Genomic DNA, 72,089 nt, shown 5'->3' with positions numbered 1-72,089 from the left:
AACAAATTAGGTAAATATAAGGAAGGTGAATGTGTGCGTGTGTGTCTGTGTGTGTCTGTGTGTGTGAGTGTGCGACCAGCCTACAATTAATACCCTATTCAATGGTGAAAATCATAAACTTTTCCTTTAAGATAAGGAACACAACAGAGTGTCTAGCCTTATCACTTCTCTCAATCGTGCTATTGAAGTCCTAGCCAGAGCAATTAGGCAAGAAAAACTCATAAAAGGCATTTTAAATGGAAAGGAAAAAGCATAATTGTCTGTTTGTAGATGACTTGACCTTACATATAGAAAACCCTAAAGACTCCACCAAAATACTATTAAAACTAATAAACAAATTCAGTAAAATTGCCGGATACAAAATCAACACATAAAATAGAGTTGCATTTCTATACATTAATGGTGATCTGAAAAAGAATAAAATATTTAGGAATAAATTTAATCAAGGAGGCAAAAAATCATCCAGTAAAAGCTATATACAATTTATTAAAGGGGCACCTGGGTGGTTAAGTCAGTTAAGCGACTAACTTTTGATATCTGCCTCTCTCTTTTTCTCTCTCAAAATTAATAAGTAAACATTTTTTTTTTAATTATTAAAGAAACTGAAGAAGAAACAAATAGAAGATATCCCATAGATGGGAAAAATTGATATTGTTAAAATATCCAGAGTACCCAAAGTGATCTGTATATTCTATACAATCCTTATTTAAATTCCAATGGCATTTTTCACAGAAATGGAAAAAAAAAAAGAAAACCTGAAAGCATAATGCCATAAAAGTCCAGGAAGAAAACACAAGACAAAATTCCTTGACTGGCATTGGCAATGAGTTTTTGGATTTGGCACTGAAACACAAACTGAAGCAAAAATAAACAAATGGAACTACATCAAACTAAAAACTTTTTGCACAGCAAAAGAAACAATCAACAAAATGAAAAGACAACATACGGAATGGAAGAAAACATTTGCAAATCATATGTCTGTTAAGGAGTTAGTATCCAGAATACTTAAGGAACTTATGTAACTCATTTGCAAAATCAAATAACCCAATTAAAAATGGGGAAAGTACAAGAACAGATATTTTTCCAAAGAAGACATACAAATCGCTAATAGGTATTTGAAGAGATGATCAGCATCACTAATTATCAGTGGAATGCAAATCAAAACCACACGACACATCCCCTCATATCTGTTAGAATGGCTATTATCAAAAAGTAATAAAATAGTAAGTGTCAGCAAGGATGTAGAGAAGAGGGAATCCTTGTTCAGTGCTGGTGGAAATGTAGATTGGTACAGCCATTATGGAAAAGAGTATGGAAGTTCCTCAAAAATTTAAAAATAGAACTACTGTATGATTCAGCAATTCCATTTCTGGATAAATACACAAAGTAAATATAATCGTTGTCTGGAAGAGATATCTGCACTTCTGAGTTCACTGCAGCATTATTCACAGTAGCCACGATATGGAAATAACCTAAGTGTCTATTAACAGATGAATGAATACAGAAAATGTAGTAAATACATACATATATATATATATATGTGTGTATTATATATATACACACATTCTATTCCATGTATATACTCTATACATATATATATACACACACACACACACATATATATATAGTAAATGTAGAAAATGTAGAAAATGTAGTAAATACATACATATATATATATATGTATGATATATATACACACATTCTATTCCGTGTATATACTCTATACATATATATATACACACACACACATATATATATAGTAAATGTAGAAAATGTAGAAAATGTAGTAAATACATATATATGTGTATATATATATGTGTGTGTATATATATGTGTATATATATATGTATATATATGTGTGTGTGTGTGTATATATACATATATACATATATACATATACACACACACACATACATTCTATTCCATGTATATACTCTATTATATTAGAAGAGAGAATATTATTCATCCTTCAAAAAGAAGGCAACCCTGCCATGAGCAACAAGATGAATCTGGAGGCCATTATGCTAAGTGAATAAGCCAGACACAGAAAGGCAAACACTGCATGAACTCATAGCAACAGAGTTTGGTAACTGTGGTAACATAATTACTAAGGCTAAGTGTAGGGGTAAAAGGAAGATGTGAATCATCGGTACAAACTTCAGACTATCGTCAGTCAATAATGTGCTGTATACTTGAAATTTGCTAAGAGAGTGGATCTCAAATATCCTCACCATCAAAACAACAACAACAACAACAACAACAAAACAATCAGTAACAATGTGAAGTGATAGATATGTTAACTAACTTATTTCTAGTAATAATTTCAAATGTAACCATATATCAAAATGTCATATTGAACCAACTATATGCTATTTTTACTTATAAAAAATCAATAAAATGAGTAGGTGAGAACTTAGAGAAATAGAGAATAATAAATACCAATGAATAAAATTAAAAACTTATTATATGTCCTATTTGTGGTTTCCCTAATATAATAAACACAGAATTTTATATTAAAATTTTTATAGATGGAAATATATAATATATAGTTTTCTGTGTGATATGAATACTTGAACTCTTTTGACACTTTTAGATATATTATGATCTGTTAAAGAATATGTGATCAAAGAGATATATTAAGAAAATGGTTCACATGATTATAGAGTCTGGCAAGTCCAAAATCAAGTCCAGCCTGGTGGCAGGCTGGAGACTCAGCAGAGCTGATGTTCCAGTTTGAGTCTAAAGGCAGTCCAGGAAAGGCTGGTGTTGCAGATGAAATCCAAAAGCAGACTGCTGGAGAATACTCCCTTCTTTGGGGAGGCCAGTACGTTTTCTATTCAGGCCATAAACCAATTGCATAAGGATCATCAACATTATAAGGGCAATCTGCTTTACTCAAAGTCCACAAAATTAAGTGTGTAAGTGTTTATTTCACCCAAAACACTCCTAAAGAAACACCAAGAATAATTTTTGACCAAATTATCTAGGCACCCTGTGGCCCCTTGGCCCAGCCAAGTTTACTCATAAAATTAACTATCACAAATACTGTCTTACTTGGCAAAGAAAGCACATCCCTCTATCGTTTGAATATTAGGAGATCAGAAATAAGGCTTCTCTAGTGTGCTCACCATGTGGAAGGTCAGAGCTGAGAAGAAAACCAAATTTATAGGCAAGTGCCAATATCAGGTCACAGGAGTGCAGTCTGTGGTGTGGAAAATACAGAATACTTTTATATGTTGCTTGAAAAATGGAATACTTGTAGAAAAGTTTGTCAAAATCCTAAACTGTCTCCAAATGCAAGGTGGGTTTTTGTGGAGGATGATAGGTGGTTAGAGGCACACATCACGGATGTCACAGCAGGGCTACTCTGAAGAGAAGAAATTCAAAAAGAATTCAGTCACTAGGGAACAAGAGAGGAGGACAGCTCTGAGAAAGACAAAGGCAAATCCAATAGCAAGTTGTTATCACTGATGTCATAAATTACTAAGCCAAATCTCCTTATCCTACTTTTCTAGGAGAGAATTAGTTAAAGGGGTAAGACGGGAATCCACTAACATGTGATGATTATGTGACTAATTTTGAAAAGTCAAAGGATGCTGAACTGAGAGCCTCTCAGGTCATAAGTGAGTATTCTCATCATACATTAATGCACAACAGTTTCTGTATTACAGCTTTGAAGTACGAAGAAAATAACTGGGTCATAAATCAATGAGATGGTGATCCATTTCATCCTTCGTCTTTGAGCTATGATTAAATTCAGTGATGAAACTTTGTATTTGGGTCTGAGATAGTTTGCTTCCTTTTACCCCTCTTCCTATGATGGAGTTTTTCTTTTAGAAGTTTTGATTCCCCATAGTAACTCAGTTAGAGATCGCCACAAGTGCCATTTTCTTCTTTCTGTTTTTCTCATTCTCATAGACAACACTGACACTGTGCTATTTTCCCAAAGATGTTATTTTAATGGACATTACACTGGTGAATTTGGCAACAACAAGGCAAACAGCAGAGTTGGGAGACATGTGGCTGTGTGATGTGATTGCATCTTTTGGCTGAGATACAGACCTTAGATTTACTATTCCCAAATGTCTCATCTGACTCATTTTTATTATTTTTACAACACAGGAAGATGCTTTTGGTATCCATAGGCCAAACTTCAACTTGCCATAACCCCTATCCCAAACACCTCTGTGCTTGAGTTTATCCTGATCCTTGAAGCTACTGAAAACGCTTTAATAAAATCATAATAAAAAAGTCCTTAAATACAAGTGGTACATTGCAAATGCTTCCTTTTCCTTGCTTCTGCTCCAATCTGTGCTTTAGGGATGCTTTCAGTGCCAAATCCGGTGCCTTTGGAGTGGGTCCCCAAAGATTTCTGAGCTTTCTATTCTAGCTCTTTGAATAAATGAGACAGTTAGAATTGGCAGGACTTAGTCTTCATCTTCGAAGCCTCAGGGAATGAGAGTACCAGTCTCTTCCTGGTGTTAGCTTTTGAAGTCGTTTCTTTGTTTTGTTTTGTTTAAATATTGAAGCCTTAGAATCAGAAGAAGTGAGTTTGATTCCTTATACTACAATTTACTTTCTGCAATTTTGAAAAAATAACTTGGACTCTTTAAATATGTTTCCTCATCTATAAGGAGAAAATATTTCTTGCCTGCTTGTTGTGACGGATAAATACCATAATGTAGGTTGGAACATACAACAAAGAACACATTGTTAAGTACTAGCAACACCAATTCCATTATGATTTATGTAATTTTTATGTAACAAAAATAAACTTAGTGTTCCTGAACAAAGAGTAGTCATCAAATAATTCACTTTTGATTAATTGATTCAACAATCACCTAGTTTCCTTTTACAAGTTCGATGTCATATTCAACACCAAATCCAAAGGATGTAGTCATTAAAAAACTGGTTGATACAGGTTATTTCAAAAGATTTCATTGGCAACATTGTATATATTCAAAAAGAATGATTCATGGTCAATCAAGAGTTATTGTACCCTCTGACACAGAAAGCTTTTTCAATAAACCAGATTTGTGTCTATAGCATGTCCCTAGAAAGGAAGGAGAAAACAAAGATATGTGTGATTTATTTGTATGTTATGTTTGTGCATATTGAGAAAATATCACAAATCAAAGGACACTTGATGAGCAATCTCTCATTTAGAGGATAAACCAGAGGTATGTGATAAGATTTTTTTGTTATTTAATACTGACTTATTAATATATTTAACATCTATTTCATGCTAAGTCCAAAATGGAATTGAAGTGACTTGTCAGCCTTCAAAATCCTCTAATATTGTTGGAATATATGCATTACATTTTTATATATTATTTCATTTATTGTAACTTAGTCACTGTCCACTGACTCACTCCCTCAGACAGTACACAGTGGCTAAGGAAGAAGTTGGAAAGTAAAGTCTCTTGAATCCAAAGTATACCTTCCTTCTATCACATACATCCAGACATGGACACTTTAGAGAAAATGATCACAATGTTGTCCTTTCAGTATTAACTTGTTGGTTTAGTCAGCACTAATTTGGGGATGAAAACTAAGAAGTTCAACCTCTGATAAGGATTTTAAAGGAAAATCTTTGTTACCTAGCACCTAAGTAATTAGTGAAAATACAAGTATTTAACACTCTGCAGGTAAAAAATTAAAAGCACGAGTCACAGAAAATCATTCCAAAAATACCAAAAGCTAAGGCTACTATAATTCTCTAACGCAATATGGTGGACTTCAGGAAATAGTACATCTTACTCAATTTCATCCCTCTGAGATACTAACATAGTTCCTCACACATAGCAGAAGGCAGATTAATGTATTTATGACATTAAATTAAATTCAAGCAAAACCAAATCTCAGGTACCCAGCCCTATACCAAACTTGAAGTTACTTGTCTGAAACATTCAGAAAAAGAAAAAAATGCTTCAAAAAATATCCTAAGTTGTTGTATTTCCATACACCAATAATGAATTACCAGAGAGACAAATTAAGAAAACAATCCCACTTAAAATTGCACTGAAAAAAATAAAACACCTAGGATAAATGTAACCAAGGAGGTGAATGATCTGTACTCTGACAACTATGACACAGATAAAAGAAATTAAAAATGATACAAATAAGTAGAAATATGTGCTGTGCTCTGCATTGAAAGAATTAAAATTGTTAAAATGTCCGTACTGCCCAAAGCAATCTAAAGATTCAGTGCAATCCCTATCAAAATACCAATGGCATTTTTCACAGAACTAGAACAAATAACCCTAAACTCTGTATGGAATCACAAAAGACCCTGAACAGCCGAAGCCATCTTGAGAAAGAAGAATAATGCTGGATGTACCACTCACTGATTTCAAAATATAGTACCAAGCTCTAGTAATCCAAACAGTAGAGCACCAGCACAAAAACTGACATGTATATCAATGAAACAGAGTAGAGAATCTGAAAATAAACCTATGCTTATATAGTCAATTAACAGAAAAAGACAGGGTTTTCGAGAAACGCTGTTGGAAAAACTGGACAGCTGCACGCAAAATAGTGAAACTGGACCACTTTCTGACAGCACACGCAAAAATAAACTCAGAGTGTACTAAGGACTTAAAGTAAGACTGGAAAACATAGAACTTCCAGAAAAAAGCATAGGCGGTAAGCTTTTGGACATAAATCTGAACAATTTTTTTTTATCTGTCTCTTTAGGTAAGGGTAACAAAAGCAAAAATAAAGAAATGAAACTATATCAAACTGAAAAGCTTTTACACAGCAAAGGAAATCATCAACAAAACAAAAAGGCAACCTACTGAATGAGAGAAGGGATTTATAAATGATACAACTGATAAGGGGTAAATATTCAAAACACAAACAGAACTGACAAAACACCATATAAAAAACCTGAACCATTCAATTAAAACAATAGGCAGAGGATGTGAACAGACGGTTCTTCAAAGAAGACTTACAGATGGCTAACAGATAGATGCAAAGACGCTCAACATCGCTTATCAGGGAAATTCAAATCAAAACCACAATGAGATACCTCACACCAGTCAGAATGGCTAAAGTCAACAGCACAAGAAATAACAAGTGTTGGTAAGAATGTGGAGAAAAGGGAACCCACATGATCTGTTGGTAGGAATGCAAAGTGGTGCAGCCACTGTGGAAAACCGTAGGGAGTTTCCTAAAAAAAATTAAAAAAAATAGAAATAACATATGATCCAGCAATTCCAATTTACCAGGTAAATTCTGGGTATTTACCTGAAGAAAACGAAAACACTAATTCAAAAATATATGCTCAGCTCTGGGGCGTCCTGGATGGCTCAGTCAGTTAAGTACCAGACTCTTGATCTCATGGTTCATGGTTTCGAGCCCCACATCAGGCTCTATGCTGATAGTGTGGAGCCTGCTTGGGATCCTCTTACTCCTCGTCTCTCTCTCTCTTCCTCCCTCACTTGTGCTCTGTCTCTCTCAAAATAATAAGTAAACTTAAACAAACTTAAAAATAAAATAAAATAAAATATATACTCACTCCTATATTCAATGCAGCATTATTTGCAATAACCAAGACATGGAAATAGGCCAAGTGTCCACAGATTGATGAATGGATAAAGAAGAGGTGAATGGAATATTATACAGCCATAAGAAGAATGAAATCTTGCCATGTGTAATGACATGGATAGAGCTAGAGTATTATGCTAAGTGACATAGTTTGTCAGAGAAAGACAATACCATATGATTTTACGTACACATGGAAATTAAGAAACAAAACAAATGAGCAAAGGGGAGAAAAAAAGAGAGGGGGGTAAACCAAGACACAGACTCTTAACTATAGAGAACAAATGATGGTGGGGTGCCTGGGTGGCTCAGTCGGTTAAGCATCCGACTTCGGCTCAGGTCATGATCTCACAGTTTGCGAGTTTGAGCCCCGCGTCCGGCTCTGTGCTGACAGCTCGGAGCCTGGAGCCTGCTTCGGATTCTGTGTCTCCCTCTCTCTCTGCCGCTCCCTGAGTCACGATCTGTCTCTTTCTCTCTCTCTCAAAAATAAATAAACATTAAAAATAAATTTAAAAAACTGATTGTTATCAGAGGAGAGGTGGGGGGGGAATGGGTAAAATAGTTGAGGGGGATTAAGGAGTGCTCTTGTGATGAGCACCAGGTGATGTATAGAAGTGTTGAATCACTATCTTGTACATCTGAAATTAATACTACACTGTACATTAACTGAAATTTAAATAAAAAGTAAAAGGTACAAACTTCCAGTTATAAAATAAATTAGGCATGGGGATGTAATGTACAGTATAGAAAATATAGTTAATAACATTGTAGCAATTTTGTATGTTGATAGATGGTATCTATCATGATGGTCATTTTGTGATGTCTATAAATATTGAATCACCACATTATATACGTGAAACTAATATAATACCATATGTCAAATACACTTCAATAAAATTATATATATAGATATATTTATACACACTATATATGCAAATATCTGTCATGGCATATATAACTTTAAACTTAACAATTTATCAGAAAGTTAGATCAAAATAACAAAAATTACTTTTTTATTCTGAAAAACAAAAAAGGGGATTGAATTTCAAGAAAGATAATCATAGGGTCAGAAAAATGCAAATGTTTATTTATTTATTTATTTATTTATTTATTTATTTATTTATTTATAAAACTAAGTTCTGTGAATCACAGTCATCTGAATTCATAGTTCTTAAAAATATTAAAACTTTTAGTGCTACTATAATGTGTCTTAGAAAGTGCTAATCATGCAATGTATTTTAGTGACATCTTTTTGGCTGCTTTCCCTTCACTATAGGCACTGTGCTTGGTGTCGAGGAAAACATACTTTCAGAATTTGTATGAGCTTGAATAAGAAGACATTACAAAAATGTATAGGATGCATCAGGTTACACATAAAATCATAATTAATTTCAAAGTGTTACACACAAAGAAGAGTTGATTATCTCTGTTAGATGTGGAATTAGGGAAGCCATCAAGAGGTGACATTTGAGTTGGATTCTGCAGGATGAATGTGATAGTGCCTAGTAGTAATGGAGGAGGATTGAGCTCCAAAAAGAGGGAACATTATATGATAAGGTAAACAGATGGAAAATGCAGATACATTTAAGCAGCAATGTACTCCTGGTCATAAAGTGGGCAACTTCAAAACAAAGAAATCTTTGCATGGCATGTGAAGGAGCTTGGATTTTATTCTCAATGTAATAAGGGATTCATAGGAAGGATGTCATCAGGGAAAATGATATTATTAGAGTTGCATTTCAAGAAGAAAACTGGCAGAGACAGGCTGCTTGTTTGCCAAATATGGTGAAACTTTTAGTTTCTGGTCCCTATGAATGAATAGAGTTTTTTGCACTGTGTACACGAGGCTAATTGTGAGCAAGAATTAAACTTTTATTGTATTAAGCCACTGAAATTTGGGAATTTATTTGTTATAATAGCTAGCACTATTTCCCTAAGTAATAAACATCGGTGCCTTGAAGTTGGGTGATCCTGCAACAAAAATCTGAACATACAACATTGCTTTATTGGTCAGTAGTTACTAGAAGAAAAAGAACAGTTTATGTGAGAATTGTTTAGTTTAGAAAGAAAATAGCAAAACAATGATGGAATACAGATTTTTGCAGCTTTGTAGGGTTAGGAAAAAAAGAGTACTTCTAGATCCCAAACAGTAAAAGAGAAAGCTTAGTCCATTTTGACTATTATAACATAATACCATTGACTGGGTGGCTTAGAAACAACAGAAACTTATCTTTCACAGTTCTGCAGACTGGGAAGTCCAAGACCAAGGTGGCAGCAAATCCAGTGTGTGATTTGAGTCCACTCCCTGGGTCATAGATGATTGCCTTCTCACTGTATCTTCACAAGATGGAAGGGATAAGGGATCTTTCTGGGGCCTCTTTTATAAAGACTAATCCTATTCATGAGGGCCCCAACCTAATGACTTAATCACATCCTAAAACCATAACACTGGGATTAGGATTTCATCGTATGAATAAGGGAAGGGAGGGGAACACAAATATTCAGTCCATAGCATTCTACCGCTAGCTCCCCAAAGAAATCCCTGTTATTCTCACATGCAAAATATGTTTGTTACATCTTAACAGTCCCATACTTAAAAGTCTGAGTTCATTCCAGCATCAACTCTAAACTCTAAAATCAAAGTCTCATCTAAATATATTTTCAATCAGATATGGATAAGACTCAAAGTACAATTCATCCTGAAGCCAGTTGCTCTCCAGCTATAAACTTGGGAAACCAAACAAGTTATGTGCTTTGAAACTACAGCAGTTAGGCACAGAATAGACATTCTTATTCCAAAAGAAGAAAGGGGTAACAGGTCCCAAGCAAGTCCAAACTACAAGGCAGACTCCATCAGATATGAGGGTTTGCGAATAATTCCCTTTGGCTTGATACTCTCTGCCCAGAACCACTGGAATGGAGGTCCAATCATACACATGATGAAGTGAGTGGTCTCCCCTTCTGGACCCACTGGGATAGGTGTCATGCCTTGTACTTTGGCCCTACCCCTACTGCTCTGGGCAGAGGTTATCTCTGGCCCTTTTTGAAACTGAAGATGTACCCCTGATGATCTCTGAGCCACTTTTTGGGTCATTCTTCCCCAGTTGAGGAATGAAACCTGGCACTCTGCTGACATGTTAATTAGGCCCATGATTCACATCTATACTTACCTCCTTATCAAATGATAAACCCTTAGTTTTCTCTTCTGAACATGCTTTCTCCTTTTTTTTTCAGTGTGGATTTGTTTATTTATTATTATGTCACTTTTAAGTCATTCTTTAACTCACTTCTCCCTTCTCATATTTTACTATAAGCAGTCAGAACAAACCACGTTGTACTTTCACCGTGTTGCTTAGAAATCTCTTTATGGCACAAAAACAGACACATAGACCAATGGAATAGAATAGAAACCCCAGAACTAGACCCACAAACGTATGGCCAACTCATCTTTGACAAAGCAGGAAAGAACATCCAATGGAAAAACGACAGTCTCTTTAACAAATGGTGCTGGGAGAACTGGACAGCAACATGCAGAAGGTTGAAACTAGACCACTTCCTCACACCATTCACAAAAATAAACTCAAAATGGATAAAGGACCTGAATGTGAGACAGGAAACCATCAAAACCTTAGAGGAGAAAGCAGGAAAAGACCTCTCTGACCTCTGCCGTAGCAATCTCTTACTCGACACATCCCCAAAGGCAAGGGAATTAAAAGCAAAAGTGAATTACTGGGACCTTATGAAGATCAAAAGCTTCTGCACAGCAAAGGAAACAACCAACAAAACTAAAAGGCAACCAACGGAATGGGAAAAGATATTTGCAAATGACATATCGGACAAAGGGCTAGTATCCAACATCTATAAAGAGCTCACCAAACTCCACACCCGAAAAGCAAAAAACCCAGTGAAGAAATGGGCAGAAAACATGAATAGACACTTCTCTAAAGAAGACATCCGGATGGCCAACAGGCACATGAAAAGATGTTCAGCGTCGCTCCTTATCAGGGAGATACAAATCAAAACCACACTCAGGTATCACCTCACGCCAGTCAGAGTGGCCAAAATGAACAAATCAGGAGACTATAGATGCTGGAGAGGATGTGGAGAAACGGGAACCCTCTTGCACTGTTGGTGGGAATGCAAATTGGTGCAGCCGCTCTGGAAAGCCGTGTGGAGGTTCCTCAGAAAATTAAAAATAGACCTACCCTATGACCCAGCAATAGCACTACTAGGAATTTATCCAAGGGATACAGGAGTACTGATGCATAGGGGCACTTGTACCCCAATGTTCATAGCAGCACTCTCAACAATAGCCAAATTATGGAAAGAGCCTAAATGTCCATCAACTGATGAATGGATAAAGAAATTGTGGTTTATATACACAATGGAATACTACGTGGCAATGAGAAAAAATGAAATATGGCCTTTTGTAGCAACGTGGATGGAACTGGAGAGTGTGATGCTAAGTGAAATAAGCCATACAGAGAAAGACAGATACCATATGGTTTCACTCTTATGTGGATCCTGAGAAACTTAACAGGAACCCATGGGGGAGGGGAGGGAAAAAAAACAAAAAGAGGTTAGAGTGGGAGAGAGCCAAAGCATAAGAGACTGTTGAGAACTGAGAACAAACTAAGGGTTGATGGGGGGTGGGAGGGAGGAGAGGGTGGGTGATGGGTATTGAGGAGGGCACCTTTTGGGATGAGCACTGGGTGTTGTATGGAAACCAATTTGACAATAAATTTCATATATAAATAAAAAAAATAAATAAATAAAAATAAAAAGAAAAAGAAATCTCTTTAGTTAGCTGAAGAAATGGTAAGCTCTTCAGTTAACTATCCAACTTCGTCCCTTGAAAATTCCACCTTTCACGAAACACCAGAACGCAAGCATAACCCAGCTAAGTTCTTTGCCACTCTGTCACAAGGATGGTCTTTCCACCAGTCTTCTATAACATATTTCTCATTTCCATCTGAGACCTCATCAGAATGGCCTTGACCATCTACATTTCTATCCACATTCTTTTCAGAATTCTTTAGGTATTTTTTAAAGGAGACTCAGGCTTTCTCTACAGCCCTCCTTTTTCTTTCTGAGCCCTCATGCAAATCACCCAGAATAGTTCATTTATGGCAATGCAGGCTTCTTCTAGCAGGCAGCTCAAAACTCTTCCATCCTGTACCCCATCACCCAGTTCCATAACTGCTTCCACAGTTATTTGTTAGAGCAACACTCCTATTTCTTGGTATCAACTTCTGTTCTAGTCAATTCAGATCACTATAATAGACTGGGTGGCTTAAAAACAACAGCAATTTATTTCTGCTCTGGAGGCAGGAAGTCTAAGACCAAGGTGGCAGCAGATTTGGTGTCTGGTGAGAGTCCCCTTCCTGGTTCATCAATGAACCTGTCTTCTCACTGTGTCTTCCCATGGTCAAAGGAACAAGGGAGTTGCATGGGGTGTCTTTTAAGAGGACAATTATCCCATTCATGAGGACTCTATTCTCATTACCTAATCAATACCAAGAGGTCTTATGTCCTAAAATTATCACCTTGGGGGTTAACACTTCAAAATATGAATTTTTGGAGGACACAAACATTCAGTCTATATACAGTAAGGCATTAAAGATTTTTAAGAAAAAAAAAATGATGCAAGTCAAGTTCAGATTAAGGATTTAGTCTTCCCAATCAAGCCTACTATCTCAGTCAACTTCAAGGTCACCAGTGTTAAGTTGAGACAGAGGTAGGGGACTGAGGAAGAAAAGAAGTAGATTGAGAATTAAATCTAGGAAATAACTTTGGATGTGTTTTCTGGCACCTGAAACTATCTGGAAGCAGTTAGTATTTGAGAAAAAATTATTATCAACAAAGTTTAAGCTCACACTTGCTTACAATTATAAGCTAAACTTGCACTGACAAGAAGTTGTCTACAGAAATGGCTGAAACACTATAAAGTTTTCAAAAAAGAATGCCTTTCAATACACATCTCAGTCAAACAATGGACGTGGAAGAACATACTGGAGTGAGATCAAACAATGGATAAAAGAGCTCCTGTCACAAACTATAAAGAGAGTGTATTCAAAGGTCTCCCCTTATTCAGGGTAGGAGATTTAACACTATCCACCAAAAAAGTTTCCAAATTACTATGCACCATGACTTGATGTTCACCCATTTTATTCCTTCCAAATGAGATATTTATTATGTTGAAGAGATATGTGTGTGTGTGTGTGTGTGTGTGTTGAGGGACAGGAATAACAGAGAGAACATTTTTATTTCCTAGAATGAGTGGCTACCAAGTCTCAAAAACAGGATTAAAAACTGTCCCATATTGTAGACTCTGTGGTAAATGCAATGATTGAAAGGGACTTATGAACCATCTCACTTAGAGAAGTTGAAGTATGTTCAAACTATGGAGACAGGATAAGATAGATATTTATTTGCCTAAAGAGTGGACTACTGAAGAAACTGGCAAGGTTTTCATTATTGCATTTCCATCCTGGGTACACAGATAGACTATATTTCTTTGCCCTCCTCACAGTTATCAGGGAACAGGTCTCATACCACTGGATAATATGCAAAAGTAAAGTATACTACTTCTAGACTTGGATCATAAAAACATTTATAATCTTCCATTATTCTTCCCTTTCTGCTGGCTGGATGTAGACGATCCAGGAGAGGATCTTGAGACCCAAAGAGACCATAGAGCCACAGGTTGAGAATGGCAAACTCCACCAGCCTGGGTCTTTGAATGACTACATGGAGCAGTGACATCATCATGCCCACCACCACCCAGTGGACTTCACATGAGTGAGAACTGAACTTCTACTGCATAAAGCCACCAATATTTTTGTCATTATAGCAACTAGCACTGCACTGTAGATAGTCTGAAGAACTACAAAGCTGAAATCAGAAAACATTATCTGTCTACTAAAATAATCCAGGTAAGGAAGAATGAGGACTTGATATTAAATAGTAGTAGTGGATGAAACTGTAGAGAACTTTGATGTATTTGAATAAAATATGTTTAGAAAGCAATGATTAATTATGATATGAGAGGATGAGAAGAGTAAGATATAAAAACTATAATCCTGAGTTGTATTAAGGTCACAAACTAATATAAAGAAAGAAGAGGCACCAAGAGGAAAATAAGTTTTGTTTTAGGTTTTAAGTGTCAAGGGACGTTCACTAGGCAGGTATATTAAGTGAATTTTGAGCACAGAAAAAAAATGAGAAAAAAAAAGAGACTCAGTAGTTATAAGCATGGCATATAGGTGGTAAAGTAATGGAAGCCCTCAATTCATCTCATAACAGTAACATGATATAAATACAATAATGTAAACAGAAAATTAAGTATACAATTACATGGTACATATAATATGAACTTAACAAGATATAGAAACAATACAATAAAATAGAAATAATTCAAGAAACATGAAAGTGGGGTCCATATCAAAGGGGAAGGGGAAATCAACAGACACATATCTGAAGAAAACCCAGATATGAAATTATCAGACAATGACTTTGAAATAGTTATGATAAATAGGTTTAAGATTTTTTTTTTTCATGTAGATATGATGATGAGCAGAGGGAAATCTCAGAAAAGGAATGGAAATTGCTTCTTTTTTTTTTTTATTTTTTTTTTAAATTTTTTTTTTCAACGTTTATTTATTTTTGGGACAGAGAGAGACAGAGCATGAACGGGCGAGGGGCAGAGAGAGAGGGAGACACAGAATCGGAAACAGGCTCCAGGCTCTGAGCCATCAGCCCAGAGCCCGACGCGGAGCTCGAACTCACGGACCGTGAGATCGTGACCTGGTTGAAGTCGGACGCTTAACCGACTGCGCCACCCAGGCGCCCCTTCTTTTTTTTTTTAAAGGACAGAACAAAAATCATAGAAAACTAAAATAAGCATCCAAGAGACAAGTTTAACTATATACTAGAGTCAGAAGAAAGGGTCAATGGCCATGAAGAGATACTATTCAATCTGAACAGAAAAAAAAACAAAAAACAAAAAACAAAAAAGCCAAGAAAATGAGAAAAGCCTCAGTAATTTGTAGAAAATAGCATTTGATATCTTATCAGAAACAAGAGAAAAGAATACAATGGAACAAAATCTTTAAAGTGTTGAAAGGAAAATAAAAAGAGTGCTTACAACTCCGTATCTAGCAAATAGTATGTTTCAAGTGTGAGTGTGAAATACAGTTGAATAAACAAAAATTGAGCACCAACAAGCCCACTCTAAAAGAAATGCTGAAGAAACTTAATCTTTTTTTTTTTTTTTTTTTTTTTAGTTTATTTATTTGTTTGAAAGAGGCAGACACAGCATGAGTGAGGGAGGGGCAGAGAAAGAGAAAAAGAGAGAATCCCAAGCAGGCTCCAAGCTGCCAGCACAGAGCCCAAAGTGGGGCTCGAATTCACGAACTGTGAGATCATGACCTGAGCTGAAATCAAGAGTCAGATGCTTAACCGACTGAGCCACCCAGGCGCCCAAACAAACTTGATCTTTAGATTAAGAAACAAAACTACACAAGTCTGTACTCAAGGTTTGTGAATTCCAGCCTCAAGTTGGGCTCTGTGCCAACAGCAGAGAGCCTGCTGGGGATTCTCTTTCTCCCCCTCTCTCTCCTCATCTCTTACTCACACACACATGCCCACACACTCTCTCCCTCTCCCTCTCCCTCCTCTCTCTCTCTCTCTCTCTCCTCAAAATAAATAAACATTTTTCAAAAAGAAAAAAATAAAAGGACCCTCTGGATGGATTAGTCAGTTAAGTGACCTGCTTGGGCTCAGGTCATGATCTTGCGGTTCATGAGTTCAAGCCCCACCCAACGCCACCCCACCCCATCCCACCCCGATCAGGCTCTGTACGATAGCTCAGACCCTGGAGTCTGCCTGGGATTCTGTGTACCCCTCTCTCTCTGCCCCTGACCTGCTCACAGTCTGTCTCCCTCTCTCTCTCAAAAATAAATAAACATTATTTTTTTAAAACAAGACAGTAACTTTCAAAATACTTAAAAAAAATATATTGTGGATTTTAAAATTCATGGAGAAATAAACTACTGTATTTGAGAAAATAGCACAAAGAACAGGAAGATAATAAATAGAATTATGTAGATGTAAAGTTCTTAACATTTTACACAAGTAGAACAATATTATCTCTAAGTAGACTATGATAAAGATAGGTATTGTAATTCCTATAGCAAACACTGAGAAAATTATGGGAAAACGTATAGATCAAAACTATAATTCCTCCAGTAGGTGAATTAAAATGGAATTCCAAAAATCCAAAAATAATTACTCCCATATTGGGTATGAATGGAGGGAAAGAAGAACACAAATCAGAGGAAAACACTGAAAATAAATGGCAAGATGGTAGGCTTAAAGCAGATTGGATCAATAACAACATTAAATGTGATGAACTAAACACCTCCATTATGATGCAGAGGTTGTTGTACCAGATAAATAGGCAGAAAGTAAGTATTTGCTTCTTATAAAAGACACACTTTAAATAGAGATACATCACTGTCAAACAGTAATGAATGAAAAAAGATAAACCATACAAACAATAAGCACACACATACACACAAAGATAAATGGACATAAAGTCAAAGACACAAAAAGGAATGTATTTCAGTTATATAAGGGATGCTATATCAGGAAGGCATACAAATCATAAAATCAAATGCACAGATTCAATACATGAATAAACGTTGGGAGAACTAAAGGCAAAAATAGATTAGTGCACAGTCATCATTGGAGATTTTAATGTTCCACTCTTAGTAACTGATAAAACAACTAGAAAATTCAACCTTGCCTAGTTGGGACTTACAGAACATAAATCCCAATCATTACAGAATAAAAGATTTCACATACCCACGGAACACCTACCATAATAAACCATAAGCTGGGCGACAAAATGGGTCACAATATATATCAAAAATATCTGAAATCTTAGAAATTATTTTTCTGACTGTAATATAATTAAATTAAAAATTAATTACAGTAAGATATCTAGAAAATCATGAAAATATTAGAAATTAAGCAACACATTTCAAATTATCTCTGACTCAAAGGAGTGAATATAAATAAGGTTACAAAATATTTCTAACTAAATGATCGCAAAAGCACTACCTACAAAATTGTGGAATTTAGTCAAAGCAGTGCTGAAAAAAATTATACAGTCTATTTAAAAGAAACATATAAAATCAATAATGTATGGGGCGCCTGGGTGGCGCAGTCGGTTGGGCGTCCGACTTCAGCCAGGTCAATGATCTCGCGTGTCCGTGAGTTCGAGCCCCGCGTCAGGCTCTGGGCTGATGGCTCGGAGCCTGGAGCCTGTTTCCGATTCTGTGTCTCCCTCTCTCTCTGCCACTCCCCCGTTCATGCTCTGTCTCTCTCTGTCCCAAAAATAAATAAAAAAACGTTGAAAAAAATTAAAAAAAAATAATAAAATAAAATCAATAATGTATGTTTGTGCATTAAGAAGCAAGAGAATTACAGGCAAAATGAATCCAAATTACGTAGAAGATAAAAAATAATACAGATAAGGACAGGAATCAATGAAACGGGTATTTCTTCCACTTAGGACATAGAAAGTCACAAGAGAATTTATCTCTCCCAACCTAACAAAGAGAATAAACCAGATACCCCCAACAAAACGTCAGTTTTTGTTGTTATTGTTTGTTTTTTTACTTAAGTTCAGAGATAGCAAATAAAACCTAATGAAATAAAAGAAAAAACACACGACGAGTACCCTCCAGAAGAGAAAGAAATAATTGTTGCTTTGATTATTGCATATTGAGAGAGAGACCAAGAAGCTGCCATACACATGGGTAAGAAGAAAAAACTGAACATTAAATAAAATTTTAAATGCTCAATATGATGTGATCTGACGCAAAGAGACTCTGCTCTCACCTGCTGATTCCTCCAGAGGGCTTCAGTGAGTACTTATAAAAAACTTGGAAAAGAAAATGTTAAATTAATTAAATAAGGAGGCCAATAGACTGAGGTGGTTATAAAGCCCAGACCGCCTGCCTGAGCAAACCAAAACCTAAGCATACAAAAGCCTCCCGCGTTACAAAATCAAACCGGAAACCTGAGGACAGCCAATCAGCAACAACTAAGCTTAAAGTTGTAGCCAATCAAATAAGTTCCTTTGCTTCCCCTTCTGATCTCTGGAAGTCTTTTCCCGGCCACCTGTAGAGGGAGAGCTGTTAGCCGCTTCCAGTTTGGCGATGTCGTATTCCAATCGATGTTTGCTCAGATAAACTCTTGAAATTTTTAATATGCTTCGGTTGACCTTTTAACTATCGGGAGAGCCGACAGAGGTTGACACCAGGGTACAGGCAGAAATGGAAGACCTGGGAGAAACGGAAACTTCCCAGGCGCTCTGGATGTTACCTAAGTAATCCACACTCCCCATCTCTCTCTGGCAGAGAGCCCAGCCCCAGCCCGGAGCCTTGGAGAAAAAGTCACCTGAGGCATGAGTATTAGGGCCTTCCTGAAATCCGAGTTTGAAGAGGGAAAATTGAAAGGTAACCAAAGGACACAAAGGGTCTGGGGGGAAAGGCAGCAGCCAGTAAAACTGCAAGAGGGGACAGAGAGCTGAGAGGCAACCACTGATGGGCAGACCACCTGGTGTGCCAAAGGTTGAGGGCCAACAAGAGAATTGACAGAAACCTTCTAGGCACTCAGATCCCTGCTAAGGGAAGATTACACTATCTTCGAATAATTTAAGCATGCAGCGAAGTGAATCCAACAAGCAACCACAAAGCCCCAAACCACTACTTACTACATTGCCTCAACTCACAAGCAAACAGCCTGATGCAAGCAGCCTACCCTTTTCTGAGCATAAATATTATGTACTTCCATTTCATATCTGGCATTTAAATAAAAATGATAACACATGAAAATGTACAAAATCTGGACCATCATCAAGAGAAGATACTGTCAAAAGCTTTTAATGCATTATTGGATGATCATGTTTTTTGTCCTTATTCTATTAAAATTGTGTATTGCACTAATTGATTTTCAAATGCTAAACCAATTTTGCATTCCTGAGATAAATCCCACTTGATCACAGTGTATAGTCCTTTTTATGTTTCGGTATTGGGTTTGCTAACATTCCGGAGGATTTTTTGTCTCTATTCATGAGTGCTAATGGTCTGTAGATGTGTGTGATGGCTTTCTTTAGCCTTATATTTAGGTATTAATATTGACCTCATCATTAATTAGAAAGACCTCTCTCGTCTGAGTGTTTGAATGATTAGTATTATTTCCTTTGAAATGTTTGATAGAGTTTCTAGGAAAGCCTGGGCTTTTATGTTTCTAAAGATTTTTAATCACTAACTTAATTTATTTACTTGTTATACATTTATTCAGATTTTTTATTCTTCTTGACTCAATTTTGGTAATTTGGCTCTTTCTGGTAATTTGCCCATTCCATCTAAGCTATTTAATTTGTTGGTAAAAAGTTGTTTGTATTACTTCGTTATAATTATTTTCGTTTCTGTAAGGTTAATAGTGATGACCCTTCTTTCATTCTTGTTTTTCATAACTTGTGTCTTCAAGTTTAGGTATTTCTGGTGAATTTTTCATTGCAATTTTTTTTTCATTTTTCAACACCAGAATTTCCATCAGCTACTTTTCTATAATTTGTACCTCTTTACTGGTATCCACTCTTTAAGGAGTCATTCTCATACTTTCCTATAATTTTTTAAATATGGTTTCCTTTAGTTCCTTCAACATATTTGTAATGGTTTCTTTGAAGTCTTTGTGAAGTTCAACATCTGGACTTGCACAGACAGTTTATATTGATTTATTTTCGTGTCTGTGTCACATATTCCTATTTCTTTGTATGTCTCATAATACTTCATTGAAAACTGAACATTTTAGATAATATATTGTAGCAACTCTGGATTCTGGTGCCTGTGCCTATTGAATCTGCAGGTAGTTGTTTTTTTTATTATATTTCTACCCACTTACTTGGACTAATTATTTAGAGTTTGCCTATTGTGCATTGCGAAGCCAGTGATCTCTCTTTTCATTTTATCTATTCATTTGCTTATTTTTATTCAGTTTAGATCCTACTGATCACAGGTGGATTATATAACTTAATAGTCAGCCAGTGATTGACCAGAGATAGTGTTTAAACACCTGGATTCAGTAAGGTTTCTACTCCGCAATGCATTTGTGTAAAGAATGAGCTATACATTCATAATTCAGGCAGTTTACAATTCTCCAAGTTTTTACTTTTTCCTGAGTCTTGTCATGTCTTCTATGAACCTGCACATGGCCTTACATTCATGCAGGGACAGGGAGATGACTGGGGCCTCTCCAGTGTCTCCAAAGTTTATGTGCATCCTTATGCATATATATGCATACTTATATGCATATATATAATTGAGACCACCTAGGATATGTGGTAGCTTATCAGAAAAACTATGTCTTATTCCTCAGATCTTCTAGATAAACTCCTGACGTATCTGCTCATCTGTTGCTTGCCATAACCAGTATCACAACTTCAGGTGGCTATAAGGTTGGTCGCCATCAAAATCAGTATTGTTTTCAGTAATGACTTTGGTCATGGAGCTTTGCATGTTCTGAACTGTCTCTGACGGGGCAGCATTGGAGTGTGTGTGAGCAGAGAGGTAGGATCTATATTAGGCTAAAACCCCATAGTCTCCCACTGTTCTTACATAAGATTCAGTAATTTTTCTTAGAAAAACAATTTCACATTTTTTTTAATTTCAGAGAACCACAATGATTGTTTTTGAGAAATGTGTCCAGTTTATTATTGTTGGAAAGATCTTGCAAATCTCCTTATTCCACCATTCTATAAGTGCCATTATTCATTGACATGGGATATCACGCAATATCACCTTACATAAAGGGACCTGTTTTACAGTGAGGTTAGTATGCAGTACACTCAAAAAACCATAGGATCCACTGGTGTCACTACCTACCACAGCATCCCAAAGATACTTGCCTAAAGGAGTAGTATGGAGAAACCATATCCTTGCAAAGAAGGGGTGCTAATCTTTAGTATGGGGTGTGCTCCTTTAAAAATAGTCATTATGTAGTACTATATCTCTAGTAAATAGAGTATGTTGGTCTGAAAAACAAGAAGTAAAAGCAGCTGTGGCCTTATGATAGGACTGATATAAAACACACACACACACACACACACACACACACACACACACACACACACACAAATTTATTTCTCACAGTTGTAAAGGCTAGAAGTCCAAGATCATGGTGTTGGCAGGTTTCATTTCTTCTGAGATCTTTCTCCTTGGCTTACAAATGACCACCTTCTTGCTGTGCCCTCACATAGTTTTTCTCTGGTCACATGTGTTCATCATAACTCTTTTTGTGTCCAAAATTCCTCTTCTTATAAAAATGGTAGCGAATCATCAAGACAGCATGGTATTGGCACAAAAACAGACACATAGACCAATGGAATAGAATAGAAACCCCAGAACTAGACCCACAAACGTATGGCCAACTCATCTTTGACAAAGCAGGAAAGAACATCCAATGGAAAAAAGACAGTCTCTTTAACAAATGGTGCTGGGAGAACTGGACAGCAACATGCAGAAGGTTGAAACTAGACCACTTTCTCACACCAGTCACAAAAATAAACTCAAAATGGATAAAGGACCTGAATGTGAGACAGGAAACCATCAAAACCTTAGAGGAGAAAGCAGGAAAAGACCTCTCTGACCTCAGCCGTAGCAATCTCTTACTCGACACATCCCCAAAGGCAAGGGAATTAAAAGCAAAAGTGAATTACTGGGACCTTATGAAGATCAAAAGCTTCTGCACAGCAAAGGAAACAACCAACAAAACTAAAAGGCAACCAACGGAATGGGAAAAGATATTTGCAAATGACATATCGGACAAAGGGCTAGTATCCAAAATCTATAAAGAGCTCACCAAACTCCACACCCGAAAAACAAATAACCCAGTGAAGAAATGGGCAGAAAACATGAATAGACACTTCTCTAAAGAAGACATCCTGATGGCCAACAGGCACATGAAAAGATGTTCAGCATCGCTCCTTATCAGGGAGATACAAATCAAAACCACACTCAGGTATCACCTCACGCCAGTCAGAGTGGCCAAAATGAACAAATCAGGAGACTATAGATGCTGGAGAGGATGTGGAGAAACAGGAACCCTCTTGCACTGTTGGTGGGAATGCAAATTGGTGCAGCCGCTCTGGAAAGCAGTGTGGAGGTTCCTCAGAAAATTAAAAATAGACCTACCCTATGACCCAGCAATAGCACTACTAGGAATTTATCCAAGGGATACAGGAGTACTGATGCATAGGGGCACTTGTACCCCAATGTTCATAGCAGCACTCTCAACAATAGCCAAATTATGGAAAGAGCCTAAATGTCCATCAACTGATGAATGGATAAAGAAATTGTGGTTTATATACACAATGGAATACTACGTGGCAATGAGAAAAAATGAAATATGGCCTTTTGTAGCAACGTGGATGGAACTGGAGAGTGTGATGCTAAGTGAAATAAGCCATACAGAGAAAGACAGATACCATATGGTTTCACTCCTATGTGGATCCTGAGAAACTTAACAGGAACCCATGGGGGAGGGGAAGGAAAAAAAAAAAAAAAAGAGGCTAGAGTGGGAGAGAGCCAAAGCATAAGAGACTGTTAAAAACTGAGAACAAACTGAGGGTTGATGGGGGGTGGGAGGGAGGAGAGGGTGGGTGATGGGTACCGAGGAGGGCACCTTTTGGGATGAGCACTGGGTGTTGTATGGAAACCAATTTGACAATAAATTTCATATATAAAAAAATAAAATAAAATAAAAATAAAAATGGTAGCCATATTGCGTTAGGGCCCATCCTAACAGCCTCATTTTAACTTAATTGTTTCTTTAAAGGCTCTATGCCCAATAATGCCACATTCTGAGGTACTAGAGGTTAGAACTTCAACGTATGGATTTGAAGGGGTATAATTCAGCCCTTACCAGTCCCCACTTACAAATCCTTCCAGGTACCCACTTGAGGAACTCATTGATCTCATCCCTAAAACTCTAGGATCTATGAGTTCAGAAGTGCTCATTCTCAAAGGGTGGATCCTCCTAACAGGAGACACAGTGAGACTAAATCTAGGACTGCTATAGGGCCGCTTTGGACTCTTTACACAAATACACAGTTTGGCAGGGATCTCTGACCCTAATTATTATCAAAAGGCAGGACTTCTGTTTTGTAATTAGGGAAGGAAGAAAAATATTTGATATTCAAATGATCCATTGAGACAACCAGCGGTACCCACATGCCTAGTTTTTACTGTAAATGAGCACGTACAACATCCACATCTGATAAGTGCATGGCGACCTGAGACCCAGACGCCAACATTCTCCAATGTTTGGGACTAGCTCATTGTACCTTGCAAGCCTCCAGTCCAGCAGAAATGCTATACAAGAATGAAGGGAAGTTCCGGGGGTAGTTACAGCTTTGGTGCTAACTGCAGCATCTGTGTTGGTGGGCTGCAGCTCTCCAAGTAACTGTCCTCTTGTAAATTACATCTGGAATTTTGGTCGGAGAATTCTTGAAAAGCTATGTCTGGATGATGCCCCCACCCAGCCACTCCAGATTCCCTTTCCAGGTTCTGTGGTCACAGTCCATTTCTGAACTGCTGTGAACGTCGGCTGCTACTAGGAGCAGATGCCACTCTTTCTACGGAAATTGTCACTGGCTGACAATTAGAGCCACCTTACCCAGGAAGTATACACATCGGCCCAAACTCTGAGGGAAGCCCACAGCCCATGATATCCTGATATAGGGTTTTAAATGCCAATCATCTTGCCTTGAATGTGAACAAGGCAGCAGAGCAGTTTATGTAAGCCAGCTGAAGACTAGGCTTGACCTGAACTCACATTTTTTGTGTTGCATTTTTCCCTTTCCTATCTTCTTCTATTCCCTTTAGTTTTTCTTGAAAAGTCCTTCATTAATAACTTATGTGCACTCAGACCTCTGTGTCAGACTTTGCTTTTCAGAAACTTGATCTAAGATATTTACATCTGGAATGGTGGCAATAGATAAGGGAAAATAAAGGACTTGTGTTTTTAATGACGGGAAAACAAGTAGTGTATGGACTTGGGTGAGAGAAACATACACAAATTGAACCTCAGGCAGATGAGACATTCTCCACCCTGATTTGAGATAAGACATTTACCTATAATTTGAGGACAAAGAAAGTTGAAGGAGTTATCCTCTACCTTTATAATAAAGGATTGTGTTAATACCATAATGAAATACTCTTCTTAAAATAGCAAAGTTATTTATCAATTGAATGCCATTATGCAATCTGAATAACCAGTGACTGGACATTAGCCATACTGTCACTCTTGATGTACCTATGTAAGTGTGCAAATTTCCTGTGCCTGAATACCACAGGCTGGCATATCTCTCTCATTTGCCTTTCAAAATGTAATTTTAAGGAATTTCTCCAAGATTTTTCAGTTTTTATCTTTCCATGAAACTCTGTGTAACAACCTTACTGCAGACTGTCTTAATGAGTACTTCCTATTTATAATATCAAATTTAGTGTCGATCAGAAAGTCTTAAAACTACTGTTTGGCCGAAGATACAACTGATATTAAAGCAATTGCCTAATACCTCTTGCTAGTTCTGTGACTGCATACCTTAGCACATCATCTCTGTAGACATTCATGAAAATTGTCTAACACGAGCATCAGAGCAGCTAAGAGTGAGTGATGGGCCTTTCTTAGGCGGTACAAAAAGAGCAGAGTGGTTGAATGCAGAGCAACAAAATGTGGAGTGGCGAAAGTCCATGAACAATCAGGAAATTAGTAGATGGGGCCAATGTTGACACTTCAGTTCTTAATTATCCTAATTAGAGGCCATCAGAACAGCAAAATAATGTTTATTGAGCCTGGCAAAGTGAAACATTTTCATTGTGCTTATTGCTTATTTTGGCAGCCATGTTACATTGTTGACTCACAGACTATGTAGTTAACAAAATCTCATAAGCCATTTTATATGAACTGTGGTTAAGCTGGGCCTTTCTCATCTTCCCCTTATAAAATTGCTATTTTGAACCCAAATATAAGAATTTGCATTTTCCATCTACACTTTACCTTACTGGTTTCACTTTATTTTTATGGTGTCTGATCAAGTCCATCTCTTATTTGATAACAGTATGAATAGTATTTCTTCATAAATAACAGCAGAGGATGAATTTCTTGTCTTTAAGGTTTTCACAATTTTGAAGGAGAAGGTAACATTTAGATTCTCATAAAATCATGTGCTACACAAGTTATAATGAAATATGAACAGAATTGTATGGGAGAAGGAAATATTTGAATTAAGCCTTATATGATGAGAAATATATATATAGATATAGATATAGACTCTTTTCTTAATAACCAATTCAGCTAAATTATTTGACACATCAACCTATACTGAATTATGGATTTTTTAGTTTCTTCTACAATCCATATTTTTATTAGGAAAAAAAAACAGTAAAAATAACTCACACATCATTTCAACATTAGAGTGATATATTAAGAAGTAAAAGTGACTCTTTCCTCCTATAAAATATTTAATTAAATAATCTTTAGAGAAAAGGCAAATGGGTGGTAGTGAATTGTTTTGGATGAAGGCTGTACTTTATAATGGAAAGACTCAAAATTCAGTGGCTAAAAAATTAAAACTTTTATTTCTCTCTCCTTCAATTTCAGAAATATACCTAAATATACATCCATGTGTGTACATTAAAACCTTAGTTTACAAGCACAATTTGCCCTGGAAACATGCTTGTAATCCAAAGCACTTGTATATTAAAATGATTTTCCCCATAAGATAATGGAAACTTGGATGATTCATTCCACCACCCAAAAATATTCATATAAAAATGATTACAACACTGTAATATAATACAAAATAATAAAGAAAATATAAAATATAAAGAAAAATAAATTAACCTGCACTTTCCTTTGAAAACTTTCAGGGCTGGTGTGAGGGAGACAAGAGAGGAGGGTTACTGTGTAGGGCGACTTTCACTATCACTACCAGAATCACTGCTATCTACTGGCTGAATGGAATCTTCTGCCATTGTATATGCTCACACGGATACTGACTACAGTACAGTATTAATAAACTCTTGTCATACACAGTATTTAATGTAACTGGCAATAAGGCAGAGGAAAGGATCTATATCTGAAGCCAGACCTAGGATGAACCAAAGCATTCCTAAGCTTACTCTTGAATGGAAAAGCAAAGGAATGTCCATAGGTGCTTTGAAATGCCAAAAAAAAACCCACTAGTGCCAGTTGTGGGCACCTTCAAACATTCTGAAAAATCAATGATTTCTGCCAAACACCGAGGGCTGAGACCAAGCATCCGAGCATGGGAGATGATCAACCATAATCCCATAGCAAGCAAGCGAGAGAGAGAGAGAGAGAGAGAGAGAGAGGAACCATTGTCTCAGATGTGATTATGTGACATTCAGCATCATATACTACTCTATTGCAAGCCATCACTCGTATATCAAGTTAAAATTTATTAGTAATGTTTGTTCATTTTGTGGAACACTCACAGAACAAGTTATTTCCAATCCAAGCTTTTACTGTAATTTATTCCTCCACTTTGCCTGGCACTACATGTGCCCACTGAGCTAAGAAATAAGAATTCTTCATTTGGGGGAAGGTTTCTTCTTTCTTGCACTGATGTGAACAATCTGGATGTATAAAGCAACTCTGCTCCTCAGAGTTGATGAGAGACCTAGGTTTCTTTTAAACTCACCTGGGCACTGAGTTTTCTAGGTAGTAGAAACTGGGGAAGGAAAGAGGTATGGTGAACAAAGCACATCCAAATGTCTCAGGCCACAGGCCAGTACATAATCACATCTGTTCCTAACTCACTGTCAAGAACTTAAACACGGGCACCTAGATGGCTCAGTCAGTTAAGCACCTGACTCTTTTTTGGTCTGGTTGTTTTAGTGTTTCTTTCTTTCTTTCCTTTCTTTCTTCCGAGAGACAGAGCATGAGTGGGAGAGAGAGGGGCAGAGAGAGAGGGAGACACAGAATCTGAAACAGGCTCCAGGCTCTGAACTGTCAGCATAGAGCCCTAGGCGGTGCTTGAATTCTGAAACAGGGAGATCATGACCTGAGCTGAAGTCGGATGCTTAACCAACTGAGCCACCCAGGTTCCCCCGCATCCAACTCTTGATTTCAACTCAGGTCATGTTTTCCAAGTTCTTGAGTTCAAGCCCTAAATCAGGCTCTGTGCTGACAGCATGATGCCTACTTTGGCTTCTCTCACTCCCTCTCTCTCTCTGCCCCTCCTCCACTCACACTCTCTCTTTAACTCTCAAAATAAATAAATAAACTTACAAAAACAAAAACAAAAACTTAGTTATGTGGCCTCAGCTAACCTCAGTGATGGGGAAGTATGTTGTGGCTGAGCAGACATTGGGCCAGATACAAACCTAATACTATAGTAGAAGCTAACAATCTCCATCACAAACAGGGGGTCCATGAGTTGCTTTTTGTTTCCCTCACAAACACCACTGTTTCTAGTATAAGTTCATAAGCGCTGTACCATGTTTTTATTTATTTATGTATTTATTTTTTTTTCAACGTTTTTTATTTATTTTTGGGACAGAGAGAGACAGAGCATGAACGGGGGAGGGGCAGAGAGAGAGGGAGACACAGAATCGGAAACAGGCTCCAGGCTCGGAGCCATCAGCCCAGAGCCTGACGCGGGGCTCGAACTCACGGACTGGGAGATCGTGACCTGGCTGAAGTCGGTCGCTTAACCGACTGCGCCACCCAGGCGCCCCAAATAAGCGCTGTTACATGTTTTTAAATTTTAGTTTTGAAAAAAATGGCAGCCTGGTTCTCATTCTTGGCTGGTAACCTGTTATGTCTGAAAAGTTTCCAGACTTATCTTTATTGCTACAGTCTATACACTTATTTATTCTACCCAGTCATTTTCTGTGCACTTGTAACCTAAAAATTATTTTAGGAAGGCATTCTCTATTTTGACTATTTTTTCTTCACCTACCTTGTTTTCTTTTCCATTGAACTTCTATTATTCAGTTATAAGATCCTCTGGATTTGTCTTTCACATTTTTTTTTTTTAATTTTCACTGTTAATTTTCAATTGTTTGTATTTTTGTTTTAAATTATTAAGCACTTTGTTAAGTATGAGGTATACAGCAATGAATGATAAAGTTTCCACCCCATCCCCAAAAAATACTTTCTTACAGCTTATGTTATAGGATACTACAAACAACAAATCAGAAAAATATGTTTTAAGTCAGATAATAATAAGTGCTCTGGAGAAATATAAAGTAGGGAAGAAGAAGAGGAAGTGGGAGAAGAGAAGCAGTTACTACTTTAGGGCAGTCAAGAAAGGTCTGATTGTGAAGATGACATTTGATCAAAGGCTGAAGTAGGTGGGGGAGCAACGCTTTCAGATTTCTGGAGGAGCAGGCAAAGGAAACAACAAAGACCTTGAGCCAGGGGCATGACCAGCAGGTGTGAAGACTGGAATGAGCAAGGGGAGAAGGGTGAAGGGGTGGTGGGAAGATTACTGCCAGGGGCCAGGGTGTGGGCTGCTTTGGAGGATGAGTAAGAAATGAGTTTATATCAAGTGGTAAAAAGCCACTAAAGAACTTTGAAAAGAGCAGTGATTTGATCTGCCTGATATGATCTGCCTGATATGGATCACTCTGAGCCAATGTCGAGGATACTCTGCTGGGCACATAAGGAAAACAAAGGGGGCATTTAAGCAGGTATGCTAATACCCAAGTAAAAGAAAAATGTTGTCTGGACTAGTGTATTAGCAGCAGGGATGGTGGGGGTGATTAAGTTCAGTATGTAAATGGAAGGCAGGACCAAGTGGATTTGCTGAATAATTAAGTGCAAAATGTGGGAGAAAGAGAAGAGTTCAGGCATTAAGACTCAGCAACTGTTTGAGTAGCCATTAGCAGCTGGGGAAGATTACAGCTCCCACAAGATGGAGTCTATTTTATTCTGTTGTTGTTTTTTTCCTCTTGATTTATTTACATTTCACAAGGCATTCTGTGGGCTTGTTATTATTATTTCCAGAAAATGTTATCTAATTGTCACATTGCACATTACAGTTTTAAGTACATTTTTAATGTTTATTTATTTATTTTTGAGAGAGAAAGAGCACACAAGCAGGGGAGGGGCAAAGAGAGAGGGACACACAGAATCCGAAGCAGGCTCCAGTCTCTGAGGTGTCAGCGCAGACCCGGACACAGGCTTGAACCCACTAACTGTAAGACCATGACCTGAGTTGAAGTCAGACACTTAACTGACTGAGCCACCCAGGCACCTCGCAATAGTTTTTTGAATCATCACAGAAATTTGTATCAAAAAATGATAAATTCTGTCTGGTTTCTTCAATTATATTAATGTCATGTGAGTAAACTATTCTGATTTTGTGGCTTGGTTTTTCTCTTTTGAACCACTGAGACCCCTTAAATAGCCAGTCAACTTTACTTACCTATCTTTGTCTATATTTTTTAGTATTCTTAGAAATATATAGTTACAATAGAATGTATGAGTGACGATTTCGGCCTCATATTTTCATTATGGATGAAATTTTATTTATATATTAGTTAAAATAATGCTATTTATAGTAATGATATTACAGTCTATGTAGGTAAAAAAGCTAACATAAAATCATCTTTGTTAGTAGCTGGACCATTTTAATTACAACCATCGGCACTGCCAGTAAGTGTGAATTCCCTCAAAATACATGCAGATCAGCCTTTCCATCATGTAGCCAATAGCTGAGTCAATAAGCAGTGAGGTGTAGGGAGAAAAAAAATTTTTTTTTTTTCTCCAACCTGTCAAATGGGCTGGGATCCTGGTACTTCTCCATTTTGGAGTAGTTGTAGGTTAGAATTCGGGATCAATCTTTTCGCATGTGGTTTTTAGGTCATTTTAGATTTTTTTTTAACCAATCCATTTTTTTTAATTTTTAAATTCTTGACATTACAGAACTAAACTGAAACTTATTAACATTCCACTCTTACATTTCTTATCGACAAAGAGAAATAAAATTCATGAGCCAGAAACCCAAAACAAAACTAAAAACAGGGAGTAGCTTATAAAACTAAATATGGATCCCAGCATTAACAGCTGAACAGAGAATGTGATTTTTAAGTTCTTAGTGGATGATAAGTTGCGTAGAAACCGAACACTTACAAATTATTTAAAACCTGGAATCACTGACCAGAAATTACACAGTTGGATCGTGGGAAAACAGCAGAAAGGGGTTATAAGTGAAACCACACTGTTCTAGCTGTACCCCATGCCCTTCTCGGAGGAAAGCCTGGCATTGATTAGATATTGGGACAGACTAATACTGGCAGCAGAACCAGTGATAGTAACCTGCCTACCAGAAGAGCCTTCCACTGGATTGGCAATTCCACTGGATCAGAAATTCTGTAGATGAAGCCCAATAATCTGTATGTTAACAAACAGCCTAAGTCATTTTGTGCGTGCCAGAGTTTGAGGAAAAACCTCTCTAGCTCTCTGCTGCTCAAAGTGTAGTCAGTAGAACCAGCAACATCACTTATGAGCTTGTTACATACACAAAATCATGGCCCAAACCAGACATTGAATCACAATGTAAATTTCAATAATATCCTTTGGTGATTTGTATGTTCAGTAATATTGAAATGCACTGCCTAGGTTTTCAAGCTTCTCTAGGTGTGAGCTAGTAGCATGTATCAGCAACAGAAAAGGGTAATATTTCAATTAACAATGCAGCCTATGTCAGCAGAAGCAGATCTGCACTATAAAGTCGCACACGAATTTCCTCTCCATGCTTTCATATCTGAGGCATTAACTGAGGGCTACGGAAGTCACTCCTGCCTTGTTCTCTTAGAAGGCAGAAGTTTCTATGTCCAATAACTGAGTCGCTCTGACAAGAAGCTATGTTAGCCATAGATAGAGACAAAGGCCAATATTTTGTTCTTTTAGCTATGATTGCTCGAATTTTCAAGAAATGCTGTCATGTTTTTGAGAAAATTTATCTCATTCTATTCTCATTCAATATGTAGTTCATATTGAAAAGCAAAAGAAGTAGAATAGCTAACACAATACTGAAGGGCAAAAAAAGTTAGAGGACTTACACAAGTTGATTTCAAAACTTATTTCAAAGGTGTAGTAGTTAAGACCGCATGGTATTGGTGAAACAGTAGATATATAGATCAATGGAACAGAAGAGAGGGCCCAGAAAAATGCTCATACAAGTATAGTCAATTAGTATTTGGCAAAGGATCAAAGGCAATTCAATGAAGGAAGCCTAATATTTTCACCAAGTGGTAATGTAACAACTACAACTCCATATGCAAAAAATAAATAAATAAATAAACCTAGACACTAATCTTACAACTTTCAAAAAAATTACCCAAAATGGATCACAGACCTAAATGTAAAATGCAATTCTACTGAACATCTGAAAGAGAGCATAGGAGAACATCTATGTGACCCTGAGTTTGGTGGTGAGTTTTAGTGGCTATTATGGGTTAAACTGGGTCCCCTAAAATATGTATGTTGAAGTCCCAACTCTCAGTACCTCCTAATATGGCCTTATTTGGAAATAGGATGGCAGAAATGCAATTAGTTAAGACAAGACGAGACCTTACTGTGATAAGAGAGGCCTCTAATCTGATATGATTGGTGTCCTTATATAAAGAGGGAGTCTGGACACAGAAGGAATGCTTGAAATAAAAATTGGAATTAAGATGCCACAAACCAAAGAACACCTGCAGCTAGGATAAAAACTTTGGACAGACGTCTCCCTGACACTTTCAGGGAAAGCATGGCCCTAATGACACCTTAATCTTGGAATTCCAGCCTCCAGAACTATGAGAGGATACATTTCTGTTGTTTAAGCTGCTCAGGTTGTGGTATATTATAACAACATCCCTAGTCAACTAAAACAGACACAACACAGAAAGCGCAATCCATGAAACAAAATATTGATCAATAAACTTTGTTTGCATTAAATGCTTCTTCTCATCAAAAGAGACTATTAAGAGAAACACAATATAATCACAGACTATGAAAAAATATTTCAAAATCACATATTTTATAAAGAATGATATATATATATAAATTATATAATGAACTCTGAAACTCAACGATAAAAAAGTAAACAATTCTATTGAAAAATAGGCAACAGATCTAACAGGTGCCTCACCAAAGAAGATATGTAGATGGCAAGTAAGTATTTGAAAATATGTTAAATATGGTTTATCATATAATTGCAAATTAAGGCAACAATGAGATACTACTGTATACCTATTTCAATGACTAAATCCAAAAATCTGCAGTTTCAATTGTTGACAACCATATGAAGCAGAAGGAACTCTCTTTTATTACTGGTGAGAACACAATGGTAGAACCACTTTGGAAGACAGATTCTCAGTTTCCTATAAAACTAATCAAAGTCTTACCACACACTCCAGCAATCACACTTCTAGATATTTACTCAGCAGATCTGATAACATGTCCACACAAAAACCTTCATTCAAGTGCACATAGTGCTTTATAATAATTGCTCAAAAAAATTTCACAATACCCAGGATGTCTAAGGGACATAGGAGCCAACAGAAAAAGCATCAAATGGCCAAAAATGAAACAATTTGAGCAACATCATATAGTTTTAGATTAGAACTTAAAGTAAAAAATACCTGTCCATGAGGTCATAATGGTACAAATAAATGATTGAGTAAATAAGCGGGGAAAATAGATATACCTACTGTACAGAAGAATTCCAAATAATTTATGCAGATATTCTGCCCTCAAGGAGATTGACTATAACTTCCTTATTCTTATGTGTGGGATGCAAACATTGACATCCTTTCAAGAGTATAGCATAGAAAGAGGGAAGAAAGAATGACTTCACAGTTAAGAACTCAGAGAAATACTGCGTTACCCAGGCAATCAAGGTTAATAATAATAGTTATAAATCATACTTATTTTATGTATTCTTAATATAATCTGATCTTATTAGCACCTCAGTGTGCTAATATAATCTTCATTGTCCTTGTGCTCTACCTCCCCAAAACACATAATCACAGTCCAATCCCAAGAAAAGCATTCAACAAAACCCAATTGAGAGATATTCTATAAATACTTTACCAATATTCTTCAAAAGTCAAATATTCTTCAAGGTCATCAGAAACTAGGAAAGTCTGAGAAACTGTCACAACCTAGAGGTATACCATATCAATGCAAGATGTTAATAATAACAGAAATTGGGTGTGTAGGGCATGTGGAAACTCTGTACCAACTGTATTATTTTCCTGTAACTCTAATATTGCTCTAAAATAAAATGCTTATTTTTATAAAGTTAAAAAAGGTATGGGTGAGTAACCTCATTAAGATGGCAAAATAGGTTGTCTCCTCACAAGAACATCCAACAACTATTCCACAACAAGATGCCACTGAGAGAATCCCAGAACATGGAGTGAAGCTGAAGCACCCCCTGTACCATGGTTACCAAGACAGACAACATTAGAAGGGTAATGGACATGGCTACCCATGGGCCACATTGCCCCTCCCTCAGGTCAGTGCAGCACCATGCAGAGAAGACTCCTCAGAGTCTCTGGTTCCTCCAGTGGGGAAAAAGAACCTATGGAGACAACACCCACCCCAGCCCTTCCTCTGATCTCGTATCACAGGAATTGCAGGGAAATCTATGGAACTAAACCACTGGGAATCTGACTGTGACAAATAAAGGGGGTAGGTAACAACCTACCTAATTTGTTGCTTGCAACAACCAGCATATGGATCTTGGCTTTGCTCATCCACAGAAGCAAGTTGGTGGCACACTGTGACCACAGGATTTGGTCAGGTGCAGATCTGCCATATTTGAATCTTCAAACGAGGAGTTTTGCTGGTCCCTAGAACTAGGTTTGTCTACTCCCAGGCAAGGAGCAGAACCACAGCCTTACCCTCTGTGGAGAATGTCTTCTGGCCCCATCTGACCAGAAGGACTAGTGATAAGTACTAGAAACTACATGGTCCTGGGGTGCTCCAGCCAAGAGGTGGGTAGTCAGAGCAGTTACCTCTGAAACAAAGCCAATATCAGACATGAGGAAGCCCCATGTTATACACAGTCAGGAGGATTAATTCAGAGCCAAGGCTGAGGGTAGGTTCCAGCGTCTCCCACACAGAAAGCCTGTTTTGGAAAATAAGAGTAACCTGGAACAGCCTCTCCCCTTCCTGCCCAGGCAAAGTTGCTGAAATATAGCCCCGCCCAGCATGGAATGTGTCTTTCCAGCCCATTTGACCAGAAGGGCTGGCAGCAACTCCTAGGATCTGTGTGGCCCAGCAGTGTCTCTCTCCATGGTGCAGTGAGCCCTGAGGAGGGCAGGCAGAGGCTATAGCGTGCAAAGCAAAGGTAGTGACCTTGTTCAGCCAGAAACTTGGGGTATGGGTCAGCTTGAGTTAAAGCAGCAAACAAAGAGTTTTCCCAGCTTTAGAGCTACTTCTCCCCCTGAGCCCAGGCAGAGAATCTAATTCATAGCCCCACTCATCACAGAATACAGACTTTAGTGTGTACAGCCAGGGGACCTCACCAGGGCACATGAGAAGCTCCCATGGCCTATTCAAAAGCCCTAAATAGAGTGACACTTAAACAGAGAGAATAGCCTGTGGCTTCCTCATTTGCAGAGCAAACCAGGGGCTCACCTGGCCAGGGGATCTGGTGCACAGCCTGGCCTATCCAAATCATACCAAGTATCTTCTCTGACCACAATGGCATGAAACTAGAAACCAACAGCAAGAAGAAAACTGGAAAATTCACAAACACATGAAGAACACTAACTTAAAAACACTAATTCAAAACACCAACTCAAAAAGATATCTGTACCCCCATGTCCATTATTTGCCATAGCCAAGATACAGAAACAGACTAAGTGTCCATTGGTGGATGAATGAAGAAGTTGTGGTATATATATGAAGGGGTATTACTCAGCCATAAAAAATGAGAAAATCCTATCATCTGCAACAACTTGTATGATCTCAGTTATATGCGGAATCTAAAAAAATCCCCCAAAACAAAACAAAGACCCTCAAACTCATAGTAAAAGAGATCACACTTGTGGTTACCAAAGGAAAAGGGTGGGGTGAGGGGGAATTGTAAGAAGGCGGTCAAGATATAAACTGCCAGATACAAGATAAATACATAGTAGGGATATGACGTACAGCACGATGACCATACCTAACACAGTTGTGTGATATATAGCAAACTTGATAAGAGAGTAAATCCTGAGTTCTCATCACAAGGAAATTTTTTTTCCTCTTTTCTTTTTATTGTACTATATGAGAAGACGGATGTTGGATGAACCCATTGTGGTTAGCATTACACAATAAATATAAATCAAACCATCATGCTGTATGCCTTAAACTTATACAGTGATGTATGTCAATGATTTCTCAATAAATCTGGGGAAATTAAAGTATTGGTAAACAAAAAAAGTAATGATATGGTTTATTCTTATAAGTATGGATATTTGTAAGTATCATTTTTACTTTAGTTCTGGAGTTTCTCCTCTGGCCCATTAAAACGTTCTTGGAATATTTTAAAAAATCAACCTCAATCTCAGATCTTCAATTAAAAATACACAACTGTAGTAAACAGAACAATATCCAGAATAATCAGCTATCTTAGATATATCAAGTTATGCCTTGTACTTATGGCTCTTTGAGTGCAATAACTTTTTTTTAATTAATAAACTTTATTTTTTAGAGCAGTTTCAGGTTCACTTCAATAACTTTAAAATATAATTTCGCAACTGAAAATACACAATAACGGTTGCTTGCTTCGTTGATTACATGATAAATATTTTGTTCCCTACTATGTAACACTTACCAATAAATGCCAATAATAATTGCAACAAAATCTTTTGCTTTTAAAGCTGTGTAAAAGGCAGAAATAATCATGTAATCATCTTGTAATTATATGGTACTTACTATGCAATTACATAGTAAATACATTGTAAATTCAAAATAATTACATGGTTATTTGCATTATGCATAGTTTCTAATCCAATTTTGACACATAAAACAGTGGTAGCATCCAAAGGGTTACCCAAATTTCTCCCACCTACACCACAGGATCAGTAATAATGGAAGTAATTAAAGGAAGTCCTTGAACCAATGCTTGATAGTATATGTTAGAAACTATCCATTCATATTTATGACATAGGTAGAATTATAAATTAGGGCAGAATGGGATTAGCAATTAGACTATAAATTATCAATTAAAATTTATGCTAACAATGACTTTGGTGTTGGTGATATCAAATAGTACTTTATCAAGAACAATTAAATAAAGACTGTTCAGAAGGAAAAAAAAAACATGAATGATAATGGTATTATATGTTGTAAAGGGTTGCCATTTTGCATTTTTAGTCAAAATATTCATTTTGACAGAAACATTTGAGTTTAGTAATGTTTACAAAAGCTTATCATATATTTGAGTCCCTAAAATGTTTATTTTTTAATATTTTTTGAATATTTTTTTGAAAATAGAAACAAAATATTTATCTTTAAAAGTAAGTTCCTTAAGAGACTGATTTCTTTTGAAAAGGCAGAGTCAGAAGCTCAGCAAACCCTTTGCAACCAAACAACCATTCATATGCAGAAAATTATTTTATTTATTTTTTATTTATTTTTTTAAGTTTATTTGGTTTTGAGAGAGAGACAGACAGACAGAGTGTGAGCAGGGTAGGGGCAGAGAGAGAGAGGGAGACACAGAATCTGAAGTAGGCTCTAGGCTCCCACGCTGTCAGCACAGACCCTGATGCAGGGCTCTAACCCACAGACTGCGAGATCATGACCCGAACTGAAGTCAGACGTTTAACCAACTGAGCCACCCAGGCGCCCCTGCAGAAAATTATTTTTCAAAAAATCAACATTTTAAGTCTTTTTACTCAATTTTAAGTAAATTTTTCTGAATGCATATAACAGGTGACCAAACATTCATTCAATAACATCTACTACATTTTAATAAGAACATTAAGAATCTCTGGCATTTAAGCTACAACTCTTTGCATTCCACTCAAAAAGCTTCATCTTATAGGGCTTCTTCCCCTTCTAGTTCCCAATCTAAGCAACTGTATTAACATGAGATGGGCAGGCAGCTGGTATTTCTCATTGTCCCCAACTCCATGTGGCTGAAGTAATGTTTTGGGCCAACACAGCCCTGAGGGCCAAGACTCCCTTCTAACACCCAGTCCCCACTCACAGGGCAAAATCTCTATTCCAGACATTACAAGACCAGAACACCGAACCCTGATCCCCAACCCATCTTGCTTCTAGGGTGGAGGTTCCAAGAACTGGTTCCAGCCAGTAATATAGGAACACTCTCCAGCTTTGCACAGTTCTTGGTCATAGAGCAAAGGTGTGACTCCAGTCGAAATGCATCATTGTTCCTGTCCTAGATCTTGTGAGTTAATGAAAAGCTTATACCCAATGGGAAAGACACAGCACAGGAGCAAAGAGTTTCACAGTTCTATCTGAGAAAATTGACTTTGTTTGGAAAAGAGCATGAAGAATTCCATGCCTACGGGACAAAGGGGAGATGTCATAAACAATGGTGATCTTGGCAGAGAGCAACAAAAGGTACACATAGCTCTACCAGTAGCAAAAAAAAAAAAAAAAAAGCAGAGCAATCACATAATCACATATTTTAACAGAGAGAACCAAGCAAATAGATATCCATGAAGAACTACTAGGATCACATTTAACCCTTGGGTACAGAAAAGCTGTGCACAAGCTGAATGAACTGAGGAACAATTAGAGCAGGAGATGGGACAGGAACGAAAACATTCCCCAAGTCACACACAGATCCATAGTAAAGAGTAAAAGCTTCACTGGAACTAGGAGCTTAAGCACAATCTCTAAGCAAACATTGGCCAAACAATAAGCTACTGTGACTCAGAAATAATTACTAAGAAGCCAGGTTTAACAATAAAATCACATCCATTGTAGCAGTCTGGAAGACTATGTACATGCCCAAAGTTGCATCCTCTAAAATAGAATCATACAGGAAAATCCATGCTATCAGTTCTAAGCAAAAGGGGTGGAGGATAGAGGGAAAAAATGTAAACTCTGAACTATGATAGCAACCTCCAAACACACATGCATTTAATTGCAAAACTAAATATCCAGCAGGCCAAGGGAACTTAAGCACACCTGTTGACCAATAACAAGCTTATGCTGACCTGGGCCAATTACTAGTCAGGTAAAAAGATAAACACAAGAAAACAACTGCATATTGTAATGGCAATAAACATCATAGAATTATTTTTGCCAATTCACTAAACAAATAAATGATAGCATCAACCCTAAGGGGGTAGGTAGAGTTAAGATTCTGATTTGTTATATTACCTAAAATGCACAATTTTCAAGAAAAAGTTAAGAGACATGCAAAAAAAGAAAAGAAGAAAAAGGAGAAGGAGGAGGAGGAGGAGGAGGAGAAGGAAACTGTGATATGCATATGGGGGGGAAATAGGCAATTCAATGGGGGGGAATATAATCTTTTCAACAAATGGTGCTGAGACAATATCCACATGCAGAAGAATGAATTTGGATTCCTACCTCACACCATAAAAAAAAAATCATTCAAAATGAATCATTGATGTAAATGTAAAAGCTAACATTATAAAACCCTTAGGAATAGGAAAATATAAGAATAACTCCTTATGACCTTGGATTAGATAATGATTTCTTACATATAATACCAAAACCAAAAAAGAGACAGATAATCTAGTTTAAAATGGACAAAGAATTTGAATATTCATTTCTTGACAAAGATATGCAATGGTTAATAAACTTAGGAAAAGATGTACATCATTAGCCATTAGGGAAATGCAAATCAAAACCACAACGATTTACCACTTCACATCTACTAGGATAGCTACAATCAAAAGAAAATGTAAAACATATTGTCAAGGATGTAGCAAAACTGGAACCATCATGCATTGTAGGTAGGAATGTTAAATGGCTTAGCCAATTTAGAAGACAGTTTAGCAGTTTCTTAAAGAGTTAAGTACAAATTTACCATATAATCAAGCAATCCCATGTTTAGAATATGCAAGAGAAATGAAAACTTATGTCCACAGTAAGATTTCTGCATGAATGATCATAGCAAAAATACTTTTAATAGCCAAAAAGTGAAAAAAACGCATCCATCAACTGGTGAATGTATAGAGTTGTGGTTATCCATACAATGGAATTGCATTTGGCAATACAAATGAATGAAAGGCTGACACATACTACAACATGGATCAACCTCTAAACTATTATGCTACATGAAAGAAGCCAGATGCAAAAGACCACATTTTGGGTGATTTTATTTATGTGAAGTGTCCAGAAACAGTAAATCTTTAGAAACAGTAAGTAGATCAGTGGTTGTCTGGCACTGGGTTTAGGAACAGGAAGTGACCGTAGTGAGCACCATGTATCTGTTTGAGGTAACAAAAATTTTCTACAATTAGATTGTGGTAATTTTTATACTTGTCTGTCAATTTGAAAAACCATTTAATTATACTCTTAAACCAAATGAATTTAAGATGCATATGTGATACCTCAATAAACTCATCTTTAGAAAAGCAGGTCCTTGGTAAGTGACTGTAGTAATCATATCTCACATTTGAAGTCAAAGATACTCATACTAATTATAAGATGATATATACATATATACCCTCTTTTTGCCTCTCACACCATCACAACTTGTCTCATTTATTTGGAAAGTATTGGGTATCAGTCACCATAGAAAGCTGAAATATAATCTTATATCTTGATCTATTCTAAGCAGTAAGAACAAATCAATTTTAAGTATATTACAATGATACTCAAATTTTATATTTTGGCTTGATAGACCTAGTTTCTCTCATAGATACATTAGCTACATTTCCAAATGACATGAGAATTTCTACCTCAAAATTGAAAATACTTTGTTAGCCTTAGAGAGAATTCTGCACTTAACTCTAGTAAACAATGTGATCTAATATCAACTTTAGTTGGAATTTTTGCTGCTATCTTTAAAATACATCTTGCATAATGTATTATAATATGGATTAAATCAAAAGGTATAATGTTAACATCCAACCTTGTTGTTTATTCAAGTCAATCTACTTATATATACAAATCTGATATTTACCTCTTAAAATATTTAACAGGCATAAGTGCCCATAAATCAGTTATGACAATCATTGTTAAGGCAATCAATAGCAGGGAATATGCATTAATTCAAATAATATTGATAGGCTCATGAACCTGCATCAGTCTTCTGTGAAGTAAGAAAAATGAGACATCTTCCAAAAAATCAATATTTTCCTTTTTATGTCATTCACTTGAAGATTATCAATAATACATTACTTTTTTACCTGATGTGTCAATGGTTTAATTTTTAAATACAGACATCTCTACATTTTAATGTGAAATGATAATCTACAAGGAACCAAGAGACTAAAAATCATTTGATTAAAATATTTTTTGAGGTTTATAAAAACACGTGTGTTGATACACTTATACACACATACACACATATATGCCCCTAAACATATATACGTACATGAACTGTTGCTATATTTTTGTGTGCAGTAGCATAAGAAAGCTCTGTCTTTGAAACAGCACAAAAATGCTTGCTTCATTCTGAAGGTGTATTGAATAAAAGGAATAAAAGAAATCTCAGTACCCACCTTTTTTAGCCTTTGTGAACTGGGATGTTACACAGGTATGTGCTTAGGTAAAAATACAAAATGTGAAATTACAACACCCATTCATCAAAAAAGAAACATTTTAATTGGTTATAGGTGGAAAATATCTACTTGACAGTCAGTTTCTCACTTTTCACGTAAGTGCTTTGCTGCTTGGATGCCTAATCTTGTTTAGTGTAGGAAAAGTAATTTGACATGAAAGTACCTAGATGGCTGCCGAAAATTAATTGCCAATTAAAAAAGAAAAATGTTTGTGCTACTCTATAAACAAGCCAACATATAAACCTTTCAGTCTTGTTGCTTTATTTATGTCTTTATAGATCTGGTTTCAAGCTATTTGCATACAATTTACAAATTCATATTATAATTCTCCAGTATATTTATGATTTTATAGTTGTATATATTTTACCTCCATGAGAAATATTTATTTCTGTATGCTTCCGTTGCTTATTATTTAACAAAAACATCACATTGCATTTGATAGTTTATGTATCTTCTTTAGAATAAGACATTTTTATTTGTAAAGGGGAAAGAAAATATTTTACCACCACCAATGGGTATGGATGAGCACACGCATGTGTGTACACACCACACGTGCATGCACACACACACACACACACACACACACGCCACAGAAACCTTATTTTAGAAAATGTCCCATACCTTTCATCTCTCTATCGGTCTCCATAATATTGATAATAATAACTTTTTAGAGGTAAGAGGAAAAGATTTCCTATATGAAAGAAACTTTGAGAAATCAATCGATTCTGAGAGGTTTCAGTACTTGAATACCTATAAACCAATATTCATCGGGGCACCTAGACTGGCAAAAAGGAAAGTCATTCATATCCTTATCTCACTCAGGGCGCCTGGGTAGCTCAGTCAGTCAAAGTGTCGGACTTCAGCTCAGGTCATGATCTCAAAGTTTGTGAGTTTGAGCCCATGTCAGGCTCTCTGCTGTCAGCACAGAGACTGTTTTGGATCCTCTGCGTCCCTCTCCGCTGCCCCTTCCCTGCTCATTCTCTAAATAAACAAACAAACTTTAAAAAATGTAAATTCTTATCTCTCTTTGAAAGGAAAATTTCAGATTGAAGATAAAATCTGGAGCCTTATATTAAATCAAATGAAGAGTAAAGTATCAATATTCTAAAAATGTTAGAAGGGAAATTAGTAAATATGTATATATGTATATACATATACTATATGAAATAATGATGTTTGAGCCACATTTTCATACTTCCCATCTTGAAGTTTTGGCAGCTTTTTCTGGCTATGTAAAACTACCAGTGAGATGAAAGGAGGTCATTTATTCTAAGTCAAGTATTCATCAAAGTTATCATACTGTAAATGGAGGGAGGGGAGGCATTGATGGAAAAGATTTTTCCAAATAGTTCCCAAAAATAATAAGAACTGCAGCATTTTACTTTGTTATTTAGAAACAAAAACAAGTTTCCTACTAAGAGTTGAATCAAATGATGTGTCTTCCTTCACCTGTACCAGCAATCAAGATCCAACTTTCTGACATCTTTATTCTTATTCATTTAAATATCTTTCTCATAGTCATACTGTTTCCAAACTATGGGATTATCTTTTTCTTGTGTTTTATATCAAATTAGGGCTCGGCTGTATTTCAAAGCATTCAGCACAATGCTTGACACACATTAGGCTCTATGTATTTTTTAACTAAATAGAATTCTGTTAATAATATATTTGCTCCATCTCTGACATCTGTCCTGTCTTTTTCTCCCCCAGTGTCCCTAGTTGTGGAGGCTTTGGTAACTATTATGGCTATAATAATTATGGCTATGGAAATGATGGCTTTGATGCCAGATTGAGAGTTGATATTGATGGGCATGGCTAGGGGGAGCTGGTGATGCAAGTTCAGGTTTTTTCGGTGGTCATTTTGTACATATGGGAGGATTACCTTTTAATTCAACTGAAAATGACATCGCTAATTTTCCCCATGACTAAATCCAATATGAGTTGATACTGATATTGGAGCTGGTGACAGAGCAACAGGAGAAGCAGATGTAGAGTTTGTAACATATAAGGATGCAGTAGCTACCATGTGTAACGGTAAGATAGATGCAATACCAATACATTAAACTCTTCTTGAATACTAGTCTGGCATGGGAGGTTCTGGAATGGGTGCTGTAGCAGAGATGGAATGGATAATGAGAGAGATTATGGATCCATTAGAAGGATGGAAATGGGGGACAATTACAGCGAAGGATTTGTACTCCTGGTGGTTTGAGTGATTATGGCCATGATAGTCAGGCAGTGGAGGTTACTATGGGCAAGGTGGGATGAATGGAGGTGGATGGTGTGACATGTACTGAAGCATAAACCACCAAGTACCAAGTCCTGTGAACAGAATCCCATCTACTAGGCTTTCTTACAGATTTAATTTCTTTTGGGGGTACCTGGGTGGCTCAGTCAGTTAAGTGTCAGACTTTGGCTTAGGTCATAATCTCATGGTCCATGAGTTCAAGCTCCACATTGGGCTCTCTGCTGTCAGGGCAGAACCCACTTTGGATCCTATCTCCCTCTTTCTGCCCCTCCCCCCATTACTCTCTCTCAAAAATAAATATTTAATATCTTTTGTATTTTAAGAACTGTATAATGGCTGAAGGAATGTGTTTTCTTTTTTTTTTTTTTATTTTTTTAAAAAAATTTTTTTTCAACGTTTATTTATTTTTGGGACAGAGAGAGACAGAGCATGAACAGGGGAGGGGCAGAGAGAGAGGGAGACACAGAATCAGAAACAGGCTCCAGGCTCTGAGCCATCAGCCCAGAGCCCGACGCGGGGCTCGAACTCACTGACCGCGAGATCGTGACCTGGCTGAAGTCGGACGCTTAACCGACTGCGCCACCCAGGCGCCCCAGAAGGAATGTGTTTTCAAAATATTATTCGGAAAAGCAACAGATTGTGATGGAAACATCTGTTTTCTACAGGTTTTATTTGTTGCACACTTTGCATAAATTTTATATTAAGAATAAGTGATGAACCCCTCATCACTTCTAAACTGAGCTATTGCAAAAGTACTCAAGACTATATATATTTTAATATTTATTGATATCCTACCATGTGTTCTATACTCTGAGAGGAGCCTATACATAGATCATCTTGTCACTCTTCTACAAGGTAGGTGTTAATAGTTCTAATAGTATGAAAAAGATTGCAATAAGTCTTCTCCAAATACAACATCATTTTGCCTTTACATTTATGGGTCTACAGAACAGTTTCATATTCTCTATCTCCAGTCTTAGTTCCTGTACTTTTTAATTTCTATTCATTTTTTGACATTTATTTACTTTTGAGAGACAGAGACAGAGCATGAGTGGAGGAGGGGTTAGAGAGAGGGGGAGTCACAGAATTCCAAGCAGGCTCCAGCCTCTTAGCTGTCAGCACAGAGCCCTACGTGGGACTCAAACTCATGAACCGTGAGATCATGACCTGAGCCAAAGTTGGAGGCTGAACTGACTGAGCCACAGCAGTGTCACGGTTCCTGTACTTCTTAAAACATATTTAAAAATAATGCTGCAGCTGAAATAATTGCTTACCATTTCCCAAACAAGTCTCAGAAAGACATCTGCTTTCAAGAATCAATTTTACTTAAATTGGGGGCAAGGGTGATGAAAACTAATACCTTCATATTATTACAATATATTGTAATGTATTATTATCCTATGGCATAAAATATAAATATATTATTAAATAATGTAAAATTGTATGTATTTCTGAACCAAATAATAAACTTCAAATAAATTTCCAGCTTCAGTTGTCATTTTCTTGGTAGATGAAGAAGGGTGGTGAGGTGGTTAATTGTTCACAAGACCTCTACATTCAGACACATCAAGTTGTGTCCCTCAGTTGCAGGAAATGTGGCATCCCAGTTGCGTCACTTCATAGCTGTGATGTTTACATTACCAGTACACAGAATAATTTCTCACTTGTAAGTGTTTCGTAAGTATTAGCTGAATGAATGAATGAATGAATGAATGAATACATGAAAAGAAAATTATTATTTGATTAGTATCAGTCTCCCGTCCTAGACTATAAGTTTCTTGAATGTAGGAGTAGAGCTTTCTATAATGATCATTGTTTTATTGCATTTCCAAGATTGAACTGGAATTTGGCATGTCAAGTATAATATATGTGGAAAAAAATACTCACATGTACACACTTACAGAGAAACACCTAGATCTTTCTCTTTCGTCCCATTCATTTTTGCTTTTAGAACATTTCCCTGAGAATGTTAAAATGCTGCAAGTTGTGCTACCCTTATAAAGGTTTATCATACCACTAACACAATTATCACCCAAGTAGGAGGCCTATGGTATATGAATTTTAACCCAATAATACCTTGAAAAAATGATATTTCCTGATGTTGATTGCCTCAAGAGCAACTAAGTTCCTAGCCAGGCTGAATTCATTTAGAAGAATTTTCACATATTTAACATTTAATAAAATTACGACATACATTAAATCTTAATGAAATGCACGTTTTCAACCTTCTTATGAGAGCACAGGTAATAGAAAGGAGTCTGTAATTAGAATTCGAAAACTTTGGTCTAGGTCCTGGATCTGCTACTACAATTTGTGTGTCCCTGTATGAATCACTTAAATTCTCTCATTTCAGCATTTACCTTTGAACTTGCAGAATATAATGTTTAACCTACCAATATATCTGCATTGTTATGAAGAACAAATGAGATCATGTGTGGTAAAATGCTTTGTGAATTTTGTGAATTGTAAAGCACAGCATCCCTATGTTTTCCTGTTATTTGGTGGTTCCCGGCCAGGCATACTCCAGACAGTTTGACCAGTTGTTCTGGAATATTTGACAAGCTGAACTTCAAACAAAAGATATAAACCTAAAATGGGCCCCTTTGGACATCTTGACGTTTCATCTTTCTAACTACGGCCATATTTGCTGATGTAGCAATGGGAGCAAAGTTTGCCTTTGTCATCAATTCCCCAATTTTTCATTCTGAATAGAAAAGAGAAACTCTCTCCACAGGTGCTCCACAACTCCTCTCTAGATACACCTACCTGCTGCCACGCTACATTAGTTAGCATAGATTCATGCTAACAATGAATTAATCACGCTCATCTAACGGTCTCCTTTTTGCATATTATCCATCTATATTTTGCTGCTATTCTATGTTCATTTGTGTTTCTATGAATATAAATGTAGTAACAAACTATTTTCAATGTTTTCAATATATAAATGTTTTAAAATAAAACAAACTTACTACTGTTGTGATGATGGCAGATATTTTTAAGGTGCTTATTACTTAGTTCACAAGAGTGATGCATATATGCCAGGGAATCAACATCTTTGAAAATTAGGAACTTAGGTGGAAAAGCTCTACTTCCAAAAATAGCTTTGAGCTTGTTCTGAGTTTTCTGTAATTTTTACTGTTTCATAATTGTTTCTGATGGCTCAGTGTCAAATATGGATTTTGTGTGCGTGCGTGCGTGTGTGTGTGTGTGTGTGTGTGTATTAGCTGAGAACCATGGTCATATATGGAATATATTATTTCAAAGCTTGCTATTACAAATTTACTTTTGTAGATTTTTCCACTAGATATTTGAATTTAGAGAATGCAACCTGATACCAAGAGGAGAAAACTCTTTAAATCTATGAAGGTCCTGATGACCTGTAACTTAAAAAAAGTTTTACTTTTTTTAAAAAATAACTTGTTTTACTTCATGAAATTATAGCAATTTTATTTAGATGTATCAATAGTATATTTAAGCAACCCCATGCCTTTTAATAAGCAGTTTGGACTGTGGTACTGGAAGACTCTAAAATATTTCAAACAATATTGTATTTCTCAGATATCAACCATTAATGGATGCTTGAATATTTTACATACGCTATTTTAACTATCTTAGAGAGTAAAACTCAATTTAGAACATTAAAACTATCTCTCCCTACTAAATAAACCATAGGTGTCCCCTACACTTCTGACACTAATGCAATTATTATTAGCTTGCAATTCTTATCTGAGACAGTTATATAGATAAAGTAAGCCCTAAGTAACATTAAATCGGCCAATTTGACATTCTTCTCAGTAATGACCCTTATATGGCTGTTTTGCTGTAGAATACGAGTATGATTAAGTAATAGCAGGTGGGTCTTTACTGACACTAGTTATTTACAAGTCACTTATTCTTACTTTATCTGAGCTCTTTAGGTCATACATAATAAACATTTATTAAAAGTTTTGAAACTTCTAAAGATTATCTGTGTATGTACAAGTACACAGATATAAAATAAATATTTGTAGACTCCATCCTACCACAAAAGATACTTTAACAACAAGGATATCTCACAAAATTGAAGTCTTATAGAACCAAAAATATGCAAAATTTTTCATTCAGAGATATTTTTCTTAAGCTGTCATTTGAAAATTAAAGTTTTATTCATTAACAGAGTGTTTTATTAAGAAACTATTTCCTCATTATTTAAGGAGCATTCTCCCAACTTGCACTGGGCAAAATCTTAGTATGTTACTTTTCTTATCAGTTTATGTATGGTCTGATTCCTCATTGTTCTTTAAAAATGGAGATATTACAAATATTTTCTTGATTATTTTATAATATTTTTGTAATAAAATAATAAAAGCATATGAAAATACTTTGGAAACAAAAAAGTTTCTACTATAAGTAGGAGGATTAGAAGATTTCCATCGTAGAACTTCAAACAATCACCGAGGAACTGGATTAACAGTAAAAAAGTTTTACTTTAATGGACATTACTAGTGAATTCCCCTTTCAACTTGAAGGTCTTGAGGTTGGAATGTAATTTCCCTGCTTAGTGAGCTACCCTGTAGACACAGAGGTTTGTTCACATGCAATACACATATGGCTGAGGTGAAGAGAAATGTCACACAGCATCTTGAGGAAAGAACCAGAATGGAACACTTGAGTCATACTCAGTTTGAGAGAAATCTTTTGAAAAATTCCTTATTCAGAGTAATTCAGAAACCATTCCCATGAAAACTCAGGCATTTACACCTAAGTACATTTTTTATGTGTCCAGTGGTCTGGGGCATAAACTTCCCCCCGCCCCTGTATTAGTCAACTTGTGTTGGAATAATTCTATACAAAATCAGTTATAAAATCTTAATGGCTTACAATACATGCATTTGTTTTCCTGCACACATATATGTGGAGTAGGTGTAGTGTCTGTTTCAGGCTATAGATTGAGCTCACACCAGCTCTGTAATCTTTCATTTCAGGACCAAAGCTGAAGAAGCAGTCATTATTTAGAGTGTTTTTATTTCTTATGGTGCAGTGTAGGGTAGTAAGAGTGCATGCCCAATCAGGCAAGTCCATACAAGCACATTTAAAGCCAGCTCAGCTTCCACTGAACAAAGTAAGTTATATGGCCAAAAGTCAATGAGGCTGGGAATTATACTTTTCCTGTGTGAACTATGGCATGGGTGAAGGTAAAGAGAGAATTCTAAATAAATAATACAATCCGCTATACCCTCAAAGGTGAAAGACAAGTTAGTGCATTTGTATACCTCTTAGAACAAAGACAAAGTCAAACTTGTGGTAAGACTTTCAGGATTTAAGAGGCAACATAAATTACATTTGATGATATGATTTTAATACAATTAGTTATCTGAAACTGTCATCTTTCAGTGGAATCATTAGTGGGAGACAAGATCCACTGATCTTTTGGATTTTTTTATATCACGCAAGCAAGGTACTAACTGCCCTTTGTCCAGGATTTTATTTTACAGAATTTTTTTTTTTGTTTATTTATTTTTGAGAGAGAGAAAGAGAAACAGAGTGTGAGTGGGGGAGGGGCAGGGAAACAGGGAGACAGAATCTGAAGCAGGTTCCAAGCTCTGAGCTGTCAGTACAGCTCTCAGCTGTAAGCACAGAGCTTACAGTTGGTGGGCACACACCCACCAAGTGTAAGATCATGACCTGAGCCGAAGTCGAACGCTTAATCGACCGAGCCACCCAGGCACCCCCAGAATTTTTGTACAGCAAATAATGTTGGAAGATAGAGATAATGTCTCCCTCTTACATAAACCTTATAATAACTTAAAATATCCCCCTTATTATTTATTACTTTTCAGGATTATACATGTAAATAAAGCTTGTTAATTATGTTGTTCAACTTATCTGGACACTTACAGAAGTTTTTGTCCCCTTAATCCACTGAGAGAGCTATATAGGTACATAAAAGTTTAGAACTGTAATATTTTCCTGTTGAAATAAATGCGTTTGATATTATTTACAGACTTCCTTTATAATAAAGATGAACAATAATTAATAATAAAATAGAATAATTACAATAATATACTATAATAAAAGTTATGTGAATGTGGTCAATCTCTCCCAAAATATCTTATTGTACTGCACTCACCCTTTTCTTCTTGCGAGGATGTGAGATGATAAAATGCATATATGTCACATGAGATGAAGTGAGGTGAATGATGTAGGCACTGTGACATAGCTAGCATTAGGTTACCATTGACCTTCTACCCATATGTCAGAGGAGGATCATTGGCTTCCACACTGCAGTTATCATGGGTAACTGAAACTATGTAAAGGGAAACCATGGGTAAGTGTAGACTACTCTGTAAACAAATACTGCAGATGCTCACAAATCATCAGGCAAATATTTACTTTCTGGCTGAGGTCATGACAATGACAATGTAATCCAGAAGCCTGAAGTCGTGGTGATAGTTTTCAATTCCCCAGAGTTCAGAAATGGTAGAGCTTGTAGCTCTCTTGGGAGGTCAGTTCAAAGTCATCGTTGTGACAGCCATTCCTGGATTCTATACAATATCAACCAACAGTTTTAAACAATTCCATCTATTAAATTTCTTTCTTGTAAAAATTATCTAGAGTAGGCTCCATCTGTCACTGAAACTCACACAATACACTAACTGATAACACAGTTCTAGTGATTGGTATCTGGACTTTATGTTGGGTTGCTCTTGACAGCAGTATATTAATTTATTTCTGAAAAGAATACCAGTAATTTGTACATGGCAAATTGCAAATGAGTTGCCTAAGTTGTCCCTGTTGATGCCTCTTAAGCAGACAAAATGGAGGCTACTAAGAGAATAAGGAATATAGGAACATAAGTGAATGACTATTTCATGCACTGGAGAGTTTAAGCTGCTATAACATGATATGCTTTAAGTCTTAAGTTCTTGAATAAAGACACAGGAAAGAAAGAAAGAAAGAAAGAAAGAAAGAAAGAAAGAAAGAAAGAAAGGAAGGAAGGAAGGAAGGAAGGAAGGAAGGAAGGAAGGAAGGAAGGAAGGAAGGAAGGAAGGAAGGAAGGAAGGAAGGAAGGAAGGAAAGAAAGAGAAAGAAAGAAAGAAAGAAAGAAAGAAAGAAAGAAAGAAAGAAAGAGAAAGAAAGAAAGAAAAAGAAAAGAAAAAAGAAACTTTATATGATTGCCCTAAAAGAAAATCAGAGCCAGATGTTCTGGGTTGAGAAAATACAAAATACATTAAATTCTCATATCTTATGTACTCATTGGAGCACACACTGGGAAAGAATGGAAGACCGATACTGAGAATAATGATATTTGAAAGGATTTATTTCATTCAAATTACCCTCAAACTTCCACTCCCACTGAGCCTAACTTACCAGCAGAAGCAAGCCTTGCTTACAGAGCCTGGAGGGGTATTAGCTCATGTCCACACCCACCACCTGCCAGTGTCTATCAGCCCTTTACATTTTCCAGCATGTGGTGTCTAGGGGACCAGACACTTATATACCACGAGAAATGCAAGACTGTGGTTATATTGGCCAAAAAAACTAAAAATATTGTGTAGGAGTAATTTCTGAAACACAAGATCAAAAATAAAAATAAATAAATTTAAAAAAGAACATGTCTTTGCATGGACTAAAATTATTCACATGAATATATATATATATATATATATATATATGTGTGTGTGTGTGTATGTGTATATATATATATATATATATATATATATATATATATATATGTATGTATATATCAGACCCTGTACTGTCCATTAGAAATGTAATAGGAATTATATATGTAATTTCAATTTTAGTTGTCACATAAAAAGTAAAAAATAATAGATGAAATAAATTTTACTAATGTATTTTTATCTGATATATCCAAAATATTGTTATTTCCAAACAAAATCTATATAAATATTAAGGATGTATTTTACTCTGTTTTTACTACCTCTTCAAAATCCAGCATGACTTTACACTTACAGCATGGCTCAGTTCAGATGCTAAGCTTGCATCAGAAACACTTGATTTATTTACATGTAAAAAAACTTACAGTTGAGAAAGTAGATTTACATCTCCAAGATGTATCAAACAGACTTCGAAAATTTCAAATACCAAAATATAATTTTCCATGAATATTTACATCAACTTTAACAAAACTGGCTCATCAATACTACAAGAATTATTTTGACCTAGAAGAAAAAGCATATAATTTTCAAAAGTATTGCTACCCAAGTTAGATAAATTCAATACTTCTTGTGTCAATATAACATTATTATTGATTTGTATAATGAAAAGTTTCAATTTCAACATAAATTTGTGTACCTGTCTAGCTAAGACACATAGAAGCTCTTCCTTTCCTTGAAGCTCCAAATTTAGCTTGTTCATGAGCAGTATGATTTCATGAGTGAAAATGTAAATCACACTGCCATTTTTTTATTATTGCATATTTAGTAAGTGTTCCTTTTGTTCCAAGAAAATCTTGAATTGGAAAGAACAGTACGATAAATCTTTGTAAATAAATCTTCCATGACTCAACGAATGAGAGTGGGTAAAGAACACAAGATTGTTAAATTCATCATGTATTTTTTTTAATTCCATAAACTAATACTGATTCAGAGCATTTGCATGTATATATATGCAAATTAATCATTTTGACAATTACATACATTTGCACCTTTCACAAAGGTGGCACTAGAAAACTGAGTACAGATATTTCTAATATGTAACATGCAGCAGAATGGAATAAGAGGAGAATATCAGTCTCTTGTACAGAATTACAATAAATATAGATTTTGACCAAACATACGTAGCGTCTGATGTAAAACTGTTTTTTCACATATAGCTAAAATTCTTTGAAAAATAAAAATATTCAAATATACATATATGTATAATATATTCATATGTGTATATGTGTATTCACAAATTTTACTTTTTATTCCACAAATGGGAATTTGTTTATAAATCTGGAGCTTTGTTGATACAAAATACCCAAAATATTAATTAAGAGTATTTTTATCTACTTCATGAGTCTTCTTTTTTTTTTTTTTTTTATTAAATTTTTTTTTTTTCAACATTTATTTATTTTTGGGACAGAGAGAGACAGAGCATGAACGGGGGAGGGTCAGAGAGAGAGGGAGACACAGAATCGGGAACAGGCTCCAGGCTCTGAGCCATCAGCCCAGAGCCTGACGCGGGGCTCGAACTCACGGACCGCGAGATCGTGACCTGGCTGAAGTCGGGCGCTTAACCGACTGCGCCACCCAGGCGCCCCGCATGAGTCTTCTTAAATTAAAAATCATTTCCAATTTTTCTAATTTTGATTCCATTGATTTTTCATAATTTTAGAAGTCTTTGATTCTATGGATAGTCTTTTTTCTTAAGTCCCTAATTAACATCTACAAAGTTTTCAGAATTTATATAAAATAATTTCTTACCATTTCTCCACCTAAAAATATATTCCATGGTGCAAGTATACAAATCATCTTATAGGTGAATAAATTTTCAAGTTCAGATTCTTTTAAAAAGCTTTAAAAATATTTTTGTTGAACATTTAATTCTGATTTCAGGAGAATGAATTTATTAGTTATTTTTTGGGTGTTGAGATAAAGAAAAAAAAATCTTCTTATCAAATGAACTATGCCTTTGCTAAATATATCTCCTAGTATTGTTCACATTATTCTGTTGATTGCTGTTTTTTGTTTTTTTTACAAGACACACAGCTTTCTCATTTTGTTCTATCATGTCAAACAGTAATTGCCATTTGTGGCAAAATTTGCAATGTATTTTTCTCCAGTATCTTTTTTCCTTTACTGTTCTGTTTGTGTTACTAGTTTCTGCATCCCCACTTAATTCTGTACCAATAACATGTCTCTATTTCAAATTTATAAATTTCTCCATAGAAATTATTTAGAAAAATAGTTATTTACATAGCAATTAAATTACAATAAATTTTATATATTATAAACACTATAATGGTAGATTAACAACTATTTTTACCTAGATATCACCTGCCTGTATAAAATATTTAAATGAACATATTCAATGTTACATTATTGTGTAAAAAAATATTCAACTAAATTAGTTGATACTAACTTGATAAGTGATGGGTTTCTGCATAACACTAGGACATAAGCGCCAAAGAGGTACATTATCATTCAACAATATCTTACAGAATGGAACAGTTAAAGTAAAATGTAATCCTCCCTAAACAATGAAGTTGTTTTACAGAGAAAATTATTTTATAGTCTGTGTTTTGACACATAAATTGAAATTAATTAAAATTTAAAAAAATTAGGGGCGCCTGGGTGGCGCAGTCGGTTAAGCGTCCGACTTCAGCCAGGTCACGATCTCGCGGTCCGTGAGTTCGAGCCCCGCATCGGGCTCTGGGCTGATGGCTCAGAGCCTGGAGCCTGTTCCCGATTCTGTGTCTCCCTCTCTCTCTGACCCTCCCCTGTTCATGCTCTGTCTCTCTCTGTCCCAAAAATAAATAAACGTTGAAAAAAAAAAATTAAAAAAAAAAAAATTTAAAAAAATTAGACATTAATCCCTCTGTCATATTAGCAACATTTCTAGTGCCTAGTAGACTCATGTAGCCAGTCCAGTGTTGAATAACACAATTTTACATTGAAGTTCGTTTGAGCAAATGAGTGAGGCTCAGTTGTTTTTCTCATTTTGTTTGAATAAAAGCTGGATTTAGTGGTGACAGATGGCAATGGAATTCAGATAGCCAAAGGAATCCAAAGACTTTAAGAGATGGGGACACTGGATTAAATTTTTTATATGCCTCAAAGAATAGCAAAGAAAGTACACCCTTCATTATGGCAATGGAAAGTACATTGTTTAAGGGGGTGTGTCTATACTTCATAGGTCAGGAATGATTGTGAGACATAATGTCCATAAATTCCATTGAAATGGACTACCTCATTTGAATGTAGATATAGGATCCTAGGATCTAGAGGACAAGCAAAGTCAATAATTAAAAGAGGTAAGGTAGACATGGCTATCAAAATAGACAAGTGAGTAAGTGTGGCATTCAGAACTTGGTGAAGTTCATTCATCTTTGGCAGTAACTAATTGCTTATAGGCCTCTTTGGACTAAGAGATGGGCAGTCCCAAAATGTCCAAAATACTTACAATTCTACAGAACAGAGGCCTGACTTAAAGTCTCCCTTTTGAAGAATCGTAGTCCTTTACCCAATTCCTAGAGACCCAAGTTGTAGACCTCCCCCACAGAAGCATACAAGTATTTAGAAGAATAACCGTGTACCAGAAAATTGGAAATATCAATATTTCTCTGGCATATCAGAAGTTTGTTCTTTGATGATGTTTTTTTTTAATATTTTTTTTATTTATATATGAAATTTATTGTCAAATTGGTTTCCATACAACACCCAGTGCTCATCCCAAAAGGTGCCCTCCTCAATACCCATCACCCACCCTCTCCTCCCTCCCACCCCCCATCAACCCTTAGTTTGTTCTCAGTTCTCAACAGTCTCTTATGCTTTGGCTCTCTCCCACTCTAACCTCTTTTTTTTTTTTTTTCCTTCCCCTCCCCCATGGGTTCCTGTTAAGTTTCTCAGGATCCACATAAGAGTGAAACCATATGGTATCTGTCTTTCTCTGTATGGCTTATTTCACTTAGCATCACACTCTCCAGTTCCATCCACGTTGCTACAAAAGGCCATATTTCATTTTTTCTCATTGCCACGTAGTACTCCATTGTGTAAATAAACCACAATTTCTTTATCCATTCATCAGTTGATGGACATTTAGGCTCTTTCCATAATTTGGCTATTGTTGAGAGTGCTGCTATGAACATTGGGGTACAAGTGCCCCTATGCATCAGTACTCCTGTATCCCTTGGATAAATTCCTAGCAGTGCTATTGCTGGGTCATAGGGTAGGTCTATTTTTAATTTTCTGAGGAACCTCCACACTGCTTTCCAGAGCGGCTGCACCAATTTGCATTCCCACCAACAGTGCAAGAGGGTTCCCGTTTCTCCACATCCTCTCCAGCATCTATAGTCTCCTGATTTGTTCATTTTGGCCACTCTGACTGGCGTGAGGTGATACCTGAGTGTGGTTTTGATCTGTATCTCCCTGATAAGGAGCGACGCTGAACATCTTTTCATGTGCCTGTTGGCCATCCGGATGTCTTCTTTAGAGAAGTGTCTATTCATGTTTTCTGCCCATTTCTTCACTGGGTTATTTGTTTTTCGGGTGTGGAGTTTGGTGAGCTCTTTATAGATTTTGGATACTAGCCCTTTGTCCGATATGTCCTTTGCAAATATCTTTTCCCATTCCGTTGGTTGCCTTTTAGTTTTGTTGGTTGTTTCCTTTGCTGTGCAGAAGCTTTTGATCTTCATAAGGTCCCAGTAATTCACTTTTGCTTTTAATTCCCTTGCCTTTGGGGATGTGTCGAGTAAGAGATTGCTACGGCTGAGGTCAGAGAGGTCTTTTCCTGCTTTCTCCTCTAAGGTTTTGATGGTTTCCTGTCTCACATTCAGGTCCTTTATCCATTTTGAGTTTATTTTTGTGAATGGTGTGAGAAAGTGGTCTAGTTTCAACCTTCTGCATGTTGCTGTCCAGTTCTCCCAGCACCATTTGTTAAAGAGACTGTCTTTTTTCCATTGGATGTTCTTTCCTGCTTTGTCAAAGATGAGTTGGCCATACGTTTGTGGGTCTAGTTCTGGGGTTTCTATTCTATTCCATTGGTCTATGTGTCTGTTTTTGTGCCAATACCATGCTGTCTTGATGATGACAGCTTTGTAGTAGAGGCTAAAGTCTGGGATTGTGATGCCTCCTGCTTTGGTCTTCTTCTTCAAAATTCCTTTGGCTATTCGGGGCCTTTTTGGTTCCATATGAATTTTAGGATTGCTTGTTCTAGTTTCGAGAAGAATGCTGGTGCAATTTTGATTGGGATTGCATTGAATGTGTAGATAGCTTTGGGTAGTATTGACATTTTGACAATATTTATTCTTCCAATCCATGAGCAGGGAATGTCTTTCCATTTCTTTAAATCTTCTTCAATTACCTTCATAAGCTTTCTATAGTTTTCAGCATACAGACCCTTTACATCTTTGGTTAGATTGATTCCTAGGTATTTTATGCTTCTTGGTGCAATTGTGAATGGGATCAGTTTCTTTATTTGTCTTTCTGTTGCTTCATTGTTAGTGTATAAGAATGCAACTGATTTCTGTACATTGATTTTGTATCCTGCAACTTTGCTGAATTCATGTATCAGTTCCAGCAGACTTTTGGTGGAGTCTATCGGATTTTCCATGTATAATATCATGTCATCTGCAAAAAGCGAAAGCTTGACTTCATCTTTGCCAATTTGGATGCCTTTGATTTCCTGTTGTTGTCTGATTGCTGATGCTAGAACTTCCAGCACTATGTTAAACAACAGTGGTGAGACTGGGCATTCCTGTCGTGTTCCTGATCTCAGGGGAAAAGCTCTCAGTTTTTCCCCGTTGAGGATGATGTTAGCTGTGGGCTTTTCATAAATGGCTTTTATGATCTTTAAGTATGTTCCTTCTATCCCGACTTTCTCAAGGGTTTATTAAGAAAGGGTGCTGGATTTTGTCAAAGGCCTTTTCTGCATCGATTGACAGGATCATATGGTTTGGCTCTTTTTTTTTGTTAATGTGATGAATCACGTTGATTGATTTGCGAATGTTGAACCAGCCCTGCATCCCAGGAATGAATCCCACTTGATCATGGTGAATAATTCTTTTTATATGCCGTTGAATTCGATTTGCTAGTATCTTATTGAGAATTTTGGCATCCATATTCATCAGGGATATTGGCCTGTAGTTCTCTTTTTTTACTGGGTCTCTGTCTGGTTTAGGAATCAAAGTAATACTGGCTTCATAGAATGAGTCTGGAAGTTTTCCTTCCCTTTCTATTTCTTGGAATAGCTTGAGAAGGATAGGTATTATCTCTGCTTTAAACGTCTGGTAGAACTCCCCTGGGAAGCCATCTGGTCCTGGACTCTTATTTGTTGGGAGATTTTTGATAACCGATTCAATTTCTTCGCTGGTGATGGGTCTGTTCAAGCTTTCTATTTCCTCCTGATTGAGTTTTGGAAGAGTGTGGGTGTTCAGGAATTTGTCCATTTCTTCCAGGTTGTCCAATTTGTTGGCATATAATTTTTCATAGTATTCCCTGATAATTGTTTGTATCTCTGAGGGATTGGTTGTAAGAATTCCATTTTCATTCATGATTTTATCTATTTGGGTCATCTCCCTTTTCTTTTTGAGAAGCCTGGCTAGAGGTTTGTCAATTTTGTTTATTTTTTCAAAAAACGAACTCCGGTTTTGTTGATCTGCTCTACAGTTTTTTTAGATTCTATATTGTTTATTTCTGCTCTGATCTTTATTATTTCTCTTCTTCTGCTGGGTTTAGGCTGCCTTTGCTGTTCTGCTTCTATTTCCTTTAGGTGTGCTGTTAGATTTTGTATTTGGGATTTTTCTTGTTTCTTGAGATAGGCCTGGATTGCAATGTATTTTCCTCTCAGGACTGCCTTCGCTGCATCCCAAAGCGTTTGGATTGTTGTATTTTCATTTTCGTTTGTTTCCATATATTTTTTAATTTCTTCTCTAATTGCCTGGTTGACCCACTCATTCGTTAGTAGGGTGTTCTTTAACCTCCATGCTTTTGGAGGTTTTCCAGACTTTTTTCTGTGGTTGATTTCAAGCTTCATAGCATTGTGGTCTGAAAGTATGCATGGTATGATTTCAATTCTTGTAAACTTATGAAGGGCTGTTTTGTGACCCAGTATATGATCTATCTTGGAGAATGTTCCATGTGCACTCGAGAAGAAAGTATATTCTGTTGCTTTGGGATGCAGAGTTCTAAATATATCTGTCAAGTCCATCTGATCCAATGTCTCATTCAGGGCCCTTGTTTCTTTATTGACCGTGTGTCTAGATGATCTATCCATTTCTGTAAGTGGGTGTTAAAGTCCCCTGCAATTACCACATTCTTCTCAATAAGGTTGCTTATGTTTATGAGTAATTGTTATATATATTTGGGCGCTCCGGTATTCGGCGCATAGACATTTATAATTGTTAGCTCTTCCTGATGGATAGACCCTGTCACTATTATATAATGTCCTTCTTCATCTCTTGTTACAGCCTTTAATTTAAAGTCTAGTTTGTCTGATATAAGTATGGCTACTCCAGCTTTCTTTTGTCTTCCAGTAGCATGATAAATAGATCTCCATCCCCTCACTCTCAATCTAAAGGTGTCCTCAGGTCTAAAATGAGTCTCTTGTAGACAGCAAATAGATGGGTCTTGTTTTTTTATCCATTCTGATACCCTATGTCTTTTGGTTGGCGCATTTAATCCATTTACATTCAGTGTTATTATAGAAAGATACGGGTTTAGAGTCATTGTGATGTCTGTATGTTTTATGCTTGTAGTGATGTCTCTGGTACTTTGTCTCACAGGGTCCCCCTTAGGATCTCTTGGAGGGCTGGTTTAGTGGTGACAAATTCCTTCAGTTTTTGTTTGTTTGGGAAGACCTTTATCTCTCCTTCTATTCTAAATGACAGACTTGCTGGATAAAGGATTCTCGGCTGCATATTTTTTCTGTCTAGCACACTGAAAATCTCGTGCCAATTCTTTCTGGCCTGCCAAGTTTCAAAAGAGAGATCAGTCACGAGTCTTATAGGTCTCCCTTTATATGTGAGGGCACGTTTACCCCTTGCTGCTTTCAGAATTTTCTCTTTATCCTTGTATTTTGCCAGTTTCACTATGATATGTCGTGCAGAAGATCGATTCAAGTTACGTCTGAAGGGAGTTCTCTGTGCCTCTTGGATTTCAATGCCTTTTTCCTTCCCCACTTCAGGGAAGTTCTCAGCTATTATTTCTTCAAGTACCCCTTCAGCACCTTTCCCTCTCTCTTCCTCCTCTGGGATACCAATTATGCGTAGATTATTTCTTTTTAGTGTATCACTTAGTTCCCTACTTTTCCCCTCATACTCCTGGATTTGTTTATCTCTCTTTTTCTCAGCTTCCTCTTTTTCCATAACTTTATCTTCTAGTTCACCTATTCTCTCCTCTGCCTCTTCAATCCGAGCCGTGGTGGTTTCCATTTTGTTATGCATTTCGTTTAAAGCGTTTTTCAGCTCCTCGTGACTGTTCCTTAGTCCCTTGATCTCTGTAGCAAGAGATTCTCTGCTGTCAGCTATACTGTTTTCAAGCCCAGCGATTAATTTTATGACTATTATTCTAAATTCACTTTCTGTTATATTATTTAAATCCTTTTTGATCAGCTCATTAGCTGTTGTTATTTCCTGGAGATTCTTCTGAGGGGAATTCTTCCGCTTGGTCATTTTGGATAGTCCCTGGCGTGGTGAGGACCTGCAGGGCACTTCCCCTGTGCTGTGGTGTATAACTGGAGTTGGTGGGCGGAGCCGCAGTCCGACCTGATGTCTGCCCCCAGCCCACCGCTGGGGCCACAGTCAGACTGGTGTGTGCCTTCTCTTCCCCTCTCCTAGGGGCGGGATTCACTGTGGGGTGGGGTGGCCTGTCTGGGCTACTTGCAGACTGCCAGGCTTGTGATGCTGGGGATCTGGCGTCTTAGCTGGGGTGGGTAGGCAAGGTGCACAGGGGCAGGAGGGGCAGGCTTAGCTCGCTTCTCCTTAGGTGATCCACTTCAGGAGGGGCCCTGTGGCAGCAGGAGGGAGTCAGATCCGCTGCCGGAGGTTTGGCTCCGCAGAAGCGCAGAGTTGGGTGTTTGCGCGGAGCGAGCAAGTTCCCTGGCAGGAACTGGTTCTCTTTGGGATTTTGGCTGGGGGATGGGCGGGGGAGATGGCGCTGGCGAGCGCCTTTGTTCCCCACCAATCTGAGCTCTGTCGTCCGGGGGCTCAGCAGCTCTCCTTCCCTTTGTCCTCCAGCCTTCCCGCTTTCTGAGCAGAGCTGTTAACTTATGACCTCCCAGACGCTAAGTCGCGCTTGCTGTCGGAACACAGTCCTTCAGGCCCCTCCGCTTTTTGCAAGCCAGACTCGGGGGCTCTGCTTGGCCGGCGAGCCGCCCCTCCGCCCCGGCTCCCTCCCGCCAGTCCGTGGAGCGCGCACCGCCTAGCCGCCCTTCCTACCCTCTTCCGTGGGCCTCTCGTCTGCGCTTGGCTCAGGCGACTCCGTTCTGCTAATCCTCTGCAGTTTTCTGGGTTATTTAGGCAGGTGTAGGTGGAATCTAAGTGATCAGCAGGAGGCGCGGTGAGCCCAGAGTCCTCCTACGCCGCCATCTTCCCTCTCCCCCACAAGGACATTTTGAAAATCTGTTCTTTGATGATATTAATTTCTAGAGAACCAAAACACCACTGTGGGACTCCTATAACCATCAGATCCTATGATCAATGGAGTTTATGTCAGTCTGTCTCACAGTGCATTCAGTGCTTTCCTGTGGATTTATTCTGTGATTATTTGTACAGTTCCTATGTTGTTCAGTTGAAATAGATACACAGCACCAGGCAGAACTTAACCACTGCCTTTCCAGAATAGTGTTTCATGGTAAGAACATATAAGTAGAAACTGCCTATGGAAATCTCCCTCCATACAAAAATAAACAAAGTGGTACTGTATTCTTGAAAGAATAGCAGACATTAGTGCTACCATCCAAGATCCGAAAGATTCACTGGGAGTATTTGATATTGCTTCTTCAATAACTCATCCATTTGACCTTTGGGGTAAATAGTTGGGCCTTGGAGAATGACAGTAGTTATCAGAATCAGAGAGTAACTCCAAATGCAGCTTCCATTTCAGAGATGGAATGGAGAAAAGCAATTGAGGCCCTGGCAACTGAAATGCTTATACTGCTACTTCAAATGCATTTTTTATCTGTTCCAATGAACAGAAGACGGTAGAGGCAATTTGCTTTCACTGGAAAGAGGAAGTAGCTCTTGTATATATTGAATTGCCATCACTATCAACCATGCAACAGCCTGTAGCACCAATCACAGACTTAGAGGATGAATAATTTTATACCATGCTTCTCATACCTCACAAATTCTGATCAAACGTTTTATTTTTGAGCAAAAGAAATGATTCAATGGGCTAATATTCATGGGATTCACTGGTATTACAAGGCACCCTATCACTAGAAGCCAGAGGGCTCATGCAATGGCAGAATAGCCTTTTCAAGAGTCATTCTTCCTAATGGGAGCTAATGATTTCAGAGATTGTGGTAGTGTCCTATAGCATGAGGTATATGTTCTAACCAGCAGTGAATATTTGGAGCTGTTTCTCCCATAAGTAGAATACATGGGTCTAGGAATCAAGGGATACTTCTCACTATAATTCCTAATGACAGCCATACAAAATTTTCGTTGTCCAAACTTCTGACTTTGAGTTATGTCTGCTGAGATGTAGCTTTCAGGTTTAAGAGAGAAGAGTTTCTACCAGGAGACCCAAAAGTCATTTACTGAATGAGAATTTGAAGCTTACACATTTTTCATATCAAATGAAAAACAAATATTCTTATATTATAATTAATATATATTATGTACATATTTACTCATTCTAAGTAATCAGCCTACACAACTATGAAGGCTGAGAAGTTCCACAATCTGCAGTTAGGAAGCTAGAGACTCAAGAGTCAGCAGTATAGTTACAATATGAGTCTGAAGGCCTGAGAGCCAGGAATCCTAGGGCTGGGAAGACCAAAGTGTCAGCTCAAATGGTGAGGCAGAGAGTGAATTCTTTCTTCCTCCACATTTTTGTCCTTACAGCCCTTCAACAGATGTGAAAATTCCCACCCACATTGGAGAGGACAATCTGCTTTTCCAAATCTACTGAATCAAATGTTAACCTCATCCAGAAACACAGTCACAGACATACCCAGAAATAATGTTTAACCAAAAAAAACTGGGCAGCTCATGACATAGCCATGTTGACACAGAAAATTAACTACCACAGTGCCAAAGTTGAAATGTAAACAAACAACTCAAAATATTATTTAATATATTATCATATACTTACGGTAAGAAAATTTTATGCTTTGGTTCATCTTGTCTAGAATTCACTTTGAATTAAAAAAATCATGCCATCTATGTTCTATTTTTTGCATTTAATATACACAATATATTTTTAATAGATTTTAAAAGTTCTATTTTTCTTTCCCCTTTGTTTTCATTTTCCTAGAAGAAACAGAAGTAACAACCATACATTTGAAATTACTGGAAAAATACCTTCATATATTTTTACAAACCTACAATAATTTTAAAAGCTCTAATGTGAGAATCTTCTCTTCAAGTGAAAGATGAAAAAAAATGGGGTGGGGGATAACCAACCCCCCTGAAAACAAAGAGGCAGCTAAGTTGAAAACTAGTATTATGTAGCAGAACTTCTAGAAGTGTTGAAAATTCCAGAATATTTTACGTAAGGAGTTACGATGAAGTCAAGTCCCAAATCGTCTTTTTATATTAAAAAAAGACAAAAGGGAGAGCCTAATGAGCTTAAACTCCTAGCCACAGAGATAATGAGAGCAAGAGACCTTGGTCTGTAGGCAACAACTCCCTCTGTTTCTCATTGAATACCCTCATCTAGTTATTAGTTCTTCCTCCAGTAATCTGTCAAACAATGAGGGACTAGAACTTTAAAAGGTGCGTCGCCACAGAAAGCAAGCTAGTGCTGAGCCAGTGGAAAGGGGAGATGATGAGATTGACATTGCTGACACTGGAAATCTGGTGATACAAAGATGAGTTTACAATCAAATTACTCTCATATTCACTTATAGCCAAATAAGTAAAGAGGCCACCTGTAAAATATTTTCCCTACGAGTAATGGTGTGGAGACTATTATAATAAACCCATGTTTTAGGCAGAAAGAAATGCAGTGGAGGTTGCTAGGCATACAGGTTGTTTAAGACGAGGCAAGATCTTCCTAAATGAATGATTCATCCATAGTAATGACACTAATTCATTATCGAGTTTCAGTTTATATCTATTTTCATTTTTTCCAATCTGTTGCAGTGCAATTGAAGTGGTGGTTTGTTGTGTTGTTGTTCGAAAATGTTGTTTTAAGTACATAATTTTACTCCATTTGTGCCAGGAAAATGCCCAAACACCTTCATTAGAAATAAAGCAAATCTGTTCAACAGTACTCTGAACAGCAGGCACTATATGCTTTATTGAACAGAAAAGCTTTAACAAACCTTATCTTGTACAATGTTCATTCTGCCTGTGTCTGTTTATGTTCTCGAACTTCCTGAAAATGTGGGTGCAACAGTAAAGCGGTGTTTAGCTACCCTACTCTCTTGGCCAGGTGGTTGATTGTATGGTTTGGCATATTTTTTGCAGGTGGTATACAAAATCATATATACCAGCTGCTTGGCCCACTGAGTAATACTTTGCTAAATGACACAGCCCCAGCCATACATAACAACATATAATGATGCTAGAATGATATCTTCACTAGATTCATTTAGCTCTGAAAAGAATTCTCTAAGAAAGACATTTCATTGCCTTCATTTCTGTTTCATGCTGGGTAATGTTGGCAAGAATTATTCATGGCACATGTGAGCAATTCAAAAAAAATATTGAAAAAAAAACAAGGCAGCTTTGCAGAGGTGTGCTGTCTGCTTGATGACTTGGCATGCCGCCCCCGGTGCTTGGCACAGCACCCTGGCAGCTGGCACAAGGGATATTATATATACTTGCCATTGGGCCTCTACTACGCTACTTGCTGTGCACGATCAATATCGACCAACTGCATAAACAACCGGATGAACCTTGTATCTGAGGGATAGCAAATAGCATTTGAATTATTTTACATAAATCTGAAAATGTAATCGCGGTTGACATTCCTATTAGTATTATATCTGAGCACGATGATCATAATTGAGTAACATTAAATGTAGTTTATTGAACAGCAGTCCACTGCCTGCTTTACTGTGACTATGATCTGTGTAATGAAACCAGCAGTACGAAAAATTCTCTCAGTTGGTACACTTCCTGGACAGCAGCCAAGGTATTTATTGCTATTTATGCAATTAATGGCTATATTGATTCCTTTTTTTTTCTCTAGTAAATAGTAGATAAGTTGTGCTATGTTTTCTTAGCTCTTCAAGGTTTGTTTCAGCTGTAATTAATGTGACTATAAGAATAATGCTCAATTGTTCTTAGTAACTGTTTTTCATGTCTGCAGCATTTGCAACATACACATTGCTTTCTGGTTTGAGATGATTAAATTGATAGCGGCTCTATTGCCAAAATAGTCCCATATGCTGAAGTATGATTTATTAATGTTCAAAAATCAGAAGGTAAAACTTCACTAGCCAAAAGGCTGTGGTGGTTAATCATCTGTTCTTCCAGCTAATTCCATAATCCTCAATGTGACAATCAATTCATCATGCTGAAATAGCAAATTCACATAAATCATATTTCCAAGTTCTACATGCAGTCAATAAAATATATTGCACATTTCCCATAAATTATGTGATATAATGTTAATTTATTTTTCAAATTAAAAACTTTAACTACCCTATGTGTTTTTCCATTGTGCCTATAAAGTAATGTGCTTCATACTGGCACATCCAGAAGATCACACCATGCACAGGGAAAGAAGGTTTGAAGTCTTCCGACTTTGAAGGAATTCACAGGAATATTGGACGCTCTACGTCCTCTAAGAAAACCAAATGCTCTAATATTTTTCCTACTTTATTCTTATTCCTTACTGGCTAGAATTCAAAGATCTTTCCTTAGTATATTTTCCAACAAGGAGGGGGCGGGTATAAGAAGGAAGTAAGTTCAGAGTTGGCATAATTTTTGTATTCTTTCTATTGGAGAATCCATGTGAATTCTCTTCTTTTCCTTTATTTCAGCCCTACACATCATTCTATTTTCATGGGGGTAAACTCTACAACTCCCTTCTTTTTTAACATTCTACTCTAAAATCTATTTGGTGTCCATAATAACTAAAATATGGTCAGTATAGAGTTCCCAACAACTTCAATGGACCACATGATTCATAACCTTGGTTTATGGAAGTAACAGAAGTGTGTAGGGAAGAAGCTTTCTGCCTTTAGCGGGCACAATCTTCAAATTCCTAAATATGAAATTTACATGGCAAGACAAATCAGTTTAAATTTGCTCTACTTGATCAATCAAACTACACGTATTAAGTTAAGTACCATTTCATAATCCTGAATCCTCCCTAAAGAAGGATCCGTTTGAACATACATAGGGCTAGGAGAGTCAAGAGAAATAACCTTACATTTAAGGAACATTCTGGATCACAAGTTCACAAGTTTATTTGCCTCCCTCTTCTATCTTTTATTTGACATTTCTGATAAACCCTTTGTATCACAGTACTTTGCTTCTGAATTTTAGATCTCTTTTTTTTTTTGTCCTTATTAACACAGCTCGTTACTTGAGGTATCTGATCCTAATTCATCCTCTACTTCAATGTCCTGGTGGTCCCTGGGTCTGACATGCATTGCCTCCTCATATTAGGATAGCCCACAACTTGGCTTCTTCCTACTTCCTGAAAAAGGCAATGCAACATCTGTCATACACAGTCTCACTTTGTTGATAATAAAAAGAGGAAGACCTGATTTTAGACTCATTTTAGACTCATATGTCCATCACTGAAAGCACACGAACATTTCTGTGGTAGCACACTGTCATTCCAAAAATTGTGCTTTATTACTAATATTTATACATATGAAATATTTTTTTTCTGGAAAAGAAAATTTGTCTTAATGATGGGTTATCTTTAAGGCTCAAAAACATTTTGTTGCAAGAGTCACATTTACTTCAGTGAGTTCCTACAGTGTATAAAAACTGGCGAAGGAAGATGGTTCGGGGGCAAGAGCCAGGCACAAGCTGGTAGAACACAGCAACTAGCATTTGCTTGGGCGCACTGGGATATGGGCACTAAGCTCTGTGAGGAACAGAAGGATGGACACATTTTATCTTACCCTGAGATGCAGCATAAGCTGATTCAGAGTAACCCCGACTGATCTAGAAAAGGCCATGGACACAAGCTCCTTACCACAGGAGGGACGAACTCTATAACACAACATGCTTTAAGCAGTATCAGAGCTGAAGCAAAACCATATCCCTTCATTCAGACAGTCTTGATCTTCTAGACAGGCAAGGTTTCCATAAATATGGTTTCCTGCAGACATGGTTAGGAGAAGCCAGGCATGCATACCTGAATCCATCTCTCTCTTGCTCAAAACATTTCAGTGGACTTGGGATTTCAGTCATAGCAGAGAGGATGGGCAGGGAAATAAACCTACATTGGAGTCAAGGCTCTATATTTTATCATAATTAGTTTAATATTCTGAAATCAACTGTGATAACATAAAATGCAGATTGTGTTCTCAAGAGAAACCATTAGGAAAATAAGGCAAAATTATATAGTTTAAAAGTCAACAGAAGAATAAATTGTCACAATAAAAAATATATAGATGCTACAAAATAAGGCAGCAAAAAAGCTGCAGAAGAACAACAATGATACAACACACAAACTGAAAGCAAATACTGAAATGGCAGATATAAATTCAACAATATAAGTGAACTAAAAAAGCAGAGATAGTGAGAGCAGTTAAAAAACCAAGACTCAACTATACAGTGTTTGCGAAGAACACACCATAGATTGAGAAACACAAATAAGTTGAAAGTAAAACGATGGCCATTTATATATATGGCAAAGAACATCCATGGAAGAGCTGGAGTGGCTCTATTAATATGAAATAAAATGGACCAAAAGAAATGTTATTATAGACAAAGGATGACATTTCATAGTGATAAAGGGGTAAGCTCATGAGGAAAATGTTTATGTACTTAATAACTGACCCCAAAATAGCTGAAGCAAAACTGACAGAGTTGAAAGTACAAATAGGAAATTTGTCAATAATCCTCAGTGAATTCAATTTCCTCATTCTAAATAGTTTATAAGACAACTAGATAAAGATCAGCAAAAATGTAAAAGATTAGAACAACATTATTAAGTAAACTGATAAATCGTAAGAATTGATATTTTTAAAACAATTCACCCAAAGACTGTAGGATACAAATTATTTTAATTCTTCATGAAATACTTTTTCTGGATGGACTACATGCTGGGCCACAAAACAAGTATGAATAAATTTTTTAAGATTAAAATTGTATAAAATATGTTTTCTGACCAGCCAGAATTAAACTAGAATCTTCTATAAAAACAGAAACAAAGTAAAAGTCTAGGATTCTAGTTTGATTTCCACCAAAAACCTGTATTCATGAGTAAATCACAAGCCAATTTTCTGAAATTGAATATTCATGTCACCTTATTGAGGTACTGTAGGGAAAAGCTAAAAAGACAGGCTGGTTAGAAAAAGAGAAGCAATTTCTATGTATAGTAATATAGGAAGACCTGACATAATTTTGAAATTTGGGCTCCAAGGAATATTATGCTGATGCTCCTTACCTAACCTTAAGCACCCAGAATTGTCCTTCAATTGCCCTTTGGCCCTGGACAATTTTCTAGATTCTTCAGGGAACACTGACCAATACAATAAGATTTTTGATTGGAATAACTACAAGTTAAGGAGACAAGTTTTTCTCTATTAACTAGAAGTACTATTGACTTACATGCACATTGTATGTAATGCTAGGAACTCAAATGATTTTTTATTTTTATTTTTACTTTTTAAAAACTCGTTATTCATTTTTTAGAGACAGAAAGAGCATTAGCAGGGGAGGGGCAGAGAGAGGGGGACAGAGGATCCAAAGCGGGCTCTGCACTGGTAGCAGTAAGCCACAGGGGCTTGAACCAATAAACTGTGAGATCATGACCTGAGCCAAAGTCGGTTGCTCAACCAACTGAGCCACCCAGGCACCCCTCAAAGGATTTTTTAAGGATTGAGTACATATCAATAATACTTATAAGGTTTTTGGTTTTTTTAAAACCAACTATTTTTTAAAATAGATGACTATACTGAAATTGAAATTTTCTGCATAGATGCTGAGTATTTGCAAACATTAAAAAATAAAATAGGCACATGCGAGGAAAAGGTTAATGCAGCAGCCCTGTTTGATTCTGTTCTTGCTTATGTTGGTAGCCATGATGATTACACTTGGTCAAACTCTGAGAACCAACCAAGGGGAATTTTCCTGGTTGCTGGGGAATGATACTACTTTACATACCCAAAGAGGTGCATCAAGATGGACCGGGTTGTTAGCGTGTTCAGAGTAAACATGAAGATTTAGGGTTGTGCATCTGATGCCCCGATTGGGGTCTGCACCATGGCTGGTCACATGACAGGTATATGATTTGTTCTCTTTAAGAAATTTGAATTTGAAGACTTAGCAGGCTTTTTGGGGGCAAGGATACTGGTACATATCCCTGCAGTTTGCTGGTGGACAAAAATGTTCATCTCTGGAGGAAGGACAAAAAAGCCTCTTTGACTGATTACTCCAACCCTTATCTATGTATTTTTTTCCTGGATGTTCCTGTACTTTTTTTTTCTGTAATAAATGTGAGTTATAGGTATAATTTTATGCTAAGTCACATGAGTCCCTCCACTGAATCACTAAGCTCGCACGGCCGTGGGAGCACTGAGACAGCAAATTTCATAATCATTTAATGAATTGGTTTATTATAAGTGATACACTAAAAAATTATCCCCCTTATAATTATTCGTGATTATCTCTTTTTCCTTTCAATACCATTAAAACATTCATATGAGGTACCCAGTCAAATTCACAGGTACAGAAAGTAGACTGATGTTTGCCAGGGGTTGAGGAGAGGGGATCATGGAGAGTTGTATAATGGGTTCAGAGTTTTAGTTTTTCAAGAAAAAAACAAAATTCTATGAATGTATGATAGTGATGATTCACAATGTGTATGTACCTAATGCCACTGAACTGTGTACTGAAAAATGGTTACAATGGTAAATTTCATGTTATGTATATTTTCTCACAATTTATTAAAGTAAGTAATTTATAACTTTAAAAAATACAGTGTTTTAATATATAAAGCTTAAAGTTGGTGGGGGGGGGTCACTCAATAAATGTCTTTTCTTCCCTGTATTTAATTTCTTTTAACTAAATTTAACTAAATTTCAGTAACTAGCTATGTTAACTAAGGTGTTTGAACAAATTAAAACTTCCCAAGAAAAAATAGTTCATTCTTTCCCATTCTTACTGTTTCTCCCCTATTTCAGAACTGAAATTTATTGTCTAATTGTCCATGATGTCACATGACCCTATGAGACCAGAAGGATCTGCTTACAGCCCATATCCCTTTCCCATTTAAATATCTTTTTTGATTCCTCAAAACCAGTTATAATATACTTCAATTCCCATAGTCTAGTCTTCAAGACCCTTTATTTGGTCTTAAGTCACTACCTTTCCCTTTCCCTTTCTGCAAAATACATTTCCAATCCTGAATTTCTCATTCATACCCAAGTATGCCATTCTGTTTTATATCTCTAAGCCTTCCTCTGAATCTCTATAGAGAATTACCTTTCCCCCTTTTATGACACGAGATAGGGTAATGTGTGACAGAATGTATTTATTGTTCAAGACCTGCTTCGATTGTCACTTCTTCTCTGAAGTCCTCCTCACACCAGATTTTTCCAGAATTAACACTGATTTGCACATTATCTTACAAAAGCACTGGGTCTACTCCTCGTTTGTAGTACCATAAGAGCAGCATAATTACATTCAAACTTTTCCCTGCTCCTTGCAAAGGCAGGATTAAACTTTTTCAGCAGGATGATGTCAATCTTGGCTGTGTTATTTGGTCTGGCGAGTAAAATATGAGTGGAATTGATGGGTGCCTCTTCCAGGCAGAAAATTTGAAGTCAGAAATGTTTCACAGGGAGGCCATTCCTTTAGCTTGAGTTCTATAGTGAAAATGACATAGGGAAGAACCACAGTGCAACCATGATGACAATCTTAGTTGTTATAAACCACTGTGATTTGGGGGACATTGGTTATGACCTAGATTATCCTTACTGATACAAGCACTAACTGTGCTCTGTTTTGTTAATTTGTCTATATATCTGGCTGTTCATGAGCTTCAGGGTATCAGAAATTGTTATTTATCTTTATTATTTCATTGCCTCGCACTTTGTTCAGTTCGTAGATACTCGATACACTTTTTGTATGAATGGACAAATAGATCAAAGAGGGGATAAAGCTTTAGAGCTACTCCAGTCATGATTGTTCTGCTCAATTATGTGGAGTTATTTTTCACTGCATCAGAAATGTTGCTTACTCAGTATTCATACATATGAGTGTTTTCATCAACTGGTTTGTTGGGTTAATGATTTGGTCATTCCTTGAAGAGACAGTGATTTAACCTAATAGAGATCAAAGCTACTGATGTTTCCTGAATTTAGATTAGATAAGTATTGCACCTTTCTAGTGTGTGTTTCACCATTTTGTTTATGGAGTGTGAAATATATAGCCTTGTGCTGTTTCTGCACCCTTCATCCATGCATAGCCAACAATATACTGTACGCCCCATTTCTGCTAACCTTGGCAAATTAGCAGAGGTATTTGGGTAATCAGGCAGTTGAGTGTTTGTGTAGTTTATCACTTTTTATGAAAAGGGAAATGTGTTAAGGAGGATTAAGCAGAAGAATAACTATCAGAGGCTTATATTTAGAATATTGCTGTAGTAAAATGAAAAAAAAAGTGATGCCAAGTACTTCATTAAAAAATATTGAATTTCATTAGTAAGGTGATCTGACAAAACCAAAACCACACAGTCCATTTCTTTTTCTTGTCAGTGAGAGAAGAGAGAAACGTTTATTTTCCTTTTGTCTTTTATATTTGAGAGCACTGGTCCACCTTTAATTCCATGTGACTAGCTATCTATATTTTTTTTAAGCTAAGATTGCAGTCCTTTGAGAACAATGTTGACAGCTTTGAGCTGACAAAGAATCATTATAATCAGTGCTGAAGATATGAAATCACAATGAGAAAGAATTCATGTTTACAGTAGCAGGGACCACACACTGTGATAGTTTGCATTAGAAACTCAGCAGGTGTAGTATGCAAAACTGAATCACAGTAGAGGATTTGAAGACCTTATGATATGAAAAGGTCATTTTTGTTCAACTACCTGTCTACTGTGTTAAAATAAAAATAAAATATTTCCATCAAATTCTGCAGAAGATAACAAATTGTGTACACATGAACTCAAAGCTTCCATGGCGTTTATGCAAAATTATATTAATTATCTGCCTTAATGTCAACATCATTTGAGTGCCAGATACAAAAGAAGTTGAATAAAAGCATTACAGATGACATTATACATGTGCAGGAAAGAAAAAAAAAAGCAAATTAGAAATGGTAGATCTTAAAAATATCTAAGAAAACAGTAACAAGTGTTCAATTGTTAAGGGGTGGACTGAGCTGTAGAGATGAAGTTTTGACAAAGTAATAAAGACAGGGTTACACTGTACGTTTAAGGGATGACATTCACTGTAACCACTGAACATAATGGCATCATTTCAACTCTACTCTTCATATAGACCATGGGAAAGGTGGTTAT

The 72,089-nt window shown here is 36.7% G+C and overlaps 1 pseudogene; it reads left to right on the top strand.

Moving 5' to 3' along the window:
* Positions 1-29,071: 29,071 nt before the first annotated feature.
* On the top strand, positions 29,072-43,663 carry LOC112860788 (heterogeneous nuclear ribonucleoprotein H3 pseudogene; annotated as a pseudogene).
* The last annotated feature ends 28,426 nt before the right edge of the window (positions 43,664-72,089 follow it).

Source organism: Puma concolor, chromosome A1 (assembly GCF_028749965.1).
Source record: "Puma concolor isolate L17-30 chromosome A1, mPumCon1.1.hap2, whole genome shotgun sequence".
Classification (NCBI taxonomy): domain Eukaryota; kingdom Metazoa; phylum Chordata; class Mammalia; order Carnivora; family Felidae; genus Puma; species Puma concolor.
Note: the sequence above shows the minus strand (reverse complement) of the source record. Positions and strands in the feature narration are given on the sequence as shown.